The sequence below is a fragment of the Typopeltis vanoorti genome, chromosome 1 (genome assembly GCF_054136105.1).
Source record: "Typopeltis vanoorti isolate ZY-2024b chromosome 1, IOZ_Tvanoo_1.0, whole genome shotgun sequence".
NCBI lineage: Eukaryota > Metazoa > Arthropoda > Arachnida > Uropygi > Thelyphonidae > Typopeltis > Typopeltis vanoorti.
Window position 1 is genome coordinate 107039494 of NC_143549.1, and position 72089 is coordinate 107111582.

At 36.2% G+C, this 72089-nt stretch overlaps 2 protein-coding genes across 2 annotated transcripts in view; both read right to left on the reverse strand.

Annotated features, from left to right (window-relative positions):
- Window positions 1–562: 562 nt before the first annotated feature.
- On the reverse strand, window positions 563–31334 carry LOC150110294 (CKLF-like MARVEL transmembrane domain-containing protein 4). The gene is made up of 4 exons (XM_090392572.1): window positions 31131–31334; window positions 11063–11242; window positions 7427–7537; window positions 563–719 (listed from the first exon to the last, which is right to left on the reverse strand). Exons 1-4 carry the CDS (start codon window positions 31215–31217, stop codon window positions 606–608), a joined length of 492 nt encoding a protein of 163 aa, XP_090248698.1. The 5' UTR covers window positions 31218–31334; the 3' UTR covers window positions 563–605.
- A 25171-nt stretch (window positions 31335–56505) lies between these two features.
- The window catches only part of LOC150110295 (CKLF-like MARVEL transmembrane domain-containing protein 4), a 52570-nt gene continuing 36986 nt past the window's right edge, over window positions 56506–72089 (reverse strand). Inside the window, exon 5 of the mRNA XM_090392584.1 lies at window positions 56506–56768. Coding sequence (XP_090248710.1) covers window positions 56619–56768 — 150 coding nt within the window. The 3' untranslated portion in view covers window positions 56506–56618. The remainder of the gene's footprint in view (window positions 56769–72089) is intronic.

Here is a 72089-nt window from a genome sequence, read left to right on the forward strand (position 1 = left end):
GCTTGAAGTTTTTCTTTTTCTTTGTTTGCACAAATTAGAGGATCAAGAGTTGTCTATTTTTAATTATGGAAATCGAAACATATACATTTATTATAAAAAAAAAAAAAACTTATAGAACAATAAATTCTAAATAAAAGTGCTACATATTATTCTGGTCTTCATTTCTCTGTCAAATTTTCAAGAGGTTATAAAAATAAAACTAAGTATTTTATTTATTTATTTATTTTTATTTATTTTTTTACCGAAAGCAAATTATCAATAAAGCATAGCAATCTTCAGTTTTCAGGGAATATTAACATCAAATAAGAATACAAATAAATTTCCAATATAAAATATAATACAAGATGTGTATTTAAAAAAAAAACAATAGATAATTTATTTCAGTTGGCATTTAACTCACGAACATTAAATAGCACGAAATATATATACAACAAACGTGCTGAAACTTCCAACAGCCGCGTGATAACATATTTCATGCAGTACTCTTCGTATACAACCATTGAAAAAAAAAAAAAAAAAAAAAAGCGATCATAACAATCATGTGAGTAAAATATTGGCAGTGTAGTGAAAGTGCATTTGTTTATTATTTTCATTTTATTTATTTTTCAAGCTGGTTCTGCTTTGTTGACTGGAATAGGACCTGCATACAAACCTCGGAACCAGCGATAGTCTAGGTAGGCTGATGCCCCAAGCAGCAGGAATCCCAAAACGCCGAAAACCTAAAATATAAATGAGGAAGTTGTAAATAGAACAGTAACACAGTTAACTTTTTATGAAAGATAGCACTGACGTAATACTAAAGTATGCAGTTACTCTGAACTCAAGGGTGGTCATATATCATTAGGCACAGAGCCACTTAGATACAAATTTGGGCGTAACTATTTAGTATCAGGAAGTTAACACGAAGCAACAGAGAGCAACAGCAACGAAAGAAGAACATAATATTAGATTTCTAATAAAAAGTGTGACAACGAGAAAAAAAAAACTATAATTAATAACGCATGTTAACTTAGTTGCAAATTTGCATACTAGAGGGCTCCGATTGGAATGTCACTTGAACTATTAAATGAAAACTAAAGATTTTTAATTAATGGAATGTAAAATGACGTAATATGCATAGTATAAAATGCATATGCTGATATATAAGAAAATGGTCACATACAGTTTAACAAATCGAGTAAAACATCTTAAATGTTTATGTACCGTAAAAAAAAAAAAGGCAAAATATTTCCAGAACAGCTTAAGAAAAATAATGCATTTTCAGAATGGCTCTTATTATTATTGGATATTGTGTTGCGTTAAAAAGTATTAGCGCCAAATTTTCCTAGTGGAGAAGATTAATTCCACTCATTTTTATGACGCAATTATTCATTCATAAATGCATACTTAAAACCATTAGTTTACTGAATACAGTGAACTAATGTTTGAATACAAATTAATCCGAATAAGCTAAATTTATCAAGTTTTTGGTTTTAGTTCACAATTTTGGTTTACTATTCTCTACAATGTTTGTGCGCCTTTAATAGTGTAAACAAGTTGATATTCGTAGTGTTTTATTAATATTGTGCAGCTCTAAAATAGATACATCTCCAAGAAAGCGTTCAAAAATATGTACTCTTTCTCAGCACACATCCATGATTCAAAGACAATTTGCCAATGATTGTGGTGTTGGTTTAAGTACTATTAATGCGATTTTAAAGAGGTTTAGGGAGACCGATACCTTTTTTCCCTGACAGAAAAGAAAAACTATACTTACTCAAATCATTGGCTAGTTATGGAAAGGAAGATTGTCTGCTGTAGACTTAAGTAGAGACTTGGAAGCTAGTGGGATTAATGTTTCTAACATGAGTCCGTTATAGATTGTTGGAAGCAGGGAGGACTGACCAAAAAAAAGAAACAACTGTTGACGAAGGCTATGCAGATAAAGCGGCTGCAGTGGGCAAAAGTGTACAAAGATTGGACTGTTGAGAAGTGGAAGAAGGTCATATTCTCAGATGAGAGCCATTTCTTTATCCGAGGAGAGTGAGTACCCTATGTACTCACATTAGCGGCTGAGAAGACTTCTCATATCCATCTTCAACAAGCTCCTAACCACCTAGCTAAAAAAGATGTTACTATACTCAACTGTCCATGATCACTTTTGCCTGTTGACGGTATGATGAAAGTGACCAATGCATAAAAATATTGGAGAAAAGCGCAGATCCAGAAAGACAAAGAACTCATCTTTTGAAAGATGAGTTCTTCCAAACAGGATCTCGCTGCATGCCACACTTCAAAAAAAGTGTAAAAGTTCCTCAAAAATTACAACATCCAAATTCTTCAGTGGCCAGGTAACTCACCTGACATTAACTCAATAGAACATTTGTGGGCCATAGTGAAAAAGAGACTTGGAAGATTAAATTATGATAATACAAAGGATAACTTAATACAATCCATTATAAAAGTATGGTTTCGAGATGCAGAAATAAGAAAAATATGTTCTACATTGGTAGAATCCATGCCTAAGCGAATTAATGAACATATTAGGAACAGAGGTGCACATATAAATTATTAGATAAATTTGGAGTTTAATTATTGTACTTATTTTAATGGGAAATTAAAATTTTTCTTTTAAATGCGAGTGTTCGGATTAATTTGCTCACTACTGCATTTATTCATTTATTGAACTATTAACTGAAATTAGAGAGATTATATGTTAACACCACGCTGTTATATTTCTTATTTAAATAAATATAAATGAAATGTATAAGGTTTTAACACTTATTATTCTAAAAATTTTAAATCGCTTCTAAACTTGATTTTTTAGCATTTTTATTTATCATTTTTACCTAGTCCGAAACCTTGCTCTAGAGACCAAACATGGAACCTTTTTAAGCCACTTCAGACCTCCAATAAGAGGGGAGGTGGTCTTACACAGACCGATGAAACTCATTTCCCACCTAAAATCAGGATCCTCAAATGTACGTAGAAGGTATTTATTTTCTTTCATATAGGAAAAGAATGATGGAACTCCCAAATTATATCTAGGTATACATTTTCCGTTTTTGAGACATTTTTGTTCAAAAAAAGTTTTTGAACAAGTTGTTAGAAGTGGATATAGATATAAAACATAAAACTAGCCCTGACTTTTATGAGAGACAGTTATGTAATGTGGTTAACACCGAATTACTTTAAGGCTATTCAGTTTCAAAGTATTCATTGTTAATTCACTACGGATACAGATCTACAAAAATACAGATCGTTGAAAATGATTTATATTATCATGGATAACGAACTTACACCTAAAAAAAAAAAATCAGCTAACGCCTTTTTATTCCCCGTATACGGGGAGTAGGCGAGGCCATTTAGCCCTATCTAACTTTTGGAGACTGAGTGGGCAGTTCAATCTCCACTGGTACCAATCAGAGATAGATGGCCCAAGGCTATCACTAATTAAGCGGCACTCAGTGAAGAGAGACGGCTCAAATGTGCCGCCATCTCGTGGTCCCTAACCCTAACACAATATATTTAATGTCTGAAATAATATGGGTTCTACGGTCGATTTTCTTGAGTTTACAGGACGAAAAACCCGAGTTTCCTGGAGGAAAAACCTGCTTGCCCGTGCCAGAGATCGACTAACTCGGGAACCGGTCGAAAAAAGGCTTAGAAAAATTTCCTCTAGTCGCCGACTAGACTCGAAACCAAGTCTTCCTTCGTGCGGCCAAGCGCGGTGGTTGGCAAACGCCACATCCACTGAGCTACACAGGCTCGTTACACCTAAATTAAGAAAATAATATACAGATTCTAATTTTATTGGTATTCCGAGTTTATTATTATACAGGCACTTTATTGGAGTCAGTGGATCCTGGGAGATCAACTTAAAAAATATTAATCAACAATTATCAATACTTGTACAATTCTGTCATATTTTGCTTTGAAATTATTCACCGACAAAGCACATTCAACTGACCCTGGCAATCTATTTCACTCAGTCACCACTCTCCAAGAAACAAATCTAGTCCACACTCCCTTACCAACCCACACTCTTACTCAATTTCTATGAATGACCTCTAGTTTTCTTCACATTATTCATGTACTGAAAGCTGGAGTGACGATTTTGAAACAGAGCTGACTGGTTTCTCAAAAGGCGAGATATCTCGGATGTTAAATCGGTGGGGGAAATAACCCACATTGTCTAAAAGGAGTAACTGGGATATAAGACAGTTTCTCGACAGACAGTAGCATTCTTGGCGATCTTGTTTCTGACAGAAACAAGATCGCCGTTGTCTGAGAAGGCTTTTACGGACAAACAGAATTTCTTTTGTGCAGCAGTTAACCGAAGTAAGTAATGATGTTCTAGACCCATATCTCAACTGAAGAGGATCGGTATTGGCAGTCGCATGCCTCTAAGAAAACCAATGATGTCTACAAAGAACTGGAAAGTTCGTCTACAGTGGTGTCAAGAACACCGCGACTGGACGCTGGAAGACTGAAAAAAAAAAAGCCATGTGGATCCGACGAGTCATGCTATGTCTTGTAAAAACACAACAAAGCTCTGCTGGAGGTGGTTTCATGGTGTGGGGAATGTTTTTTTTTTTTTTATTGGTACAGAACGGGTCCCCTGATGTTGCTGGAAGGTGAGGTGTCCTCCAAGGAATATCTTAACATTGTTGCTGATTAAGTCCATCCTGCAATGTTTACTTTTTATCCAGCAGATGCAGATTGTTTCATGGGCAACAATGCTACTGTCTGTCGAGCAAGACTTGTTCAGCAGTGGTTCACCAAGCATGACAGCGACTTCCACCATTTTCCCTGGCCACCACAAAGCCGGCATATCTGTACCCCAGTGAGAACGTGTAGGACAGTGCTTCCCAAACTTCTGGATGACAGGGCTGGCAAAAATTAAAATATTTCACGGGCCCCCCCCCTCGAAAAAAAATTGTAATAGAGTGATATATTATTATAATATTTATTGTATTTATATTCAATACAAAACATACACGGCGAATATTGCAAAAATCAAATGCATATATTACATTTTTTGCCTCTTACCGTTTTACTGTCTTTTTTTTTTTTTTTTTTTTTTAGTCTGTTTCTGCTTCTTCTGATTGTTCGCGGGAATTTTTTTTAATTTTTTTTTTTTATCAGCCACTTATCCATCTCAGGGTTAAATTTTTTAACCCTGAGATGGATAAGTGAATAGATCCATCTCAGGGTTAGAGATGATATCAAGGTGATATTATTTGATCTGGAATAGATCAAATAATATCACCACTTACCGATACTGGCACACCACAGACTGATAACATGAAATTAGTGAATATCATCTGAATAAGGGAATCCCCGAACTAGGAACATTTTTCTTTGTGAACGTGCATATGATTGGTGCGGTATTAACAAAAGATAAAAACATAGCTGACAATTGAGTTGAAATGCTAACTCTCTTCAACCGAATTCCATATGTGAAACTGCCATAACATTCATTATATATATATATATTACTTAGTTTTAAAACTTTTACGAATTTTAATACGTTCGGTTGAATTTTATTGCTGCCTTGGGAAATCGAACTCGCACACATCTAATTAATAACAATAGTTTTTAGTTAGATACTGTGTTTGCCCATGCATCATATGGTTTTGTTTCAGTCTACACAGTATAGTTTCTGTATGAGGGGACATGTGATTCATTAATTAGTGTGTTTTTATCCCAGTTGTCTCTAATTGCACTATTTGTTGAGAAATATATTACGCAGACTCCTCATGCCTTATTCACTGGCATAATAAAATTACTTGTTTTTATTGCCTCTGCAGTATAGTGGCTGTTAGGGAGGGCGTGTTATTTGCCACTGCAAGCGAGTTACTATCTCCCCACATGAACTTGTTTAAGCTTTTTTTCATATGTGAAGTATATGCGAAACTTTTATTGGTAACAGAAAACTAGCTCGGATGACAGTGATAATATAAAACGAGTTTTGATATGTATATAAAGTCAATATCGACAGTCCCTGATTACGAACGCGTGATGAAAGGAACAGGAAGATTTGGAGCTTCCCTGGAAAGCATTCGAAGTAAATACAATTAACCACTGCTTTGAAATGAAACATATGAATAAGCAATATTTACTAATATTCATTAAGCGCCGAAATACGCCAACACCAATGTGTGAATATTTCCATTAAAATATAAAAAATAACAAAAGAGAAATAATAAAAGTTAAATACGTTTCTTTTAAAATAAAAATCTACTTAGTCTTAAAACATTTTAAATTTGTTTTCATTATTTCACGGCCCCCCTCAAACCTACGGCCCCCAGTTTGGGAAGCGCTGGTGTAGGACATCGATCTGGGGAAAAAAGTCCTCTTCCGTCAAATCTAAGCCAGTTAAAGGACTGTCTTGTGAACGCCGGGTATGTTGTAGATGCAATCCATCACTTTGTGGAATTTATGCCAAACTGCATATGTGCTGTAATTCTGGATAAAGCAGGTCCAACAGGGTATTATGTAAACGTTTCTAATTCAGTGGTCGTTATGGGTATTTTATATGTAAATCCGGTCTTACCTAATATTACAATAAGCAAATTTGCTAATTCCATTTTTTTTTCTGATGTATAACTTTGGTATTTAAATAACTTATGTGTAAAAGTTTAATCTATATTGAGAACGGAATTTATTTATATTCCCATCGGTTTCCAATTGAAGGCCAAAGGAATTCCCTCTACTCCTTAGGAAATAAAAGACAAGAGGCGATTTATTTTTAAATGTCAGCACAATATTGTCTGCTGTTTTATTCTGCTAGAGGTTTTTGGACACAAACTCAAGAATAGACAGGAAATAAAACAATGGTAGTTATTTAGGGAAATAGTTTCTGCCCCCCTTTTTTTTTTTTTTTTTGTAACGAGATACACTGGAGGTATGCAAAGTTAAGTTGGTTAAATTTAAGTAATCTGGGGGCTCTTTTTAATAGCTTTGTTAAAAATAAAAAAAAAAGTACAATTAGAGGGTGGAAGCAAGTTAGGAAGGCTATTGTGAGTTTTGAAAGCGAGTGTAAAATTTCTTTCTGGGAGGTATCCGAGTGGAGTGAAATCTTCGTTGCTTATAGTACTGAAGATGAGCTAAAAAATCGCAACAATAACCCCTTCCTCTCCAAATTCCTCGAGGTCTTTGCATTTTTCTGTAGACCCACAAAAGAACACACTGAAATTCTGATTACTAAAAGAAGTATGCTTAACCGTCCTCCATTCTTCTTTCTGTTTCTTTAATAGTTTAAATATGCTTAATTACCTAAAGGTGTATTCACCCCCCCCCCTCTGTTACCGGAAGCTCCGAGTTATTGAAAATCAAACTGTCCTAAGAAGAAAAAAAAAAAAAATACACACACACAGCCAATGATTCAAAGTATTTGCGTAAAACAGCACAAAAGAAATAATCAATAAAAAAGAATACTTACTCCTGCGGCTACTCGAGCTCCCACTCGGATGCTACACGAACCAATTGAAATGAATATTAAGATAGTTGCGATGAAGTACATTACGGTATATATGATGTCGTTAATGAGTAGCTGCAAAAAAGGGGAAAAAATCCAATCAGTGGACAAAATCAAAGAAACGTACAGTGATGGGATTAACATATACTACAAGCTATAAGTCTTAATGTATACTTATATTATGTGGTCATATTTTGTAATTCCTGAACAAACATGGCAAAAGAAATTACAAAATTAAGAAAAATCCAAATTAATCAGTTTTTATTTTATTTTATTTTTACTTGAGCTCGTTTCGCAAACAGCTGAAGAGTCTTCATGTTGATCATAACGTCTACGAAGAAAAGCAAGAAAATTTAATGCTGTTAATGTGGATATATCGCTGTTATTTATTTAACCTGAGTTCGAATCGGAGGTGAGTTTTTCATCCTGTAAATAAACCCTCTGAACCCATGTTTACAGACAAACACTCTTGGAGATGCAACAGAAGACTATCAAGCCGGCTGCATTAAAATTAAAACGGCTGCATTAAACATCCCTGATTAGGGTCTTCACAGGGCGAGAATAGATGGATGGCTGGGTTTATTTGCCATTCATTTTTGATTCAATGTATTTCGTTAGTCTTTTACACTTTGAACTGCGACCTCTCCTGGGTTATTAATACACTTCAAAGGGGTCGACTTCAGAGATCGCAAGCATCTTTAAACGACCTCTCTTATCGTAGTTCATGGTTGTTTCTTCTTAATGATATATAAAATAGCAGAAAGTGAGGTTAGGTTAGGTTAGGTTAATGAGATTTTAAGGTGGTCATTTATTTCTATCTATAATTTTGACAATATCTTGTTAGAGATGATTATTTCAAGATCACACAGACTTTTCGAAATATCACATTCATCTTCAAGCTGGGTGATGACGCAATCATTTAATTTAAATTAATTTAATTATATTTATCCAATTTTTACAATGAATTAAAAAAAAAAAGAAATCAAAAAATGTTCTTTTGCATTACTTGCACATACTATCATAGGCAAAACAATGGTTATATTTACGAGAAGCGATTAAAAGTCGCCTGTGACCAATAGTAATTGTACTACTGTACTGCACACGTTACTCGTGCATAAAAGATGCTGATATCAATGTCGTATTATAAATGCATTTTGTTCTTCATATGAAAGTGACAGTTATTAGTGTTCGACTTTGACAAAAATCAAAATTGCTTCACGATTTTTTCTTCAAATTCTGAAATACCGAGTTTCACCAAAATAATCAATTATACGATCTCGAATCGTTATATACGCATGGACGGACAGAAAAATATACACGACCAAGCCGTTAGATCGAGAAATATAGATACCCGTTGATATGACTCGACTGCACTGATAATGTAATGTAGCAGTTTGCAAACTTGTTATATGCAGACGGTATAGGAATATTTCGCATGTTCGAAACATATGAACAACCAGAGAACATACGAAATTTAAAATACTGTAGAATTTGTGTGTACTTTTGTGTGGAGTGGAGTACCCGTCTATGGCGGGTACGTTGACTCCTTGAAGTTGTCACATAATAATAATAATACGAACTTACTACTTTTCACCTGCCCCAATTGCTAACTCTGTGTAGTCCTCAATCAACCCAACCTGGAAAAGTAGTTCTCGTTTCGGATGATGCATTAATTCCCCTAAAATTCTTTATGCTGTTCAGAAGTCAGAAGAGGATAATGCAAGTTATCTTCTCTCTCACACGCTGCTATTTCCCAGATTTCTGTTTCGTGTATTTCACAGGATTTTTAAGGGTGTTATTCCACTGGAGTAGCATCCATGATTTTTCTACGTTCAGCTAAGCATATAAATTTATGCACGCAGCAGTAGCTTGACATCCATTCGTAGCCCAGCTATAAACCCACTGAACCTGCTTCTCTCCTTTCATTCACACCATTTTTTTCCTCTGGAAAAGTCTTTTTTTTTTTTTTAATTCTCTCTCTTTTTTTTTTAAGTTCTCCAAATGACTACGACATCCAGTTATTAAAAACATAATAATAAAATAAATAAAAATTGCAGATTTCTCATGTGGGATTAATGTATGAAATGCATATAAAATATGCCACTGATGAAGGCAACGTAATGTTTCCATGACAACCATGTGTTTGAAGTAACTGTTGCCAAGACGCTGACACTTCAGAAACGGTCTTTAAGTTTTAACTTAAGCCAAAAAAGATTTTTTTTTTTTTTTTTTTTATGAATTTTGAATTTCTTTCCTAATTATTTTAGCTTGGTGCACTCCAACGAAGTGTATTATTGGTTGATGATATGAGAGGATTCTAATTTTTGTAGAAATTTTAGCTCACTATCTAAAAAGATTTGCCATAACTGTTCTAGCCTCGTACGTTTTTAGTTACAGAACATACTACTACAAGTGGATCTAGATTTCTTATCTTATGTTCAGCTAGGGTTGTGTAACACGCGCACACACACAGGAACGCACATTTTGCTGGACTCATTAAACTACCGTATATACACTTCCTTAATATACTGCAATTAGATAAACGAAAAGGTTTAATAGTTGAACTGTATTGTTCACCGTATCAACCCTAATCAACATAAAAGGTCAGTTAGTGATTGTGGTAATTGATAAGAAACCTTTGTAGTTCATTATTTTCTGTATTATTTTTACTTTCTTTACACGTTTTTATAATTTTTTTTTTTTTATGTGACTCCCACCCATTAAAGAGGATTCTACGAATCTATGGTACATTCGTACCGTGGGTAGGTTAAGGATTTCTCCCATTTTTTTTTTTATTGATTGATTTTACATATTTTTATTATTAGGTCCTGAAATCCTACTCTAGGGACTACACGTATTTTTTTTTAAAAAAAAAAAAACAATTCAGGCCTCCAATAAGCGGGATGGTGGTACCCACACTGGACGACGAAATCCATCCCCTGCCCAAAGACATTCACAAACATCTATGCCGACGGCAGGATTCCACATGAATTACTGATAATAATGCGGAAAATAATTTACACAAAAACATGAAAATGTTTTTGTGTAAATATAATACAAAAAAAAAAAAAAAAAAAACTGTATTTATACATAAAGTCAGAGGCATTAATAACGATGTGTGCTGACCGCTTCTAGAAACTCGTCATCAGATTATAGGACTATACTTTCATTCTCTTCTTAGGTCATACTAAATCTCTTTTTCCTTCAAGAGTATAGTTCGTTAGATGTGGAAACATCCACAGAACTATACTCGAAAGATTATAGAAGGCTGTTAAACTATAAAAAGGGATTAAGCGGAAGTTTTTACTAGTTTGAGAGCAGGGAGAGTAATTAATCTTATTTAATTGCCATGTGGACGAAATGTGTGTATATAGACACTCATGACTTGGCATTTTGTTTATTTTGAAATCAAGAACGGTAACCTTCTGTTAAATTTTGTTATGTAGAAAGATGATATTTGTACCTCATCCTTCCTACTAGAAATATTAATATGATCTCATGAGTTTCCTTTTCCTGGTTATACAAAAAATCTTTTAGCAATTAGATATACAATAGATTAACTCATAAAGTTCATTTAAATATATATATATTTTTACTTACTGTGAGTGGCATATTCACACGAAGACAAAACTGATACAGTTGTAGGAGAAATATAAAGATGTATATGATTACTATGATTAAAGTGGTGATGACCACGAAGTTGTAGAAGCTATACTTGCCGTAATCATAAGCACAGTAGGCTCCTTGCTGTATGGAAATGATACCAGCTATGGCCACAATCTGCAAAGAAAAAAAAAATACAAATGAATACTTTATTATTTTTGGTAATTACAAAAATTCAAAATAGTAGTTTCGTGCCTGTTTATTTAAAAATAATGTTTGGAATTCATTTTAAAAATTAAAGCAAACAATGTTTGGCTGTAGTATTAATGAAACACTCGGTGTCTGGAGAGGGGGGGGGGGGTTGCAGTACTGCTCGCTACAAATTCAATAAAACAGTCTTCCTCGACAGTTTAAATTATTCAGCTAAGTTACCCAGTAATTCTTAAATGACGTCGTTTTGGATACGCAGTCGTGCATGATAGAGCAAATTACGGGATACTTCTTGCGATGTGATGATGTCATGTAGTTGATTATCATTGTCCTTCATATATCCTCATGGAAGGACGTTTCTAGAAAGATGTAATCGAGATTAATTGTTCTAATTCCTTCGGAATAATACAGCTCTCCAAACAAGAAAGAAATCTTGACCACACTCCATCTTTCTCTCCTGCAGTGTATTAAGTTGAGTCATTTCATCTTCAATATGCTTTAGCAAATTTCTCTTCACTAATATCATCAAGCTATTGGTGGACTATTCCCACCCCGATTCTGGGATCAAGATACTTGTAAAATCACAACGATCCTGACTGTGGGAGCATTAATTTTCTGGAAAATAAATGACTTGGCAATCGTTTTATTCGTGCCTGGTCATTTTGAAAGCATCTTGACAGAATTTAAAGGAAAAAAACAACAACATAAGAAATGGGAATTTTAGCTAGTATGCTAAGAGTTTACGTATTCGGTGTACTCTTGAATTATATTGCATTCGAGAAGGTAAAGTTCGATATTTCAGGGCTTGTTATTATCATTCTACCCGTCTTTGTTCTAACAACTGTCGGACAATACTTAAATATGAGAACCGTATTCAATGGTCGAACAGATCTCTGATTTGTATGGAGTTAGTAGCTTTTTTTTTTTTTTTTTTTTTTTTTTTTACATTCGATGTCCGTAGACGCGGTATGGTCACTCTCGTACCTCAGCGAGTTTTGAGAGTGAAGTCTTCTGCTAGAAGAAGTGGTGTAGGGTCGCAGATTAGCTTTCCACACAGAGTTAGTAGGACCATCACAAACATCCGTGCCCATAGCGGGATTCGAACCCGCGCTCTCTTGGCTGGAGAGAGCGAACAAGCTAACCACTCGGCCAACCAGACCGGCTAGCTGTTCATAAGTAACGTAATGCCTCAATGAATGCCGAGGAGGCGATATAGTAATAGTATTACTTCCAAACCTCCATGGAGTTCAAAGACTCAGGAGGTTGAATACTCACAGACCACAATAAGTATAATACCTTGCAGCTTTGTTTTGAATACATTCAGTGCTGGAGCCCTCACCAGCCACTCCGGCAAATGCTTTCCACTCATTCTCCACCCATCAAGCAAAAGACTTCCTTACTCACATGACGACCTTTGCTCAATTTTCATGGATGACTTATCGTTCTCGCTTCACCCATTATCCTATGCAATAATTCCCCTGGATCTATATGATCGGCTCCTCTCCCCAACTTATAAAACATGTGATATGACTAAGACGTGTATTAATCATATATTTGCAGTGGGTTTAAGCCAAGATGGGTTATTGCCTCAGCCTGAGAAAACGCTCAGATATTTAAGAAAATCTAAAGCATTTGAGATTTTTTTTATTTTTATGACCGTCTCTATATTTCAGCTATTGCATCTCTCCTTGTGTCCATGCATACCATAGCAGCTTAGAAATTTTTCGCTTGGAAAAGATCGCTAGTTGTCTAGCATGTTTCCCGTTTTGGATAAACGGATTTTCTCGATATTTTACGACATTAAATCGACAGTGGTCATTTGACATAGTTTTGAAACGACTCCATACTTGGCACTATACACTGCGGTGTTCTCAGTTGCTATTGACAGGTGGCGACATCTTGTAGATAACAATGTTGTGTTTTCAAAGATCCTCATTTCAGTGATCACTTGTATCTTGTCACTTAACTTACTGTATAAATCAGTATGGTTTGGAATAGTGATAAATGCTCGCAAGCATGCGATGCAGTTTAGTCTGTGGTGAGCATATGACATCTCTTTCTAATCACTTATTTTCGAAGTAGATCTAAAAGAGCTGAATTCTTTACGGACAGCATGTGAAAAGTCTTACAAAATTGAATTGTGGTCCGCAATGAATTTCGAATGTCCACACCTCAAGGCACCAAAGATTGATTTATTTTGTCAACGTGTTAAGTTATTTTTAGCTGTTACTGGATAATATATCAGGGGTAAACGGAGAAGTCTTAAATTCAAATGATTATGAGAGCTTTTATATTGGTAACTCCTTAACGTACATGGAAGATGAGCGACCAAGGCAGGTTTTTTCGAAAAAATAAAAAAAATAAGCATTAAGGTTGCATGCGAGTGTGTATTATTGTTCCATATGAATACTGTGTAACAGATTATTCTCTTTTCCTTTTAGGAAGTATATATTAACGCATAATTCTATCGTATATGTACATTAACGCTATTTAGATAAATGCGAGCATATTAGAGATTAAAATCTTGATACAAGCTAGCATTCAGCTCATTCGTATTGATGTAGATATGAGGGAATTCCACTTGAATTATGTGGAAGTATTTCTCCTTATTCATAATGATTCTTTCCCCATCTTGTCAAATAACTAAATATGCGCAATTTATATACGTTGTATTCCAGTTTGGTTAGTGATAATTAGCATAAAAATCACTATATTTATGATAGGCAACTCTATAATTGTACGAAATGAAAATCAGGGGGAGGGTTATTTTCATCAATTTCAAGTCATTGATAAGTTGAACTCTTCACTTACCAAAATTGTTGTCGTGTCTAATGTAGAATTTCTAGCTTATCATGCAGATGGATCACAGGTAAGGGATTTTTATGCAGTAAGATCTTTGTCATCCTTAGTTTAGGTCCATAGAACTGCAGTTTAGCAGCAGAGAATTAATACGATGCAAATTAGGACATTGACATCTGAATACGGATTGCTAATGACTCTCGTTTCAATTTGAAGTCAGAACTTCATTACTTGGTAGATAATATTGGTGTTAACAGTAGAGAATGTTCCAAACATAACCCTCAGATTTGATTATTTTTCGCGACGTTTCTCCACAGCATCTTCTTTCATCGTCCCACAGTTCGAATGGATGTACGATAACAGTGAAAGTATATCATACTACATTCAGGATTTTATGCTACCTTTCAGCAGTGAAAACTTATGCTGTGTAGTCATTCAAGACCTCTCAACGTTCTTCAGGTCATCCATCATTTATAACTTCCTTCTAGAAATTTGGGTTTTTAATCTCAAAAAAGTACGTAAACTGGACAGAAGCAATACATGCAGTTTACAGACAACATACACTTAGCTGCTTGGGCCGTAAATTCAAACACAAATCAAATCCATTTATAACAGTGAAACTCAAAGGACTCGGTCGATTTTATTCTTTTTCCCAAGCATAGATTATTTATTATTTTATACATTATTTCTTCTACGGTATTTTATTGAGTGGTTCTTTCGTCTTTGCTAAAACACAGCCAACCGAAGTTAAATTATTATTACTATTATTACTTGACACCTCCAGGGAGTCTAAGGACTTATCGTGGGAGGCCACACTACTCTGCTTTGTGAAATACATCTCATCCTCTCCCCTACTACTCAATTCTACAACTACGATACTACCATCAACGCCATCTATCGCCCATCAACACCACCAACAGTATTTTTTGTCTGTAAAATTGCTTGTGTTCTGAAGGCCGATTTGTCTGTACGCGGGGTGAAAAACCCGAGTTTCCGGGAGATAATAACCCTGCTATCACCGTATGAGATCAGCTAACTCACCTTCAACTGAAAAAGTCCATATAAGGATTCCCCTCGTCACGACGAGAATCGAACTCAGATCTTTTTCAAATTGAAGAGCGCAATGTTCTGCTCTTCTTCCAATTGCGCACAGCGGCTACTAAATTATCGATGAGATATACCACAGAAACTACAGATCATAAGTATTTATCTTTATAAAATTGGCCACAACGTGTTATTAATTTGTGTGTGTGTGTGTGTGTGTGTGTGTGTGTGTGTGTGTGTGTGTGTGTGTGTGTGTGTGTGTGTGTGTGCGTGCGTGCGTGCGTGCGTGCGTGCGCGCAAAGGCGCGCCGACCATATGTGCAATGTGTGCGAAGCACACAGGCGCCAGGATAGTAAAGGCGCCAAAGAGGAGGAAATACTTTAAAGAAAAAAAAAAAAAAACGTTTTTTAAAGTGATTTTTTATTGGAGAGGGGCGGATAGGGACACCAACTAAAGTTTTGCACACAGGCGCCGGACACTACTGGCGCACACCCCTGTGTGTGTATGTGTGTGTGTGTATATTCACGAAGCACTATGCGTGTACCTGAAACATTTCATGTCATGATGGGTGGTTCACAAGGTTCAAATATTTACTATGTAGTTTGTCTAAAAGTGAATTCCCATTAGCAGGCGGGTATTTTGTCTCGTGCAATAGCAGAATAAAGATTTTATATTAGAACTGCTTATAGATGGCACTATTAATGAACAACAACAGTCTGCTCATTAATAGTACTGTTCATTAATTAATAGATTCAAATTTTTTATGGAGTTCAGAAATGATTGCATTTTTGACATTTAGAGAAGAGCGTTAGCTTGGCATAGTGAAAAGATATAAATACGAAAAGTGGATGGATAGGAGAAAAAGGTTCAAAACTAGGATGAAACACCATTTCCGAAACTCAAAAATTCAGCAGGAAGTCTTTTTTTTTCTACGAAATTAACTACAGTTGAAATACCAACTAGTGTGTGCAATTTATTTTTTCTTATTTTTTTTAACATGATTATCTGCTCAGTGTCTGCTTCTTTGTAAATAGTTGTATATATATTTATTTTGATTGTACATAGATGCTTTAGTGTGAATAAAATACCAACTAGTCTGTACCAACAGTGTAACATATTGAGCCATGTTTAACAGAGCTGAAACCCGCTATTCACAATAAACTCATAGGACTAGTGTTAAAAGACGTTTTTTTTTTTCACATCGGCACTCAGTTGCTTTTAACAACGCAAACTGTTACAATTTAAGAATTTACTATTTGAAAATCCCCCCCCCCCTTATCTATCCTTGCATCCAGATCGTGCCTCCGTTTTTTTTTTTTTTTTTTTTGTATAATAAAGGGGGGGGGGATGGAAAATCACAACTTTTCCTTACCTACTACTTGTATCCAGATCTTTACTGAAATGTTTTTTTTTTGTTTTTTTTTAAACACACACACACACACACACACACACACACACACACACACACACACACACACAAAAGGGAAAAAAATCACACGATAACAAAGTTTAACTTAGCGAAAAAATCGAGAATCCTCATCCCTCTCTACAGGTAATATTTTGGAATCTCTTCATGGTCGAGGAAGATAATATAAAAAAAAAATTCTTTAACCAATTCAAAGGAGATATTCGAAAAATATTGGTACGTAATGTATCACTTTATGTAGAAATAATATTTATTTTAACAGTCCAACTGGTAAGAAAATAATTAGGCAATGACAAATCCTTAATCCTACACCATTTGTTAACTAATACTCTTAATTTTAAGTCGGTAAAGGAATAGTAACATGAATATTTTAACGTTTGACAAATTTAAAATCAAACAAACATTAAAAAAAAAAAAAAAACTTAATAGCTCTCTGATGCACAGTTACAAGGAAGTCTATACACTTCCTGTTATTCCTAGATTTCGGATTTGTTTTCGTTCGTAGAATGCGAAGCATGCGATTCTAGTAATGAAAACAAATTAAATTTTTTCTATATATAATAAAGTAATAAACTGGCTTTATCTTTGCAATTTACCTTCATAATACATACATACAGAGAGAAAATCCCACACCTTTAGGGAAACGATTATGAAAACTTGGTTGAGAAATTAACAAATACCTGCTGGAATTTAATATTTGTTTCGCTAATATGTATAATTAACTTCGAATTTACAATTTAAAAAATCTATTCTATTTTTTGTTGTTATTTAACACTGAAAATTCATAAGCGATCTAAGCAATCTGTCTCTGTCATCACCTTTCTGGATCCATGACCGATATAAATTTATTACATAATGCACATTATCTAATAAATTTATATTGGTGTCCGATCCTTCTTGAATCGGACAGGTATTTCTAATTGCAATAATTGGCTTTGTGGTTTTTATTTCATCATATCCACAAACAGTTCAATGAGTAAGCCAATATTGTCTATATCTGCAGAATATCGCGATTTATTAAATTTTTTGCTGCTTATTTAAAACACTTCCAATCACAAACTAAATTTTTTTTAATTTTTTTTTTTTTTAAAGGCTTCTTTCATAAGAAAGAATCCAGTGAGAAATTTCTTCATCCCTTTTGTATGTAACACAAGCCATCCCACACTAACAACCACCGTTCACCTATAAATACACACAAGTTCGCGGACCATGCCGTTGTTGTACATCCGGGAAATGAACGCCTAGTTTATTTAACACAAAGATGCCGGAAGTCTGAAGATAAAAACAGTTCCGGCGTGTTTTGCCTAATGACAGTGAAAAACAAAATGATCCACTTTCGTTTAAAAAAAAAGTGTTTTACTAGAAAAAGGTTTATCGTTTACAAAGTAAAAAGACATTAGACTAGGAAAAGAAACACACTTAAATTGTTTGGGCGTAATCTAAAACAATCAACCAGTGTCTAGCGAGGATACGGGGACACTGTGACCTTAAGAGGCAACAGTATCCCGTAGTTCTGTAATAAACAAACAATCGGATTGCTATCAAATTGGGATTAGTACTTGAAAAATACAAAATTCTTATAATCTTGCTCTGTAAAGGATTTTTTTTTTTTTTTAAGTGAGTGCCTATTTTTTCGCCTTATTTTCTAGTTGATTCTTGCTTATAAATGCCGCATACGTCACCGTGCTCAGGATATCCTAACAGTTATTCTACTGATGCACAAAGTTTTAGGCAAGCAAGATCTAATACTTCGTTTGCAAAAAAAAAAAAAAAGCTGCTACACTCTAATTAGCATCAAGCATTCTTTGTATGGTTTCTGGTACACCATATCAAATGTGCAAACAATATTCTAAGATTTGGCGGATTTGACATTTTTGAAGTGTTGAGCGTTATGCAGGCGAGGAGTAGTATCTGGAAAGAAAGAAGTATATAAGGTGTTCAAGAAATGTAAATTAAGCATGGAATAATGGCACATGTTGCCAGAGAAGATGATGTCGAAACTTCTTGTTGGGTAGCAATGCTCAGATACAACATTTTCGATGAAACTCTTATTCTGAGCAATGCACCTGAAAAATGGTACATTTTTGGATTTTGGACAAACTGAGTTTGTAGTCAAGAATCTTGAAAAATGGCGTGTAGAAATAACAAAGTTACTTTTGCATCAAAAACTGGCAATATATAACGAAAGAACTGGAAATATCAGGCCTGGGTGAGGCCCTTGTGCAAAAGCAACAAGAAATCTTAAAAATATAAACTACAGTAACTAAAAATAATCACTTAAAAAGATAAAGAAAGAAACAAATAAAAAAAACTAGGAACCAAGAGGAAGGACGTTCATTTTATAAGAAGCTGATGTGGTATGGAGAAAAAAAACTGGACGAGATAAAAGAAAGCAAAGTAAACTAATACGAAAACACCGAAAATGAGGATGATGGAAAAGGTAATAAAGAGGTTATTGTGTCAAAGAAAGTATACCAGGTCAAAGAGGGATAGTGATCGGATTTCAGTATGCTTGAACACCTGAAGCATATTATATATACATTACGTTACAGTTCAACTGTAACATAATACAGCGAGCTGAATAGCCAACCATAATACAAGTTCTTAACTTGATATTTTGTATTTCGCAAGTATCAAAAAGAAAGTGATGATTCTTTGTCATAATAAAAATGTACTTGTTCTTAACTTGGTAGACTCATTGCTATAAACCTTACTGTGATAAGACTATAGATGGGATCAATTGCCCCATGCCTGTCATTGCGTCTATTTTCTGCCTGACTTGTCTGTTGTGTAGGATGAACCCCCCCCCCCCCCACTTCCGAATGAGGCTGGCTAACTAACCTTCAGTTGAAAAAAAACCCTTATCAAGGTTCTTCGCTCTGGACGAGATTCGAACTCAGGTCATTCTAGTTTCTCCTGGAAACTTGGGTTTTTCATCCCACAAAAACAGACAAACCGACCATAAGAACACACGCCATTAACAGACATAATACGCATGGCCTCATAGCCTGAGTTACCTCGATCGTAAATCTAAAACAACAAACCTACCACTAACTAATCTTTACAGCTAAAGGTCATTGCTTTTAATAGAAAATGGTTCCCCAAGTTAAGCAGATGTTACAACCACTGCAGACTCAGCTGGTGATATCTCCTCAACTCTGAGAGGATCGTGGTTCTCTTATCCAAGCAGATATGTACACAACTCCCTTGCCCTTAATATAAAAACGTATCAAACTTCCTTTTCATCCTTACAAAATAGAAATTAAGAATTCTTCTTAACCACTTGCAAATTAGAACCTTTGAATTTGGATTCTGACGTAATAATTATACGTATGTGCTTGTAGACATGTGTCCTTTTATCAGTCCAATACATATCGTATAGTCAGGATATTTAACATTAACAAAAGAATTTTTTTATAAACGTTAGCATCAATAGAAGTAAAATGATAGGCCGAATATACTATGTGATAACAAGTTATGAAGCTGAAAATGAAAGGAAGAACGAGGAAAATATTCCAGGCACGATCACTCCCCGATCTATCTGTCATAAAGTCAGGTGGTGATTCGACGGAAGTTAAGTGCAGGAGACAATGGTGGTGATTGAGTTGGAGTTCGACTCCCGGGGCGGAATGCTTTAATTTAAAAAAAAAAAAAAAAAAAAAAAGTTAAAAAACAGTTTATACATTTTCATATGTAGCCATAGGCGCGCGCGCACACTTTTTTTTTTTTTGTTATCTTTAAACAGTTACTGCTCGAAAGGTATTGCGAGACATATGACCGCACTGTTAAAAAGGGATCTGAAACAATAGTTTCCCCTCAGTATGATCTTGAAGAAAGCTAAGACCCTGATTTTGTCATAAATTAAAACGCGAATAATGATGCTCTTCCTGGAAAGATAAATTGTTGATTCTTGGAAACTGTTGGCAGGTTTCCTGTAAACTTTAACCTCCGATCATAGTTTCACCTTTAGAAGTTCTATTTTTGGATTTTTCTCTTAATACTCGAACAATGCTTCAACCAGGAAATTTCCACACATCACTCTGCGGGGGAAAAAAAAAAAAAATTATAGTTAAACAATACCCACACTGATAGCTGAAATCATTTGGCAGTCACTTAGCCTGGAAGCCGACGTTTGACGTCATACAAAAAAAAAAGGCAAGGAAGAAAGATAACAGGGTACAGACAAAAATAGGTTAAAGAACCATTTTATGGTTATCAATATGATTAAAATAAGATAAGAAGTTCAAGTGAAACAATTCGTTTGTGACGTATTCTTTCCCTTTTTGTTATTTTTTTATTTGATATTCATACATATTTTCCCCCTTATTTTAGAGTTATTTCCTGAATATCGTCTATGTACTGTACTATATATAAACACAGACTTGGAAATCTCAAACCGCAGTACATGCGTTGATGTGTTTTCTAACCACAACTGGATTTAAATTAATTTTAATATTACGAAACCATGATTAATTCTAAACCATGTGTTTATTCTTTCATTCAAATTCATCCGCGGTTTTGTATATGATATTATTATCATCCATATGAAAGAAACAGAAAATCGATATATTTTTCTCTCTCTCCCTCCCCGAGAAATCCACAAGTTATGCTTCCAAGAAATCTACAAAAACTAAGGCACCTGTGAAGTAATATCAGTCGCCATGGCAACAGCAAATTCTGTTTACGTGACAAATTGGTCATTGTATGTTCCATGAATATACGCCAGGTGTCGTGGTATAGCCGTTGGAATAAAGATATGTTAATCTACGTATAAAAGGTTGCAAACGCATATTTTAGTGCCTTGAGTAGACAAAGGGATAATTAGGAAATCCTCTTCTAGAGACCAAACATGAACCTTCATGTCTCCAATAAGCAGGTGGCCTCACACCAAATGATGAAAATGATCGCTAAAGACATATTCACAAACATCCCTGACACTACATGAGAATCTACATCTTGTTACTTGGAAAACAGACATTATTACTCAAATAACTGCGCTATTCTCTAGCAGTCTGCTGTTTAGTGGAATGAAATCCCTCATTTCTTGAGGGGGGGGGAGGAACCTTCCGGCCACCATATGAGACTAACTCACTTTCCGTTGAAAAGCTAGTACTACAGTAAGAGTGCCAATAGGCACTCCTACCGTCCAATACTTACCAAGTAAGAATCCCAATTCTTACCAATTTGAGAGTATTTGGCATTCCATGCCAAAAAAAAAAAAAATAAATAAGCCAAGTTTTGCGCCCTAAACGGTTTGTTGTATTTCAAAATATCAAATTTACAAAGATTTAGCACAAGTGATAAGTTAGAAAAACACGAAATCTTCAATTTAATAAAATAGGCAGGGACGGCTCGTGCATAGGCACTGCGGAACTGCAGCAGCCCGAATTTTTTTCGATATATGAATATATTTATTAATGTTTGCTTGTAATGTTTAATTTTATCATTAACAATCCTATACAATTCTCTTCTTTTGTATAAAAAATAATAAAAAAAATCCATCTTGTAGCACTTAGGAGGGCGAAGGAGACTCTAGCAGCACTGTGTTTACCACAGTGTCATATTGCTACGCGCTCAAGCATATGCACGTCATAGTGAGATGCGAGCTATTAGCGTAATGCGGCACTGTCCGTTGCGCAGTTCCACTGTTGTTTATATGCAGTTTGCGCCAGTAGTAGTGTTCATCGTGTTTACTCCGTCTCTTTAAATATTTGGACATTACAATTAAAGGATTTAATTGTAATGTCCAAAAACTGTAAATCCATTCCTTTAATTACAATTAAAAGGAATTTTGAATCATACCAAACTGTATCATTTTATCGATAATAAACAATATTTTTTCATGTTAAATTTTTTTTTTAATTTTTACTATAATTTTGATATTTTATCCAAACACGTATACACTGTACTTACAGTGTGCATGTATATTTCGAAAGTTGCAGCACCCCCACGATTTCAAGCCACGAGCCGCCACTGAGAATAGGGGCATTTAGCAATGTGCTACTGTCCTATAAAAAGCTTCGGTAATCAGCTATGGATAGAATAGTGATTTAAAGGATACAGTGCTGGTCAATTATTACGTTATTGAGACCTGCTCATACTAGTTTCGATTATGAATATTAATGATCAGTTGCAGGGAATCAAGAAGACCATATTTGGATTTACTTCAAATGACAGTAGTTTGATTAATAGTGAAAAAGAAGACCTCTTCGCTGATGAAACATGAGCAGAACAAGATTCGTGTGGGTGGAACTTGAGGTCAGTTTCCATTTCACACTACTTGTACTGGAGGAGGGTAGTCAGCTGTCACGAAAACAAATGGGGCATGTTGCTAATATTCTAAATACCTACAATATCAGTTTGTCGATTAATATTGTCATTTATTCCACGTTTCAAGGTACAGGAATCTCTAATCCGCATTTGGCATTAAAAAAAAAAAGATTATAACGACAGCAGAAGTCCATAATTACAGCAAAACATTTTTATTTCTTTAAACTAGAAACCGTCATGACTGCAATACGAATAAGTATTAAAAATCATCATAATTAATAATCTTTGGTACAAATCAGCCAGAGAACACACGCAATTTACAAGTAATATACTATTGTAGGCAGTAGATGGCGCTATGTGTAGATGGAAGGTTAATTAATTGACAGACACGAGTCATGTGGAGTGTCCTCTCGCAATGAATCCTTGGAGATGTCGTTAATGACAATAACACTAGGTCTCGATAGCCACCTGTGACAATAGAAAATGTTTTCACTATCTTATTTGTAAAACTGTGCTTTTGTTCAGACTTTCCAGGATATGTGAAAAATGCGTTTTCAAATTTATAAATTTTTCCGTACTCGATAACCAGAGCATTATACAAACAGAGTTGAAAAATGACTTATGGGTCTTTATGTTCAGTATAGAAAAAATAAAATAATAATAAATTGTCATTGAAATCAATGTTAAACTTCGACTCGAAATATCTTCTTGAAGCGCTGTTTCCATCGCTGTGACTTATGCACTTTTATTGGTTGTTACGATTCTGATTATTGCTGCTCTCCAATCATTACAGTGCGAAATAACTGAGATTGTGGCCAATGCGAGGCCAGAGTATTATATGGTTAATTTCACGGTTGTTTTATTTTGCTTGACGAAAAAAATCTGACTTTTCGGAAGGAAAAATTGTGCTTCTCCTTATAAGATTCGCTATCTCACTTTCAATTGATAAGTCCATATGAAAGGTTATTCGCGTCCTAGACTGGATTCCAACTCGGATTTTTTTAACCAAAAGGACAAGTAAACTGAGCTACGGAGATTTGCCCATCATTAGAGGGTGTGTTAATAATTAAAAAATAAAATACTACAATGTCTTAATGCACAAATATTACAGTGCCGATAGTGAATTTTATCTTGAAAACAAATCAGTTTCCTATCAAGTCCATGGAGTATTCCATTTTACTTAACGTACATTATCTTTGGACTCATTAGAGGTGTCACGTAATAATACTTTACTTGTCTCATTGATTTTTTATTGATAGCTGGGAAAAACAGATTCAAGTATAAATAAAAATACAAAAAAAGAAATACTTAAAATCAAATCGATTTTACGCCTTGCTACAAATAGCAGTTAAGAATGACGAATGCTCTTATGCTACATCCGAGGTTCCTAAATTTTTATACTTTGTGTCCTCCTCTAAAATAGTTTTTAAATTTTACTTCCTCTTCAAAAAGAAGCCCAAATAAGTAGATTTGACGTATAAATTAGTTGTATATATATCTACCCTATATGTATAAAATTATAAGCCTTTTTATGTCACGTTTTTTGAAACTCAGGTGCTACCCTGAGTGTTGAGTCTTCAAAATTCGAGTAATCAGAATTCCAGGAGAACCAGCCTACCAGTCTGGAACTCGGTGGGGGGGGGGCGCCGTAGCCTCCCTAGTATATATATATATATATATATATATATATATATATATATATATAGCCGTAGCCTCCCTAGTGTATATAAGTTCTGCATCACTTCAGCTTTGGCATTTATAGGTCTTGCTCCCACTGACGAGACCTCAACAAAGGTCGAAGCCGGTCTGGGTAGTGGTCCTTGCCTCTAATGCATAACATCATACATCTCCGCAAGGAGATGTGCTTTGCATTAGGGGGAAATACTAAGGAAAGTGATCGGATCTTGCTCCACCTTTAGCACGAGTTGCCTCAGACTTGAACTACGTTCAGGCGGAAACTTTACTTATTTGTCTGTTTGCTTCACTTGGGAAAAAGGATTAAAACCTAGCTTATAAAATTGCAGTATACCCAAGTTAAAAAATTTCCACACACACACACACACACACACACACATATATATAATGCAAAGCAAAATTACAAAGTTTTTAAATGTAAAGTATTGCTGCAAAGATGGCTTCTTGTGTTATATTGTATGTCGGAAAATTTAAATTTTAAAATTGTTTGTTTTGTGAAAGAACACCATGTTATTGTCGTTTACTTTCTGAAACTTTGGAAACCATGAGTTTGAATTCTACAGTTCTATGATGACAACTACCAAGCAAAGAATTTTAAAAATTTCTACTATGCCGTTAAAAGTTTCATATCAATACCATTCCCACCTCAGAAACCACTCGCACCCCTAGGGGAGAACTTTCTAACTTTGAGAAGCGTTGTTCTACCTGACTTGAATAATAAGTACCCTCCGATTTCTTCAGTTTCTTAATTTTGGGTGGCAGTTTATAACATGCCTCGCAATACTCTAAATGCCATCCACATATTCAGGTTAAAATTTCTTAATCTGGAATTATCGACCTGTCACTTCTTTTAAAGGAATTTGTTTTGTGAAAGAACGCCATATTATTTATAGGGAAACTCTGACCAAATAGCCTGTGAAAGTATTCGTCATTCAAATGTAATCACCGTCAAGTCACGAAGCGACCCACTGTTCCTAATTGCAAGAGGAATTCACAGCTACAGAAACAGACAGAAAGATAATGGTTGATATTCTAAACTTCCTTCTTTCACATCTGTTAGCAGATCTGCTTAGTAGAGTACAACGAGCTGCTCAATTTTCTTTTAATATTGTCATGAATCTTACTGTAAGGAAATTTTAAATTTTATTTGCTTCTCAGTTTTATCTCAATATGTTTCAGATTTAACTTTTGTTGACTGTTCTAATGAAGTTCACATTGTAAAGTGTTCCTACTTATTACTGCATCTCAAAAATACATTACATTCGTTCCATTATTATCAGTTATAAACCTATTCATTTATATTCACCTACAAACGTCCAATCGCCAGAGGTGAGTGACAAACATTCTAGCAGCTTTATGGAATGCCTCTATGAGGATGGATTGAAGGTCTGTAGTCCCAATAGACTATAAAATAGAAATAAAAACATAACAGAATTAAACCGGGAGTAATAGCAGTTTCACACTGCGTGCTGCAACGAATGCGATGAAATGGAATGTTCGATATATATATATATATATATATATATATATATATATATATTTTTTTTTTTTCCCCCTCTGCAAGGAGGTCGATATAACGGACGGAGTGACAGATGATCTCATGGCCAGCGATTGGGTTGATGTTTACAAATAACATTTTCTGAAGACAAAAAGTAAAGACAGCAAAAGAAAAAAATAAATGTAACATTTGTGCAAGATTTAAAACGTACTTTAAAGCTAACATATGCAATTAACAAAAAAAACTGTTAGTGGGGGGGGGGGGGGTAAATGGCGGATAGTGACTTGAATGTACGAGGATTAAGTGGTGTAGAGGGTTTATGTGATATAGAATATCTTCTAGCGATGAGTCCTTGGACTTCTTGGAGGTGTCACCTAATTTAATAATAATGGTGTAAGTATTACTCTTGCATCATATAACTTACAGGAGGATCATTGCCTTTCTTTGTTTCAGATGAACTTTCATATTGGAGTTCTGGGCTAAGGAGAATGGATGTCAATTTAATGTGACAAAATGTAAGGTTATGCATTTCGGAGTGAAAAGATTAGCAGCAGTATACCACATTGGTGGAACTGTACTCCAGGAGATTGATGAGGCCAGGGACTTGGGAGTGTTGGTGGATAGGGAGTTGAAGTTTAGGGGACACATTGCAAAAGTGGCTAAATCAGCTCATCAACTCACTTGGTTGTTGAAAAATAATTTGACGAGCAGAGACAAGCAAGTTATTGTACCTCTGTACCGAGCCTTGATAAGACCTCATCTCGACAGTAGTCGAGATGAAGTCTTATCAAGGCTCAACAACAGCATGAATTCTATTAATTACCGAAATCCATATTTTTATGCCACGCGTAACTTAGACCAAATAACTGAATGTTGCTTAAAAAAAAAAAAAGGTAAATCATATATTGATTAGTCCGTATAGGAGTAAGATGCCTTTTGATCTAAAAACAGAATCTTATTTTTAGTTTCATCACTTTGTACAAAAGCTAAAGAAAGTTTGTATGTCCGTATAATCCCCGTTCAGATCACATTTTAACTGCCAAGCCCAATCGTTTTATCCTTATAAAATCCCAAATGCCTAATTTTCAACTTCTTTAGCAGGAGCTAAAAATCAAGGAAAATGTGTGAAGAACTAACAAGCCCTAGTAGGTGTACGCCTCTGCATTACAAGCAGAGCTCGTGGCTTCGAATCCCATGTGGATCAGGAATGTTTGTGAATGTCTTTAGGTGGATTTTTTTTCATTTGATTTTTCTCATCCTGTATGAGACCATCTTCTTTAGCGGAGGCCTGAAGTGGCTTGGAAAAGTTCTATGTGGTCACTAGAATACTGTTTCCGGGTTATCTAACTCAGTCCTTTATGGTACTGAAGGTGTTATAGGATTCCAACAGCCTGTTGAGATTGATATAAAAGAAGTAAAACTAATATAATTTTTAAAATAATCTGACCTATATTCAAAAAGTATTAAAATACTACTACATCAGGTATTTAAAAAACTGGCATAAATACACACACGCACACTCTCTCTCGATATATCGTACCTGTTTTTTTTTTTTTTTTGTTTTGTTTTGTTTTCAAATTCTGAACATTTTAGGTTCTGGAGATAAAGATTTAAAGGTTCCATTCAAAATCTTATAAATTTCGCGTGAAAATAGAGAAAGATGCTTATATTTCGAGTAGAAGTATCTTGTCCCTTATCATATCGAAAAATGTATGTGGAATAGAACCCAAGATGCAACTTAGCTACAGAGCTCCGAGATGAACTGGTGTGTGTGCGTAGCACTCTTTGTCCTTTTGTATTTGCATACTAACGTGGCGGCCGGTGAAAATTTTAAGTGGAGGTGCTGCATATACAAAATAAGAAAAATAATTCATTTTTCCCTAATCAGTAACCAATTTATTAATAAGTAAATTTACATATTCGAGAATATTTAGACTCGCCGATATTCGCTTGCACTTGTTACGTGCAGTGACAAGTGAAAGCGAATATCGGCGAGTCTAGCCGCAACTGACCGAACGCATAATTCCGACACTGCGTTACATCGCAGTGCATTTGTTTCGTAATCTAAAGCGTTAATCGAACAATTCCAATTATTAACTATTCAATCAATGTCGAAACATAAGCTTTCGAAACATAACCTTTAACATGTTGTATTGCATTTATATAATGTTGTAAGCATTGCTATTATTTATAAACAAAAACAAAATTTAATTTTTTCGTTTTTTTTCCTTGGGGTGCTGCAGTGTCGCAGTGCTTATGTACAAACAAGCCGCCACTGATACTAACTGACTTAAATATGGACTTTCAGGAAGTGTCAGCGATATATTGTCTTGAAAAGTTAAGTACGTATAAAATGATCACGAGCATCATTAAGAACGTGCGTTTAGGTACTAACTCGGCTCCTGTTTTTTCTCTCTCTCTCTCTCTCTCTCCCCCCCCCCCCCCTCCTACCGTACTGTCAAGGCTTTTTTTTGCGGAAGCCATGGCCTTGACAGGCAACACACACAGCTTACATATATGACAGAAGCTCCATGGCCTGCTAATGCAACCAGGCACAACGCGCTTATTTTTACCCACTGATTGTTAGGAAACTTCGGATTAACTCGTTCTTCAATGGACAACGCTATAAGAGATTCTTGCATAATGACGTCACCATCATAACAGTTGTGCGCGCTGTCATTCAACAAACTGAGTATCATGGAATGTGAATACAATACTGCCAGATGATATTTACTTATTATTTTTTGTACATTATAGGCACTAAAATTTCACAAAGTTAAAAAGCAGAATTGGAAGGATTCGAAAAATTTAATAACGATCTTCCCAGTTTATCAAACATCGAAGTGTTGCTGTTGTGCATAGGGACAGACGGATGGATCAAAGCTCTCAACAGCCGATAAGAAACCAAACTATCTTAGACCTTCCTTCATATCAATTCTAACGGAATTTTTAACTATGATTAAGCCAATAAATGATTGAACTACCGTCTGAAGATAGGTGGTTGATCTTTATTGTTGGCATTAAACTAGAACAAATCCGTTAGCATTCCTTATTTTTATTTAAAAAATAAAAATAAAAACAGTTCTAAGTTTGTAATACATGCCAACGTTTTTATTTCATTACTTTATATTTTCTTGGTTTCACTAATGTTTATATTTATTGTAAATGTCCAAAAGATGAATTTTGGGGTAAACAAAATTTATTAACTGTCGTCATTAGCAAATACTATTTTCATTTCCCAAAATCGTCATGTTTATGCATATCTACCGTACTAAAATACAAAAAAAATAAAATAAAAATTCCATTGCCATCAAATACTATGATGGCGAGAACCATGTTTTGGAAGCTTGAAAAAAGAATGTTGGAAAGATGTCGAAATTTGGCCTGCGACATCACATGATGTAAGGGCACGATGTGAGACTTTTCTGTGTTTTCTTTTTTGCTTCCTTTTAATCCTATCCCTTTGCTTGCTTTAGCACTCAGCGTAGTGCAAAGTTCTCTTCTTTTTTTTTTTTTTTCCCGCAAATTACCACGCCTAAAAATATAAATAAAATGTGTTATATTACTGCTTTAATGGGAAAGAAAAACTAATTCTTTTCGGCGTTTTAAGGACAGAGGAAAACTGAAAACTCAAGCATTCAACGATATTCACATGGACTACCAATCCAGAACCATTTCCTCGAATGGCCGTGGGAGAGGTATTGATTTTGCTGCCTACGCTAAATTCATTTGTCTATAAAATATTATTTTAAGAGCTAACGCCTAAACTTAGGTGAGAAGAATAACCGGCAGAAATTGGTCGATCACACTTGGAGACTAACTCAATATTGAGGTCAACTGAGATCTTGTACTGTAACGAATATCCATGTAAGGCTTCCTTACATGGATATTCGTTAACTCAGTGATAATCTGTTATTAGAATGAGTTTGCTAATACATTAGGACAGCTCTCAATTAACTGATGAAGAGGAGAAAAAAGCATGTTTATTCCAAAAACCAAATTAAGAATATACTCAAACGTCGAAACGAAAGAGCGTTTACTAACTAAACTAGTTTTCCAGTCTTTCTTCTCGTTAGAAGCTTTACCATGTGGAAGTGTTCATTTCAATTGGTTCTTAATGGTCATGTGACAATGGAGCTTATTACATAACTGAACTGGGCACAGAGTTCCACTTGTGGCAAACGTGCCACACCCAATCTGAGAGATTGAGTTTTTAAGAGATACAGCAATTAATATTTTCTAAAATTAGAATGTAAACAAACAAACTTCCTCTAATATCTTACAAGTTATAAAAAATACTTAAGACTCGTATGGGATACAAAGATGTAACAATTGATAATAATATATGCATAGAACATTTAACCCTAATGAAACTTAATTACAGAATATGAAGAGAGAACTCGGGGAAAAAAAAGTGGGCGACTAATAAGCCGAAGAGTGGGGGGGGGGGGTATATTTCTTTACTTGTATGCGAACTTCCTTATGTCCAAAAGACCTTGAATTATGATGTACTGAAAGATAGGTAAATAATCCGGAAGTGTTTTAAAGGCTGGAGTTTCTGTAATGCTTTAACAGTGTTGTTGAAATGCCAAAATTAGCAGCCCAAGAGTATTTCGAATAAATATCTAACGTTACACCTTAAAATAGAACTTGAAAAACTCAACTGCGCAGCATCTCACTAGAAGAGGAAGGTCGGGGTTTTACTTGCAGCACCACAAAACGGCTTCACACTTAATAGCGTACATTAGCGGCTCGAATTAGTGTTTTCCCTTTCGAAAGAAAAATTTCCGTACACCCTACTTGTCAAACCTGTTAAACACTTGATACTTTCTCATATTGTACAAACTGGGTTAGGCAGTGACACTTACTGACCCGAAATACAAGCGAGGGAGAAAAAAAAAAAAAAAACGAATAGCATTTGTCATATGATAAGATGTCAAGAATTTCTGCAGATGAAGAAAGTTATGCCAATTTTATCACTTTATATACAGAAGGAAAACGGTAAAATACCTTGATTGAAACCTAGTTTTATTGTCAAACCTTTCAAGTTCATTTTCAAACATGGGGCGAAAGTTTTATTTCTTAAGAGGGGGGATACGCTTAAGAATGCGATAACTACTTACCAGCTGGCCAATACGTAATAATCCAAAAGGAGTGGTAATGAAACTACCATCGACATGAATGCGTACACTAGAATCCGAAGATGACATTCTTAACACCGAATTACAAGGGATGCTTATCAGTAGTCACTGGTGTGTATTCCGATAACGACAAGCAACAGGCGAGGTTCCTGTTTACTTGTGGCCCAGATAGCCACGTGTTATAGCGGGCGTCAGTGTGTTTTAAAAGTTTTACGTTCGATGCAGGCAGAAACGACTTGAACGCCCACAGCGACCGGTCTTGTGGTGACGTAGGCGTGTGTCAACCTACAGCCGCCCTCCCTCGCAGATTTTGCCTCCCGAGTGGTTTCAGGAAGTTAATCGGCGAAGAGAAGTTTGTTATTGAAATAAGACGTGAAAAGGAGGAATGTTGAAAACGATGAGATTGTTAGGAAAGGAAAGGTGTGGGTTTTTTTTTTTTTTTTGGAAGTGAATAGCTTCTCTGAGGAATTATAATATCATTGAGTGGCGTTTTGAGTTGATCGCATTATACTTTAATTACATAAGTTATCATTCTCATAAATAGCAGGAAAATCTTTAACTTGTATCTTAAATGCTATACTATTACCGTCTGAAAATGGGATGCCAACTCTAACTATGGAAAGAGCTTACAAAATGAAAATGGAAGTGGACTATTATTTGCCTCATCCATTAGCTTCACTGTGTGTGTGTGTGTGCGCGGTTAAAAGGAAGGAAACCGGAACTACGCTTCAGTTTTACTTTCCATATGTTACGCTTCCGTCCTATTGACCACAATGAACTTTTCGTTGGTAAATCATTCAGTTGCCTGGTGTTGAGGAAGGAAGGAAAAGGGAAGTTTGTGCAGTCAATTCTAAGTGGAGAGTCACTTGTGTGGGGGAGGGAGGGGGGGATAATGAAATGTTTAGTAAACGCTTTGCACTCAACTCTTTGATTGGGCGTGAATACTTATAATCCGTTTACAACCGGTATAGAATACTAATTTTTTTTTGTTTTTTGTGTTGTTTTTCAAACAGTATTCCAATAAGTTAGCTTCTCTTAAAAGAGCTGCGTTTTTGAAGTTTCTCAAACCACGTGTTTCAAGTTTTTTTTTTTTTTTTGCGTCAAAATGTTTCAAATATTATTTAAAAGTCAGTGATATCTACGTATCACTTAGATTTTCTTTTTTTACTATTGCTCCCACCCACTGAATTTAGGTTATTGCAATATATTCGTACCGGGGGTGGGGGAGATTAAAGATTTTTTTTTCTCCAATTTTTATTAATTTTATATTTTTATTCATTTTTTTACCGTGTCCGGAAACCCAGCTCTAGAGACAAACATAGAACTTTTTCAAGCCACTTCAGGTCTCCAACAAGAGTAGAGATGCTCTCACATCGGTTAGATGTGAGAGCATCACACCGATGCTCTCAGGGTTAGGATAGTGAGTTGCGATTTTAATCGACTATTCTTTTAATACTTTGGGGAACTTAGAACATAACATTATTAGAAATTTAATCGCAGTACAGGAAAAACTTGAAAGTATTTAATATAAACGATAAATGGCACTGAATGTTCACGAATATTTTGACGTTTACATCACGACCCCCATGGTATTCTCTCTCTCTCTCTCTCTCTCTCCCCCTTTACATTCAGAACTAGAATCCAGTGGCCAATGATAATCAAAATTTGAAAACCAGATTCGTAATTAAAGCTAAAGATGGGTTTCATTAATGGCAATTTTTTTTTTTCAATAGATAACATCAATTAATTTCGCTAAGAATACAACAGGGGAAAAAAAAGCATTAATTCTGTAATATTTTTCGTGTTTGCATTTTGCTAATACAGTGGTATCTCGCTAAGCCGAACTAATAAAAACCTTGCTCGTTCGGATTAGCGAATTTCTCCGCAAGAGACAACAATAACTGGCGTTTAAGACAAAAATAATCAAATTCTAATGGTACATCAATTTAATTCTGTAAATAAATGAAGTAACTGATAGAAAAAAGCTACTATACTGCAGTATAAAACTAAAAAAATAATACAGTACACAAGTTTATTTTAGTAAAAAAATTTAGTTTTGTATGTACCTGTATTGTTGAAAATTCTGAATTAATAAAATTGCATAGTTCAGTGCATAACTTAATTTGCGTAAAAGAATATCACTGTCTTGTACACAACACAAAAAAGTTTCACAAAATAACACAATTTTTTTTTTCTTTGTAAAAAAAGTCACTGATTTTCTTTTGCTTCTTCGAATGCTTCTTCTCGGAGCTGTATTAGCAATAACATTTTGTGGAATGGCGTATCATTCTGCTTAGCCCATTCTATACGCATATTAAAACTGTCAACTGCCTCTTCATGTTTTACTTTTTTTTTTCTTCGAGTTCTTTATCGTCATCTTCTAATTCATTCTGTAGCTTCATATTTATAATTTCGGCATCTGGTTTGATTTCAAATTCGGTGATTCATGCCGACAATACAATACGCACTGTATAGTATAAAAAAAGCAAACGTGAACACACACAATAAATCAAAATAGGCCTACAATATAACTGCACAATCGACAGTATGAAAAAAATACTGTACTGTAATAATAATAAAATAAATAATAATAGTTAAAATAATAATAATTAAATAAAAATAATAGTGCACAAAATAATAATATGTAATAGATAAAACTTTTTTTTTTCTTTCAAACCGCAGTTCGGATTACTGGAGGATTCGGACTAAAGAGGTTCGGATTAGCGAGATATCACTGTACTGTATTTTTGCATTTGAGTGATCATAGCAGAAACGAATAAAAAAAATACTAAAACTGCTCAATAAAAGAAACTCGTAAAACAATCAAAAAGACTAAAGTCACAACACCCCCCCCCCCATCCAATTGTTTAAAATGGAGAACTCTCCTCTGTTACAGTATTTCGCATTTTGGCCTATGGAGCAGGAATTTGAAGTAGTTCTCTTCAAGGTCACACCTCACACTTATTTTAAGTCGATGGGTAAAGAGCTGGCGAATGATTCCAAAGACTTAGAGTAGATAAGCGTGTGTATGTGCGCGTGCGTGTCTGTGTTTTGGGGAATTACCGTAGATCCCAGGAGCAAAGTACTGCGGCCAATCTATGTTATTTATATTATACATACGGGACTTATAAAATACATATTAGGTGCATTTTTCGTTGAAACACGAAAAAGGATTGCTGACGACTATGATGCTTTGTGTGTTGCCTCCCCCTCCCCATTAAACATTTTAAGGAACTCAACCCTGGGGGAAGAGACTTTTTTGTCACATATTAAATTACCGGTATTATTATTATTATTATTAAGAGAGACTTCCAGGGAACCAGAGATTCATCGAGAGAGGCCAAATATCAACCGCACCCACTAGCTGGCATACCTTTTTGAATTCATTCACGCTACTTACACTCACCACATCTAAAGGCAATTCATTCCAATCTCCTTTTTGACTTTGAGGAGGATGTCCTCTAATCCTCCTCCTCCCCACCCTCCATAAAATGAAAAATTTCATCTCAGTCGTAGTCACCATCCTATCACCTCTCTTTCTCTTGTCTGCAGTCCGCATATTCTCAATCTGACCTCATGATCTACATTCCACAATTCTGATATCATCTTGAATACTATCCTTTTCACTCTCTCCGCTATCAACAGCACCGCGAAAATCAGGAGACCAAATAATCGCACACTAGCCCAAATGAAGTCATATCAAGGCCTTGTAAACAGGCAAAATGACTTCCTTATTTTTACATGTGACTATTCGTTTTATCATTGCCAATATTTTCTGAATTGTGTTTGAAATCTTTGCTATATGTCCCTTGAACTTCAATTTTCTATCTTCTAAAATTCCGAGCTCCTTAGTCTGGCTAGTTTCTTCTAGCGTAATCCCACCAATACAATATACCATTGGATTGTGATGATATTCAGCGGTTTTCTACCCATTACAGCAGGAGTATCAAACTTAATTGGTCTGCGGGCCATTTCTGCTATAAAAGTGTATCTGAAGTGGGCCGCAAAAAAAAATTCGACTAAAAAAACCTTCACTAATTAGAATCGAAGGGAAGTGAAGGAATGAGTATAAATAAATTGGAAAATTAATAACAAAAATTTTATTTATTCTAAGTTATTACAAGACATAAAAAAATAATATAATCAGAGTGACAACAAAAAAATAAAGAATATTTTTATTATATTTCTATTATGGGTATAAAAGGCGTTAGCTGAATTTTTTTTTATTAATATTTACAATAGATGGCATTTAAACCAAATTAAACCGAAATTAATTTTATTGTTGCTTTGCTTTGAGTTAGTGGGTGCACTCACACACATCTAAATAAAACAATAGATTTTAGTTAGATACTGTGTTTGCCGGTGCAACATATGGTTTTGCTTGAGTCTAAACAGCATGGTTAATGTGGAGGAGACATGTGATACATTAGTTAGTACCGTGTTTATCCCAGTTGTCTTTAATTGCACTAAAGAAATATATTACACAGATAGCAAATGTTTCAGTACTTTATTCAGTGGTACAATAAAACTACTTCTTTTCCTTGCATCTGCAATATAGTGGCGGTTGGGGAGAGCATATTGTTTACGTGGGGAGCGAGTTATCGCCCCAACTTGAAAGTGGTTAAACTTTATTTTCGTGTGCGATGTATATGCAAAACTTAAAAAAATCTTTTTTTTTTTTTTTTTTTTGTAAAGTAAAATTAGGGGTGCGAGTGATACGTGAGGGCGAGTTATATTCGAGTAAATACGCTATTTCTGTTTTATTATAAAAAGTAACTATCTTTTTTTTTTCATCTTTCCTTGAGGCGTCGTGGGCCGCAAGAAATTGTTTTGGGGGCCGCATGCGGCCCGCCGGCCGCCAGTTTGGCACCCCTGCACTACACAGTGAAGACCTTTCCCATTGCGGGAGGATTGGGTCTACTACCCTCATAGTGATCCAGTCCAGCTTGGGGGAGTGTTTATTCACTTGTGTGAATGAATGTATGAAGGTAAAAGACAATCACAAACATCATGTCTAGCCGGGATTCGATTTGCATTTTGTTAATACCCGCAGTCTCTTGGATGGAGAGCGGATATGCTAACCACTCGGCTAACCAGGCCGGCATACCATTGGATATTGCAACCAAATTGTATACCTTTACATTTATTACCATTGAACGTATAGCCATTTTCACATGGCCAGAAAACGACACAGTGTTTTAAAGAAATTGGCCTGCTGATTTCAACAATATATTTCGTGCCTATAGAAAACAATTGCACAAATGTCAAAAGATATTCTTCTTCTTCTTCTTCTTCTTCTGCAGCTTCTCCCACTTAAGTGGGGTCACTGTTTGTTATGAGTCTCCTCCACACCTTCCTGTCTTGAGCTGTCACCACATCCAAGTTCTTCATCTTCAAGTCCTCTTCTACCAGCTCCCTCCATCTCTTCTTTGGCCGCCCACGCTTCCGCCTTCCTTACACATCCATCTGCATGACCCTTCGTCCCACATATTCGTCCTCCCTCCTCATCACATGACCAAACCATCTCAACCTTGCCTCCTGTATTTTCGCTCCTAAGTTCGTAACTTTCACTGTTCCCCTGACATAGTCATTTCTCAGATGATCCTTTCTGGTCACACCGCACATCCACCTAAGCATTCTCATCTCTGCTACTTCCATCCTGCTAATGTTATTTTTCCTCAGGGCCACAGTTTCTATAGCATATGTCATAGCTGGCCTCACTACTGTCCTATAAATTTTGCCTTTCAGATTGATCGGCACCCTCTTATCGCATAACACTCCAGCCATCTCCCTCCAGTTCCTCCAACCTGCTTGTATCCTGCATTCCACTTCCTTCTCACCTCCTCCATCTTCTTCCACTGTCGAACCTAAGTATCTAAAGTCTCTCACCTTCCTGATGACATTTCCTTCCAGCTCCAGGTCTGTCTCCTGGCCACCGCCCACTGTGCAACATATATACTCTGTCTTACTGCTCAGTCTCATACCTCTCTCTTCCAGTACTTTTCTCCATCTTTCCAGTTTAGTTTCCGCTTCTTCTCTTGAATCTACACACAGCAAGATGTCATCTGCATACAACATTGTCCAAGGTGCATCTTCTCTCACCTCCTCTGTTACCACCTCCATCACAATATTAAACAGAAACGGACTTAATGCTGACCCTTGATGCAAGCCAACTGTTACTTGAAAACTTTCTGTCTGTCCCAAACAGGTCCGAACACTTGTCTTCACATTTCTGTACATTTCCTGCACCAACCTGACATATTTCTCCGGTACCTTCTTCTCCCTCAGACACCTCCAGACTTCTTGCCTTGGCACTCTATCGTATGCTTTCTCCAGATCAATAAATACCAGATGCAGCTCCCTTTGTTTCTCTCGATATTTTTCCATCATCTGTCGTAACCCAAAGATAGCATCTGTTGTTGATCTACCAGGCATGAAGCCAAATTGTTCCTTTGCAATCTCCACCTCCTCCCTCAATCTACCATCAAGAACCCTTTCTAGGATCTTCATTGTGTGGGACATCAACTTTATTCCTCTGTAATTTTTACATTCTTGTGCATCCCCTTTACCCTTGTAGATGGGAACAAGAGTACTCTCCCTCCATTCCTCGGGTATATTTTCAAAATGTCAAAAGTCAAAAGATATAAAATGGTTAATAAAATAAAGTTTAAAACTATGCATATATGCTTTTCGGTCACCATCGAATGTAGAGATATTTATAAAATTAGCTTTTCAAAAGCTGTTCTAAGACCGTCGGCATGGCAGCGTTATACCATCTAAACAAATTCAAAACAAAGTCAAATTCATTACGGAAATAGGACCTAGCTGTCCTTTCTATACATGTTAATAAATAAAAAACAGGAGGTACGATACGAATTGATGTTTACGGAAGCCTCATGCAAGCCAATATCTTCATGCACTATTTTCTCCATCCTCGACCAAACCTCAGTATTATTATTATCGTACTAAAAAAATAGCCCATCGTATTTTAGGAGAAGATGAAGAGAACAAAACAAAGAAATAGATGAGATTTCAGAACACATTCCCTGTATACTAAAAGACGTGAGCGTCAGAGTCGCACATAAACCATTTCAGAAACTCCCAAACCTTTTGCATTCACGTGAAAATCTTTCCAGAAGTATATTGGTGTCTATAATATGACAAACGACTATTTATATTTCAAAAATATAAACAGTTTTGGAACATTCTGACTTTCTGACAATTTCTTTGCGATATCCAATGGTATGCCGGCCTGGTTAGCCGAGTGGTTAGCATATCCGCTATCCAGCCAAGTGACTACGGGTATTAACATTGAACCCTTCTGAACAGTTTGAATTATAATATAATAAGGACAGTCTACATGTACATATTTGACTACATTATATTTCTTTTATACATTTACGGTCTTTGTAGCAAGGCGTACATAGGTTAAACCAGAAGATACTATAAAATTTTGGGAAGCGAACACCGTAGCGATATCCCTCACTCACACCGCAAGTACCACTGCTCATGACTCCGTAGGCAATTGTGAATGAGATGGCGTTGGTTTCGAAGCCCTCTCTCATAAATAATCCCCTGTTTTGTCACTTCAAGGAATCTCGTGAAGTACTTCCAGCTCGGCATTCTGAACACGAACCAAAGTCTCTGCATGACGTTTGGAAATCATTTCCGGTCTTGCAGCATTATCGACTTGTACTACGTCAATAACCACCTACACATTCATAGATGTGTGGATACGTCACCCTTCTAAGCTGCTCTCAGCTCTGAATAACATTTGTTGATTGTTTCACAAAAACAAATGTTATTCTTTTCAATGAGTCATAGCGATAATGTTACATTTGCGCCTTCTGGTTGCTGTATATATATTCGGGTCAGGAAAAAAAATGTGGTCAAATATGTACGTGTAGACTGTCCTTATTATATTGTAATTCAAACCGTTCAGAATGTTTCAAACTGTTTATATTTCCTTTATATTTCATTCAGTTAGAAATTGAATAAAATATAAATAGTCGTTTGTCATATTATTTGTCATTAGCGATAGTGAACATTAAAATATATCCAATTCGAAACCCTAGTAATAACTAAGCTATTGTACATCGTTTACTACAACATGATGATCCATTTTACGTAAATAAAGAAATGCTAAATCCGTCAGCTATCATAATAAAGGATCCAAGCTATTCGTTAAAGCGAAAATAATGAATAAAATACATAAAAATGCATAAAATCCCTTAATTTTTTAGGATTTTAATTTCCATAAAGGAAAAGCTTGCGATATCATGAAATGCCTTCAGAATCTGAAAATGGCATCTAAGGGGATATAAGGGAACAATTGAGGTAAAAATGATCTAAAAATGTAATGAAAAAACCGGACGTTTCATTTTTAACATGCACGAGAAAATCCGCTCAAAACTTTTCTCATATAACAAACAAAGAGCAGGTGACTTATTAGTCATATTATTTACGTACTTGACTCAAGAGACCATCGAGAAAGTTAAATGAATAAGAAGCCATTGCTTGTTTCTTTGATCTCCATTCGTCAGTTGAAAGTAGCTCACTTAACTGATCACATGATCTTTAGTTCGATTAGCCTTGAGATATAACCACCCTTTCAAAAATCACTAGGGACGCCTAACATTTGCTTTTCTTAAGTCAACTAAACACAATGAGATTTTTAAAATAAATTAAAGTTGTAAACCTATAATTCTTCAGTACCGTGAGTTAACTAAGGATTTTCTTTCTATTTTTATTCATTTTATATATTTTTGTATTTTTTTTTTTATTTACATAGTCCGTAAAACCTGTTCCAGAGAATAAAGGTGAAACTTTTCCAAACCTCTTCGGACTTTTAATGAAAGAATTTGTAGTTTTAACCAGAAAATGAAATTCATTTTCCACTTAAAGTAGGCCTGTAAACATACGATGTTGTTTTAACAACGTACAGATGCGAAAAAATAAAACTATCTTGATATTTGCGTTTTTACAGATGATAGCCGATCATACCCCAGAATTTTTATCCGTAATAAAATTCACAATATTCATAACTACATCTTTGTAATGCAACAATACAGAGATTATTCGAATTTTTCTCTCCTTCCTGCATTGAGTACACAGTTTTGCTTTTATGTGGATATCCTGATGTTGGCAACAGTTGGAACTTGTAATTCGTCATGCCCTCCTTGTTTGTCATAAGTATTTCTGTTTTCCTGGCATTCCTTCCCTAAAAGATGGCGTTTTACCAGACTAATGGGATGACATCATGAGAACATTTGGTCTAACTTTTTTTTTACTTGGAGCAAATGTCCTTCTCGTCAAGCCAAACCTGAAAGGCAGCATGGTGACGTCATCTTTATAATTGTCCACCTAACTTAATGCAAGCTATATCACTGACTGGCGGCACTTGGAATGCGTAGGAGTCAGTCAGTCTCTGCGCTGCACCTCTTATGCTATAGCTCCAAATGCGGAAGTAGTGAATAAATTGCGAGGAGTTATAAATCGCTCAGTTATTTGAATCATTTAATATATTTTGTGTGCGTGTTCGTGTGTTAAAATTTGTTTATATAAATTTGATTTTGGATGACGAATGGATTTTTATTGTTTGTGCCTTTGCCAATTTTTCTTAGATGATTCGAATAAATAAACGCCAATGTAATAAACAAATATTCTTTTAGACAAAGGGTTTTTGATTCTTTTTTTTTATTATTTTGAAAATATCACTAATGCACTTGGGACAACCATTTGGATAATGATGTTCAAGTCATTCATGCTATGTTTAAATGAAAACTCGTTTCTAATGGTAGCTAGCGCAAGCTTTATGTAATGCGTATTTTATTACAGAGCATAAGAATGAGGTCATAATAATTGCTCAAAACTAATTAAAGTTACCGATACAGAATGGCCTACTGACTGTGCGACCCACTCAATATAAAGGAAATAGGCTTGTTGTACGGCAACATAGAGAATTTGTTCCCAAATGCATTGGCGCGCCATGTTAAATCATTTCGATAAAACAGTGTATAGATGAAGTGTCCAAGGTTGTTATAAGGGTATTTGTGTAAAGAGATATTAGTTCTTTATTCACTACAGTCTTTTAGAGCCATTTGTTATATGAAATTAGTGTAGCTAGTCTCCAATTAATTTAACGATAATATGCATTTATATTTTAAAAATAACCAGTACTTTAATTGATAAGCTAGAATGTCTAGATTATCAATGTCGCTAATGTATTCAACAAAATAGTTGAGCGTCTTAAAATTGGCATTTTATATAGTCAGGGATGGCATAAACATTGTATGCACTGTAAGCCTTATACCATGGGGCTTCGGCTCTCTAAAGCTAATCTAGCCGTGAAAGGTTAATAGTTTAAGATTACTTCAAGGTGTTAGATCTTGAATGATGGTTCTATCAAGAATAGAACTGTACCATTCAAGATTTCACAATAATAACAATATCAAGCAAAAGCACACTTGTACTCTTGGCAAAAACAGACATGATATGTGAAAATGCAGATGTTAACTTTGCTTAAGAAGGGAATTAAAATATAAAGGAAGAAATTGAATCCTAAATTAAAATGAAATCGATGAAGGAAATAACTATTAGATTGCACTATGTTTAAAGTATTGTCTAAAATAGATGGAAATCTTAAACTTTCAAAAACATCAATATTAAACTATGCCCTGTATAAAATCGCGTATTGTCGTGCAAACGAAAGTTCAAAGGTTGCAGTTTGATCGACGAAGATGACGTAACGAACGATGAGTAGGCAATCGTGGAAGACGCTCGAAATTCGCGTTCCCCGAAGAGAGCGATCCTCGTTCAGTGAGAGGTGACATCGTTCGGTGACAGCAAATAGGAAAGCGTCGTAGACAAGCTTGGAGTACGGAAGACGGCTCTATAGAAAGTTTAAAAACGAACTGACATGACTTGAGACGCTCTCTTTTGGCTCCTTTTACGTTTCTGGTTTTGGTTCCTGTGGTGTTCCCCGGTTGCGTGTGCACTCCACGTGGGTTTCTGGTGCGTAGTTCCGAAGCGGCTCAGCATGGCTGATATCCGATAAGACGGCATAGCGGCAACGTCTTTCCAGTTTGTGAGTGGCGCGAATCGAAGAAGTTTAGCACGAGATGACGGCAGCGTTTCGAGTTTTGGCCATCGGTCTGGTTCTAACCGATGAGAAAGCAGCAAAGGATTCCCTTTGAAGGTAAATTGTGTTAAAAGCAGCGACGCGAAAAGTTCGTAAGCCCAGAAGAAACAAGAGGCTAATTCGGGACGAGCATGTGACTGCAGATCACCGTACAGAGGGACAATCCATAACAAAGAACAGACGGAAGGATCGAGAAATCGTCTAACAAGGTTGTAACGTACAAATCTTCATTTTATGTATTATCTATTAGTGACGAATGTGTAAAATGGACAGAGATTAGAAAAGAAGATAGTGAAATTTTAGAGACAGTTTCCTATGTTATGTTGATTGAATTGGACTGGTAGTCTACGTTCATAAATTGTCTAAACCCAAGTCAATGTGTATGAGTCGCTAGTAGCAGTAATCTAATTTGATATCGAGTCCATGTTTGTGATTTAGATGAATATAAAATTCTTATGAGTGTGTATAAATAACCTACCTGTTTGATTACCATTGCCTTGCTTCACTTGTAATTTAGTATTGACCTTGATTAGTTTGAATATACGTGTCGTTTAATTTGTAAAGTTCTTAGATAATTAATAAATATACTTTCCCATGTATACCTGAGTTTGTCTGAGTAAGAGATTGAAATTTACCACTCACGAAAATATCGAACCTATGCTTAGAGGGGAAAAGGGGAAATTTAAGATTGTCAAGGCCATGACTGTATACTGAGAACTCTGAAATTTACTTACCTACTTAAATAAAATAAAGTATTTCTGGGAAGGTTTCTCTGGATAAGAATTTCTATCTTAGAGCTCTGACTAGAGCAGCATAAACAAATAAATTTTGTCAGAGCTCAAAACGGGAAACGGCCCCCAAAAGGTCAGTTTAGACGTTATATCTCAGTAGGCACAATGGAGAACAATAGAGGTGAATTATAGGCGAAAACGACGACGTAACAAAGGCGACTAAAGGTTATGGGACGCACTTCTTATGTTTGCCATTATGTGTGTTCTCAGGCCAGTTAATTAGTTTTCTGAGAACAACAACAAAAAAAGTGAATTTTTTGTTGTTGTTAGCAGTGAATGTCCCATGAATTCAGATACGTTCACCAGACAAACTCAATAGAGATTCCTCGAATCTTTGAACACGTGTTTCTTGGTACAGAGGCGATGCCTAACCAATTACATTAGTTGATAGGCAACAGCAGCTAACAATATTAGCCATTGTGCTAAAGTGGTAACTATTTTGCTTGTACAACAGTTGGCAAATTTTACGTATAAAACACGTGATTTTGCGTGTTTGTAACGAATTCGTACATTACCTTATTCCTTTCTTCCCTTTAACATGAATTGACTCTGCTTGGCACTGTGCCAGTCAAGGTTCACGCATGTGTGGTCCGACAATAGTTAAGATTGAATGCACTATTTGATCACCACGAATTAACATACCATAAAGGGTAACGTAATCTGACATTTATTGTTTTATAACAAGATTTCTTAAACGCAAAGTGCCGCCAGGGGCGGACCTCCCCATCCGCCCACCCTAGCTATGCCACTGTAAGTTAGTTAGTTAGTTAGTTATTCATGTGTTATATAGTTAGAGATGGTATACACTGGGTTTCGGCTCTCAAAAACTAATCCAGCCGTCAGCCGTAATCTTAAACTCCCGGTTTAAGATTACTTCAAGTAATCTTAAACCGGGAGTGACCATACGACGTCATCTTGACGACGTATGGTCATTCCGTACCTCATTGCGTTTTGGGAGTGAAGCCTTCTGCCAAAAGGAGTGGTATTAGAACAATCACAAACGTATATACCCATGGTGTAATTCGAATCCCCAGCCTTAGGTGTTATACCTGTTTGTGATGTGTACTCTTGTGGCGATTTTCCTTTTTCGTAGGATGAAAAATCGGAGCGTCCGAGAGCTGCCATGTCGGTATGAGAACTGTTAACTCAGCTTAAATTGAAAAGACCTTTCTCACATGAGAAATGGAATTCCATCTCATGTCATTTCAACTTTAGTTAGATCCTGAAGAATATTTAATTATACTCATATATGACTCGTTGCTACGCAAATTTTTCACATTTGATATCTCCTATTGGACTTCATAGTCTCTCTTCCATATTCCATAGGTTTGGGGAGTGAAGTTTCTGCTATAAGAAGAAGTGGCAGAATCTCAGCCGTCCTTTCCACACAGAATTAGACAATTTCAGACATCCCTGCCCGTGGTAAGATTCGAAACCACAGCCTGTTGGTTGGAGAACGGGTATGCTATCCACTCAGCCAACCAGGATGACACATGGCTGCTGAAACGAACACAATAAGATACAAATTACTATCGCAATTATGTGTTCAGTGACATAATAACTTTGCCTGCATAGTGCAAATACAAGAATGATGAGACAAGCAGGGCAATCATGATGATTTGAGTCATGAGTATCTATTCTGAACGAACACGTTATCATTGAACATCGATAAATTAATTTATCTTAATTATTATTTTATTATCATTCGTTTTGTATTATCTTGTAATACCTTGCAATCAAATGTTGCCTAACCTATGAACTTGCTTATCGTTCTTATTGTGTGCCCGGAAGATGCCCTTTTTTCTTGTAGCTTATCGAATGAGGATATTGCTTGTAGTTGACATTCAGAAGACTCCCATTTGACGTCGAAGTCTTCTGCAACACTTGGAAGATCAGTCTCGTTTTTCATGGTGGACGTTTTACTTGTGTTAACTAGTATCTTTTGACTTTTCCATGCCATTGCTGTTTTTTGTTTCTTTTTCTTTTCTTTTTTTTTTTTTTTTGGTATACCTAATTTATAGTAAGTCTGAGGAATTAGAAATTCCATTTTTGATTTATTTCAAGCTACCCCAATAAATACATAAACTGACGAAAAGGATTTTTGCAAGTTATTTCGAGAATAACTTCAGTGGATTTTAGATTCTGTTTTATTTTCTTCAGTGGCGTAGCTAGAGATTTTGTCGCCCGGGCCGGTTCCTGAGTTTGTCTCCCCACTAAATACACACCAAAATACTACAAAAACTCTAAACGACGCATAGGGAAAAATCACTATGTTTATGTTTATTTTAGTTGTAAGTATAGTCAGGCCCGGCTGGTGGCGTATGCGAAGTGTGCAATATACACAGGCGCCGTAGAAGAAAAGGCGCCTAAAAGATGTCAAAAAATAAAAATATGAGATAAGAAGTTTAAACGAAGAATGAGTGGTACAGAAAATGGTACATATAATTATGAATGTACGTCGCCTCCCGTTCGGGCCCCTTCAGATCTTCCCGGAAACGAACAAATAAATTCTGAAATTGTATCCTGGACCCGATTATATCACTGTAATTTTTTATTAAAATTTATACCTAAAATAGTTCTTCTTTATTTTTTGATGTATCATAAATCGACTTATGATTAATTGTTGAGTTCCGTGTAAGGGCCGTATCTTAATTTTAATCGGATCGGATGCATGTGGTCCGGCCCTAAAAGTCGGCTTACTACTGATAACTCGTTCTTCTCGACATTCGAGTCTGTTATATTAGCGGGCTGTAGGGGCGACGTCAGCGACACAAAATAATCGGCAATCTTGAAGAACTCTTTGCAAATTCACTGATTGCATTGAGAATACTATCGACTTTGCCCGTTTCAGTTGCTAAGGGAGAGAGAACATTTTCTAAATTACAATTAATAAAGAACTACCTGCGAAATCATCATCATCTACACCAATTCCATCTACTGGCCACCACCATATTAATAGAAAAAACAACAGATTTGTTAATGTTGAAAGTTTTAAGAATATGGGATTAGAATATAAAGTGCTCACTTGTATAAGCGGATGGCTGATAAATAGGTATCAGAAAGCAGTATATAGTGGGTGCGAATCTACCAGGTTTAATGTGACCAGTGGCGTACCCCAGGCAATGTTCACTCTTAGCTATGCACGCGACATCAGTCAGAAAAGGAATACGCATGCCTAGTAACAGCGCGCACAAAATTTTTCCCTTCACAGTTTTTAATTTGCAGTCAATTTTTGAACTTACCATATAAATGAATTATATGAAAAATCTTGTAACTTAGTAATTTCTCGAATGTTTCCATTCCAATATTACTGTAATCCATTCCAATTTAATATACTCTAATTGGTTACTTTTAGCCTATGCTGTGTGGGCGAATTTAGGCTGACATCGGCAACTTGCCAAAGGCATATTTGTTTAGAATGTCTCCTGTCCAGATAGTACAGTCAGTTGAACTCGTGCAAACGTTGATAGTGTTTTGTAGCTAAGCTGATTTAAGCAAATTCGTTTAATGCACGCAGTTTTACAGGTTATAGCTAGACGGAAAATAAAAGTGGGAGGCAAAATTAATATGAGAAATATTACATTGACACACACATTCTGAGTCGGAGAATTACGCACAAAATGTTTTCATGCACACATGGCCCGACAAAAATTAATGGAACATTGACCCCCAGAGATCAGTTCTTGGATCATTGATGTTTGATTCCTCTACATTAATGATAATGGAAAGGATTTGACAGGAGATGTTCAATTGTTTGGTGACGATGATGATGATGATGCAAAGGTAGGCTGAGCAATCAGCGTTGCTAACTGATATGCAGTGCTTACAGAATGAACTGAATAAGCTGGAACAGTGAGCAAATGAAAATGGCTATCAATTCAATGTTGATAACTGTAAATCATGCATTTCACGATGTGATTTCTGACAGTATATTATATTGGTAGAACTCTGTTACAAGAAAGTGAATTCAAAAGTCACATTGCAAAAACTGCCAATACAACTCAGTTGCAATGCAGAAACGAACATTGACATATAAGGATAAGGTAGTCATTTTGCCTCTTTACAAGGCCTTGATACGACCTCACCTGGACTGCTGTACGCGATTTGGTCTCCCGGGTTCAGAAGGAATAAAGAAGCTGTGGAAGGGATGCAAAGAATAGCTACAAAGATAATATCAAGATAATTGTATTAGATTACAAGGAGAGAGAGAGAGAGAGAGAGAGAGAGAGAGAGAGAGATTGAGAGTATGTGGACGACAAACACTTTTATAGAGAGGAGAAAAGGGGTGATACGATAGAAATCTATAAATTTCTGAAAGGGGTGTTATAGATTATCAAATGATGAATATTTTGTTATATGAAATAGTGAAGAGAGGACAAGAGGGCGTTAAGTTTGACGAATCACCTATATCCTATATCGAGTAAGTGGATGGGTGTGGCGGATATCTCTTACCAGCGTGCATAACCCCAACTATGAAATTCGGAGGTGGTGGTGGTATGATGGTATGGTCCTGTTTTTCTTGGTTTGGCCCCCTCTTTTTGTTGCACCACGAATATTGAACTTCGAGAGGAATGTGAACATTCTGGATAATGTAATGCTTCTTACATTGTGGTGTTTCTATGGAAATGACCATTGTCTCTTTCAGCAAGACAATGCACCATGTCATAAAGCTGATACTGTAACTGCATGGTTTGTGGACATGAACGTCACCACACTTGAAAGGCCTCCACAGAATCCTGATTTCAACTCTATTGAACATCTATGGAATGAATTCGAGCATCTGGTATGGTCAAGGGTCGTCCGTCCCACAAAACAGTCCAGGACCTCATTACGTATCTACAGAAAGAAGGTTCCAAAATTCTAATTGATCGCTATCGTACGCTTGTGGAAAATATGCGTGTAGGATTGCTGTACTCATTGCAGCGAATGAAGGTCCAACATCTTATGGTGGGTACCATGGCTGTTTGTTCCTCACACTATGTCTTCGTTGACTTATTTCCAAGCGGTGTACTCACAATCACCACTAATCCTGTCCACAGCTTTTGCAGACGATAGTACTCTCCATTCATCCCACTCATTTGACAAATCATTCAGTACTCTGATGTCCCAGCCTATAACAACATCATCTACAACCAGTAATTTAGACTTTGATCTATTCCCTCTGTCCAAAAAGAAACCGAACTTTTCGAAAAGAGAAGAAACTAGTGGCGCCACCTGTTGTATCTTTTCGTTGTCGAAAGCGGCAACCTTCATTAGTGTTGTGTCAACTGTTTATTTATGACATTTGTTTCATTAGAAGCCGAGTTATAGTGCCAAGAGTGACAGTGTGTTTTGACGAACGGTCGGTCGTCACGATATTCATGCCGTACGCGACGAATTCTCGCTATCAATCGCAACTTCGAGATAAAACTTACCATTGACCGTTTCTTTCGCCAGACGGAACGAATTCTTTGTGAATAATCCCCTTGGAATCGTAGAAACAAATTAGCATTGTCTTTACTTTTGACCTCTCCAAGCGACTTTGTTTGGGGGATTCCCCTCTTCTGGTGGTCTCCACTCAGCACTCTGGCGCTTTGTTTCGGGCTCATACTCAAAACACCACTTTTCGTCATCAGTAACGATCGTTTCAAGGAAGTCTGAGTCCTTACGAGCGGTTTTAATGAGGTCCTTGCAGTATTCAATTCGATACATTTTTTGGTCGTCGGTCAACTTGTGGGGAACAAATCGCGAATTCAATTTACGAAGGCTCAAACTCTCGGTCAAAATGTTGTGCACAGTTGATTTTGGAATCCCCCAATTCATCTTCAATCAATCTCACGGACGATTTCGGGTTTTCTTTGATGAAATCACGCACTTTTTGGATGCTAACTTCGCTCAGTCCGTCCAGTTTTGGACAGCCTGGCTTTTCGTCGTCCTCAAGCGTCTCACGACCACTTTGAAATCACTTAAACCACTAGTAAACTTAAGTACTGTATAAGCATTCACCACCATATGCATTTTGAAGCATTTGATAGGTTTCGGTAAAACTTTTACCAAGTTTAACACAAAAGTCAATCGCAGCTCTCTGTTTGAAACTCATTTTCCGACCGTTCGTCAAAACACAATGTCACTCTTAACGCTATAACTCGGCTTCTAATGAAACAAATGTCATAAACAGTTGATACATACTAATGAAGGTTGCCGCTTTCGACAACAAAAAGATACAACAGATGCCACTAGTTTCTTCTATTTTCGAAAAGTTCGGTTTCTTTTTGGACAGAGGATGTAATCCTATCCTTCAGTAAAGCGAGGACAACTTGGTCATGTTCAATGCCGCCAAAACACAGTCTCGCCTTTTCTATCGCAAAAGAGATTTCAGCTCATCTACCCTTACCCTCATTAATTCACAAATCACCACATCACATGGGCTAACGTTTATCTCCAGTCTCTTCTAGCATAAACACAATGGCCACATCAATAACCTCCTCAGCATCCAAAAAACTAGACAGTCGTTCAAGAGGCTATTTCACACTCAACCAACTCTTAACTATATTCAAATCCCAAATCTATCCATGCTTAGAATACTGCTCACAATTCCCTATCTCTATTTTCCTTGACACTATTCAGAGGCGAGCAATTAGGCTCACAGATGATCCCTCTTTTTCAGATTCACTTAATCCTCTCTCTCTCTCTCTCACGCACGCACACACACACACACACACACACACACACACACACACACACACACACACACACACACACACACACACACACACACACACACACACACACTCATTCCAATCACTCGCTCTTCACAGATATTCTTTTTTCTGCTTATAATAGGGATTTTCCTCTCATGGAATCCAATCCAGTACTTTCTTTGTCCATCGTTGATCTTGTCTTCGAGCAATATGCCCCGCCCATTGTCACTTCAGATGTTTCACTCTTCCTATGTTGTCAGAGATTTTGGTTTGGTTTCTTATCCATGTGATCCAGTTATCTTTTGTGATCCAGTCTTGTGACCAAGCACACTTCTTTTCACTCTAAATTGTGTTGTTCTTAATTTTTGAATTCCTTTGCATTCAGTGTCCATGTTTCACAGTCATATGTCAGTAGAGGAAGAATACATTTGTTTCAAACTTTTATTTTCAAGCATAATGATAGTTGGCTTTGGAATATTGAACTTAATTTTCCACCCAAGCATCGTGCGACTTTTAATTCCTTCCATGATATTTTGTTCCATTGATATCTGTTGTCCTAAGTATATGTAGGGATCTACTTGTTTAATTTCCTCATTCTTGATTTTTATTATTTGTGGTTGGACATAGCTATTGAACATAACTTGGGTCTGCTTTAGGCTTATCTTTAGGCCAGCAGTTTTGTTAACAATTTGGAGTTCATGGATACGAGTCTGTAATTCATGCGCAGTGGAAGTAAAGATAACTATGTCATCTGCAAAGCATAAATGGCTTAAACATCTTCCATTTATCTTCAGACGTTTCCCTTCCCAATCAAGAAGTTTGAATATTTTTTCTAGGCAAGCTGTAAATAATTTTGAAGATATTTCTCGCCCTGTCTTATACCTGTCTGTATTTCCACAGTAGAGATGTTTCCATTGAAATCAATTGCTGCTGTGGCATTGGTGTATGCTGATTTGATGGTCCTGATGTATGGCTCCTCCACTTGTTGGTTTCGTAATGCATTAAGTATTGCACACGTTTTTACTGAATCAAAGGCTTTTTCATAATCAATAAAACCAAGACATAATGGTAAACGATATTCATTACACCGTTCAATAATCCGCTGTACAACTTGAATATGATCCATTGTACTAAAGCCACTTCGAAAGCCGGCCTGTTCTTTTCGTTGTGCTAGGTCTAGAGTTGTACAAAGCTTATGAGCTAAGACTTTTCTAAAGACTTTGTAAACCACTGATAGTAGACCGATGGTTGTTAGTTCGTTAAGTCTTTTACCTCACCTTTTTTATGTATCAGAATTAGGGTAGCCTTCTTCCATTTTCTTGGTACATCATTTTTCTTCACGCATAAAGTAAATAGTTTTGCTAAGAGTTTGTTGATCATTTCTCCACCTGCTTTTAGAAGTTCAGCTATAACTCCATCCTCACCTGCAGCTTTTCCATTTTGCAAGCTTTGGATGCTCCATATAGCTTTTCTGGTAGAATCTGTAATACTTCAGCTCTTCATTTAGTTCACCACCTGATATAATACTTAGTAAAATTCTTCACTTCTTTTTTTGCTATAGCATATCCATCTCTGTTTATGATCCCATCTTGTAGTTTGACTGCAACCGTCTGTTATTGCTGTTCATCAATCGCTGTTTGGCTTTTTTGAGACTACAGTTGTTTTCCATTGTTTGTTGTATGCATTTACAATTAACTTTACTTATTTTTTCTGTGATACGTTTTCTGATCGTTTTGCACAATTCAGCGTATTCAATTTTATTCTGTGGGTTATTTGATTGTTTCATTTCTCTTCGTTTCTTCATAAGTTGTTTTGTTTCTTCAGAAATTTTGTCTTGTTTCTGTTTTCAGCTGAGAGCCTCTGTAGCTCAGTCAATATAGACGAGTCTCTCTGTCTTTCAGACAGAGAGACTCAGTCTGAAAGACCTGAGTTCGATTCCCATCACTTATGGGAAAAACCTTTATCTGGTCTCTTTCGAATAAATGTGAGTTAGCCGGTCTCATACGGAGCTAAGGTTTTTTTTTTCTTCCGAAACTCAGGTTTTTCGTCCCACAGAACAGGCAAACTACAGACATAGGATACCTCCAGGAATGAGGAGTAACCAACCTATTCCGTAGGATTTCGGTTCCGAATATAGTTCGCCCACCGATTAGAGGTCCCTCGACACTTCTGCGCATGTCAGAAAAAGGAGAATCCATTCCGATAATAGGGTAATCAGTCTGTCTTCTGGAATGTAATAATAAACAAACTCAGTTTGTTTATTATTACAGGTCGGAAAATTTAGCTTTTCTTTTACGAACATTGCTGCTTTTAAAGTGTAACTATTTTGCTTGTATAACAATTGGAAAAATGTACGTAGAGTGTTAATACGTGCAAATACTGCGTTCTACATAAAAAATGTCACTTTGCTCCATGAGTTTCCTTTTATTCTGGGACTTTTTAAAACAAAATCCGATTTCATGAAGTATTTTCCTTAAAGTTTCTCTTTTCCAAGGAAAATTAATTTTTTCTTTAAGCACAGGAATCAATTTCGGAACATTTGGCACTCTTTTCTCGACCACGTAAAATTCGTGAACAGCTCTTCTCATAGCGTCTACATCGAAATCATTCTACGGTTTCGATAGTTTTCTTTCTCTGACGCTTTTTTTAGGAGATTTAAATTTTGGCTTACCTTCACCTTTTAATTCCCTACGAATTCTTTTAACAGTCGATCCCGATACGCCCACAATTGCACTTGCACGTTTTATGACTTGAGAAAGGAGAACAAGAAGACGGCCTTCTGACGATTCTTTTTCGCAGAATGTCAGCACATTATTCAATATTCTTTTGCAAGAGCTACTGAAACGTGTAACAATAGAACTTGTTGACTGTACTGGATCCATCATACAAATTAATAATAAAAAAATAATGCAAAAAAGAGAACAACAAAAATCAAGCTAGTACTAGACAGCTACAGACAAGAAAGCACGTGATTTCGCATGTTGGCGACCAATTCGTACAACCTTCATTTCTTTCTCCCCTTCAGCATGAATCGACTATTCTTGGCACCAAGCCAAGAAGGGATCTAGAAATGATGGGCGAACTATACCTACACGGTAAAATGTGCAGATCTACGCGTGTGCGTAAATTAGGGTAGGATAGGTTCCAGCTATTTCAAGTGAGCATTGTAAAAGGTTTTGGGTAATGATGTCATTACTTTCTGATCGATCAGCATTGTCATCTATAATAAAATGTTTAAATCTATTGTTTACTCCATGTTGGAATATATCATTATGTTGAGTTTGTGTATATCCATGTTTTGTTTTGATCTTCGAAACATTTTGCTTCTTTCTGTTTGGCAGTTTATTTGGATTTTACTGTGCACCATACGATGGTCACTTCCAAAGTTGAAGGTGTTCATAACAGAGTAGTCTTGAAAGATGTTTTTTTTATTGCTGATGATAAAGTCAATTTCACTAGTTTTTCTATTTGAAATTTCCATGTCCACTTACTATGTGTTTTATTTATTTTTTCTTGAAAAAGGGATTCATGATATACAGGTTTCCTTTTTCTGCAAATTGTATTAGCCTTGCTCCTCTACCATCTCTCATGCCATATCCAAAATTTCCCCATTGAGATTTCACCTGATTGTTGTATATCAATTCTAGCATTAAAGTCTCCCATTACAATTCTGAAATGATGTTTTCCTTTATTGCAGAGTTGGGATACATCATCCATTTCTTCATCAGTATCATGAATCCAACTCCAATAATTCTTTCCTTATCTTAGCCTCTATAATACAGTATGTCTCCGTTTTTTAATTGAAGTATTTCTTCACCCTTGCGTCTAATCTCACAGTCCGAGGATGTCCCATTTTAGTCGCTTTAGCTCTTCCGTTAGTTCAGTTTACCGCACTTCACTGCTTAGCGTCCTACAGTTTAAAGTTTCACGGTCTAGTGTCCAATGGCAGCATGATCTGGTTACTCGGGGACAGTGGCGCACTCAGGATTTAATCTTGGGGGGGGGGGAGGCGAGAACTCAAGATTTAATCTTGAAGGGGTATGCCGAGTTAAGTAGACGATTGGAGAATGCACACTACACATTGCCTACGACTGAGCATCTGCAGTGATCGCCAATTCATGAAACCCGTGATCTCCTCTGGCCCGGCTCGGGCAAACGAAGTAGTCCTCGGTCCGCCCGAGCACTACTTTGTTCGCCTTACGTTCACAGAGGACGTGATTCCCGAGAGCTATGGGATATTCCCACCTTATGTGAGCGCTAATTCATAAGTAGTATAGAAATAGAAGACACGACACAACATAAATAAAAAAAAAATAATTTTAATTTGAAAAAGATTTTTGGGAGCCAGAGCCCCTTGGCCCCCAGAGGTGCGGCACTTCCCGGAGATTTTTAGCACCCTCTGCCTTCACGTTTAACTGCCTGCTGCCGTAGGTGGTAACAATTTGACCTCCGGGGAATGAGGGCCATTTTATTTCTGTTTGACTCATCTTGGATTCATCCCCATTTCTCTTCAACCCTATCTCTATTTCCCTCAACATGAAATGAAAAATTACATGACTTATTCAACATTTCTACTACATCTTCAGTTGATGTGACCCTTATGTGAGCTTCAACAACTAAAGTCAATATATTTACGCTTCCTTCCAATAACGACATAAGCTGTAGAATTGTGTTGCTATCTCAGTCAATTAGATTTCATAATTTATATTAATCTCTTTCTTTCACTACATTTGTCATCATCTTCTTGGTCTGTGCCTTATACTCTTCATGAGGCTGATAATAATTCCTTTCACCTGTACTCGATCCTTCTAATTTTTGGGACATAACTAAAATAACTAATTATTATTATTATTATTTAAGGAGGAGACCAGAACTCAGTTGGTAAGTGTAACCTCCATATTGATTTTACAAGTATATTTACAAAAGCGATTTCAAATATAATTGAAAAACATGATAATAAACTTGTAATAAAGCATTTTTTTTTCACAACTGTTTTAAACTTTCGGTTTAAGGAAAATCCTAACGAAATTCTTATGACAACAAAACGCTACATATGAATAAGAAACGATAGAAAGATTACACTATATCAGGAAAGCATTTAACTCTGAAAACCATTCATTTTTATACAAAATTACACGCAAGTGGTTTAAAAGTAACTTGTAATGAATAGTTCAACAGTTTCACAAGTTGAAAACAAGTAATAAAGACTATGCGAAATACTTCGAACTATTTAGCAGGGAAAAACGGAATTCGTCAGAATCAGTGCTAGGACTAGTCTTATTTTTGGTATTTTATAAACAGCTTTTTATAGTTGATGTTGCACGGTTTTCTCTGAATTGTTTTACAGATGGCGTAGCATCAGGATACAATGCTGATACAAAGGATCAGTTACATAATGTAACTGAAGACTTACTGATAATTAGGTCGCAGTTCGCGAGAAATAAATTATACTCTACTCAGGAAAAACAGAAATTATATATTCTGACATCTCCAAAACAGACAACTCTAATTGATATTAAATAATTAACTGAGAGAGAGAGAGAGAGAGGTAATTATATATATATATATATATATATTTTTTTTGGTCAGTAACAATATGTACTGGGTAGATATTTGACCATAAAATAACAACACAACCCAGTCGTTGTCCACAAGAAAAATCAAGAGTTAACATTCAATGCTGAAAACTCTTCGACACAGATTTATTTGCACAAAATACTGATGTTTCTTCATATGAATCAATACCGGATATCAAACAGAACATTAACATGTGATATGAGAAGAGGGAACAACTCTCTGTGTGCTGTTACTTACCTTGTATAAATAGATATATTTTGCATGACTAACTCCCAAAATGTATAACATTCTCGATTTTTAAATAGGGTTGAACATTCGCCTTTCATGATTTAAAGTTATGCTGAGGGAAACCTCAAAATAACCAATTTAACTTTTAAAATATTCCGCCCTATTATCTTATGCCACATAAGATGGCTTAATAGTTTAATCACTTCGAGATCGCAGCTTAAGAATATGAAGCACACGGTATGTTAATCCCAAAGAAAACTCATAAATCTAATTATAAATCGTATTAATAAAATAAAAAGGTGTGACAAAGAAACTTTTTACGTCTGTTATATTTTAAAAATTATTAAATTATTTTAATTGGACTTTATTTTATATAAAACTTTATTTTGTATTCTTTATGAAGTATATATTTTAATTTTTAAAATTACATGTTGATTTTCTTTTTGTGCAATATTTCCATAGCGATATCTTAATTCTGCTCTTGAAAACGAGCAACAACGATCATCATGTATTCCGACTTTCTGCTTTTGTATTTTTTATTTATTTTTCAGTGAACGCATCAGTAACCCTATCAGACTTCTCTGATAAATTCAGGTATTACACGATGATGTAATGATGAAGTCTGACATTAGGCTACCAAACTAATTGTTTGGTAGCCTAATGTCAGACTAGCCATCTATTATTTGACCCTTGACAACAAGTTACTCACCGAACAGATGATTTAATATATGTGCTGAGTTTGATCAACACTTACTTTCATAAATAAACTTTTTCAGTGGTGTTTTACTTTCTTTCAAAACATTTTATTGTAGCGCCTTAAATTCAAGCATGCGAAACTATATATGCTCTTATGATGTCCATCTGTTTGGACTATTTTTTTTTTTTTTTTGGCAAGCATGAGATCTTTGTGCGATGTAATTGAGCCTTCACTACAAATGTGGTTGACGCAAACGTTCCACAGACATTTATTTATTTTCTTTCTTAGATTTCTAGGAATGTTTTTTTATAGAACAAGGGACGCACAACGAATTTGTAAAAGATCGGTAAAAGAAATTCAGTTGCTGGCAGTGACGGTAACAGTTGTAGTCGTCTGTCCTCCTTCCACGGAAGTTGTAGTCACGGTGGTTATCCTGCTTTGCCTGAAGTCCAGGATATCCAGAATGACATGGATACCGAAACAAACCATGGCCAGAAGTCCAAACACCTAGGAGGGGAAAAAAAAAAAAAAAAAAAAAAAAAAAAAAAAAAAAAAAAAAACATCATTAGTGAGCATGCGTACATGACAGATATTTCATATTATTCATATATTTATTATATTTATATTATTTTATATTCTATAGTTCCACCATAGCAGAAGCAATTATTTTAACTAGTTAACAAAAAAAAAAAAAAAAAAAAGACAAAAGTGAAATAAAAGAAACCATAATAAACGTAGTTTATTAGGAAATGTTGCTGAAAATGAAAATGTAATGTTTTATGTTATTTCTTTTCCACTGTAAACTATCGCTTCTTTCTGTTTTATCTGATCTGTTTCCTATAAACAAAGTTATTTAAGTCTTTGGTTAGAATGCTAAAGGAATTTTGTTTACATTTGTATGAAGCAACTTTTAGTAAGCTGATACTTATAGATGTGGAACGTGTCATTTACAAATATGATATCATTAATAAAAAAAAAAAAAATAGAAAGTAAACTAACTACTGTTAGTTTACTTTCAGTAGTTAGTTTTTAACAGTAGTAAACTAACAAAAAGTTTACTTTTTATTAGTAAACTAATAAAAAGTAAACTAACAGTAGTTAGTAAACTAACTACTGTTAGTTTACTTTCACTGGTTTTTATGACTGGCACAACTACTGATGTTGTGCCAGTCATAAAAAGTTATTTGAAGGTTTTTACAAGTCTTTAAGGCCCACGACCTACTCAAATTGGCTTTCGTAACCATAAGTTTAGAATAATGTCTTACGCCTAAATATACATTTGTGTATGTGTAAATTTGTATCTGCTTATAATCTCCTGGCCTGTTTGCCTGCTTGTTGTGGACGAAAAAAAAAAAAAAACTGCCACTTGCGTGTAAGACTGACTAGCTCACCTTCAAATGTAAAATCCTGATAAAAGTTCACGTCCCAGATTCCTGACGGGATTCAAACCAAGGTTTTTCAACCCAAAGGGGTTTCATCGAAACGGACTGAGCCACGAAGGCTTTCATTAAAATTAATGATTCAAATAATTTTAATATAATGATTACTAATTCCTTTATTTTCCTCAAGGGAGTATCGCACAGAATGGAAGATTTATTAATGAGGTTTCCTCGATTCTTGTACCCATCTGTTCCTTTACACCGTAAAATATAGCCTGTGTCATATTTTCAGAAAATACTCCTGTTTTTTAATATTGCTTAAGGTTTTCCATAATTTATTATTATTTCAAATGGAAGTATTTATTGAATGCAATTAAGACGCAGAAAAAATGGAACGTAAACATTATTATTATTTTCATTATTATTATTTTAGAAGAATAACTGCAATATCAGCTTCATGTGAAATGAGGTCGATCGGGAATCCGCTCTATGTAATGAAGCAAGAATGATATATATATATATATATATATATATATATATATATATATATATCAGTGGCGGCCGGTGAAAATTTTAAGTGGGAATGCTGCATATACAAAAAAAAAAAAAAAAAAAAAAAAAAAACCTTTTTTTTCCCTAATCAGTAGCGAATTTATTAATAAATAAATTTACATATTAAAAATTGCTTTATTAAAAATATTTCATCCTCACCACGAACAAACACCAAAAATAAAAGTTTCGTATCAATAGCAATGACAAGCGCAAACGAATATCGGCGTTAGATCGCAGTGCATTTGTTTCGTGTAACGATAATTGAAGAAATATTATTCTTTTTATATTTTCAACAGCGACACTCGTCATAATTCAGCCTTGTATCTATAATAAATAGATAATTATATGTTATTTTAACAAAATAAAATAAGATTTACAAAAAGTAGTTCACCAGGCACACGCACCAATAATAAACGTTTCATATCTCACAGAAATAAGGCGCGTAAGCTTTCGTAATCTAAAGCGTTAATCGAACAATTCCAATTATTAACTATTCAGCCACTGTCAAAACATAAGCTGTAACCTTTAACATGTTGTACTGCATTTATATAATGTTGTAAGCATTGTTATTATTTATAAACACAAACAAAATTTAATTTTTTCCTTGGGGTGCTGCAGTGTCGCAGTGCTTATGTACGGGCAGCCACTGATGTTTGTGTGTGTGTGTGTGTGTGTGGGTGGGTGGGTGGGTGTGGGTGGGTGTGGGTGTGTGTTGAGGAACATTGACTTGGTTGTTTTGATACATTTGTATAAAGAGAATTTAATGACTGAAACCGAGAATAATTGTAAGGTTTTAATGGTATAACACACAACTAGTTTCGGCTTTTGACAGCCTTCTTCAGGTGTCTTTTAAAAATAGGAAACAGCAATAAAAACACTGAAGTTTAAAAAAACTGAGAAACACAGGAAAATATTGCAGTACATAATTAACATGAAAAAACGTTGTAGTTACATTTAAGTTTGATAGTTGTGTGTTATACCATTAAAACCTTACAATTATTCTCGCTTTCAGTCATTAAATTCTCTTTATATATATATATATACATACATACACTAGGGGGGGGGATCTTCCCTCTTGGCACCCAACCCCCCCCGAGTTCCGGGCTGGTAAGCAGGTTCTCCATTGTTTTGAAACGTCTAACAAATTGTTGTCTCATGAAGGCAAACACACTGTGGACGTTTCAAAACAATGAAGAAACAAAAAACGTATCAAAATTTCGGCTTATCTATTTATATATAGAGAGTAGACACACACACACACACACACACACACACACACACACACACACACACACACACACACACACACACACACACACACACACACACACACACACACACACACACACACACACACAGGGTGGTTCAAAATTCCACGTACACACTTTGAGGGGAGGTAGACAACATCAAAATCAAAATCAACCATATTCACATAGGAAAGCATGACCGGAAACGCCATCCGAAAGTGATAGGTGACGCTGTTCGCCAGCGCTCCAGGTGAGCAATTGGGGGGGGGGGGGATTCCTCATTCAAGCTTTCGACGTCGTACGAAGAACATGCGTCGTTTTACGAACGCTGAGATGGCAGACATGTACCTCGTTTACTATATTATGTATCCAACTACTATTGAACTGTTCAGTTACGCCTAATAAAGTTTTTTGCACTACTTACTGCCATGTGTTATTTCTGTATCTTTTGTGTCCCTGTTAGTACTTTCCGGTAGCGTTTCCGGTCATGCTTTCCTATGTGAATATGGTTGATTTTGATGTTCTCTAACTCCCCTCAAAGTTTGTACGTGGAATTTTAAACCTCTGTGTATATATATTTCTAATCAGTATGTTATTTCTAATAATGTTTAATAGCATAATATTCTCCCAATACCTAATTATCTGCATTTAAGAAATCCACCAAAGTGATCCTAACTGGACCCTGCATTTGCTACAACTGACACTGCTGGACATACATCACCAACCCATAATTTGGCTATTGCCATATGACGACATTTTCTGTGTAACTGAGCATGTCTAATTTTATCCTTTAACTCTTGAAGTATTAATTTTGAATAATATAGCATCGGAACCAGCACATAGCCAGGAAACGAGCTAGCTCCTTTGTGTTCAATCATCCATTCGGAAAATGGCAGCCAAACTTATTACGAAATATTTCCAAAGTGAAGGGAGTGTTCCATTCCAGCTGTGATATGATGTTGAGAAACTTTCTCATTTGTGAAAGTCCAGGCCTAGCACATTATGATGTCGGTGAGGTAAGCGCCGAAATTTCTTCAGGATCTAGATTCAGTGGTAAACTCTTGAATTGATAATCGTGTCTGTCTGTGAGTTAATTTCCTGAAATGCGGAAGGTTGCTTTCTCTAAAAGTACTTTTCTATCGAGGAAAAACTCAGCATTCAGAGTTTTTTCTTTAATTAATTATATCACCGCATGATACGCTCACCATCACTTGGAACAGTCTGCCAAACTCTCCTAAATTGCCGTTGTAAATTACTAACTTAAATTTTAAGTACTATGAACGAACAATGGACGACTTTTGAAAATATCGCCATCTTGACACATATTAATAATAATGACACATGATAATAACAGCAGGGAAGAATAAGTGCTTTGATTAGGCGAACAACTATTTTAGTTTAGGAACTATGAACTGTTTGATGTACAAATTATTTGCATTTAAAATCCCATTCTTTAGTGAATAAGGATCTGAACAACTTAAGTTTTTGTAGCTCTGGTAAACGCATATGATAAGGTGCCAAGACAAAAGCTGTTCAAAACGCTACAATTATATAGTATAAGAGTAGTGGGCATTAAAATGAAAAATATATAGTCTATATTTGAGTTATAAGTCAGCAGTTAGAATTTAAGGAAATGCAAGAAGATGGTTTGATGGAAAATCAGGTGTAAGAAAAAGGTGTTCACAATCTCCGCGGTTATTCATCATTTATATGGATCACATTATGAAAGAAAGTGGCATTAAGCCTGATATTAAAATATAAAATATTTATCTCAGCACTTTATTTTATGCAGTTATGTTATATGCGTAAACAGATCCAGTGCAGGATTCACTAAATTTGAATAATGCTGCAATAAATTGGTATGAAAATCAGCAATAAAAAGACAAAAATTGTGAAAACAGGCAGAAGCATTGAAAATGTCAACTGTATCCTGAATAGGGAACCTATTGAACAAGTAAAAAATTTATTTAGACATACTTTTTAGTAAAGATGGAAAATTAAATATGGAAATAGACAACCGAATCAACAAAAGGAAGTCAACCGAATAAATTTATATGGAAAAAGAGGAAAATTAGTCAAAACACTAAATTAGCTGTATACAAGACAGTGTTCAAACTAAATTTAACTTATGGTCGGAGAGCTGGGTTTGCCTCCAAATTTTTGATCTGGCAATATTGGAGTCCTGAGAGATGGCACATTAATTTGGAGGACAATTGTCGATATGGAGTAAATTTTATTGTAAAGCTAATCATGTAGTACTATATTTACACAGTTCCTGATGATAAAACTTTCAATAATTTGATTATGAGGATGAGGATTCTTTAATAGGAATTCGGTGCAAGCATCCGAGGACAAAGGTTATGGTGCGTTTGTTACATCTGTCAATTGTGTACACTGTAATAAAAAATGACTTGTCTACCTTGTAAAATTAAAAAAAAAAATAATAATAAAATGAATTTTCTTGTGGAGGCTCATCCTACTAAGAGGGATGAATCGCCCTTGAGACTAACTTACAACATGGAAAAAAAAAAAAAAACACGAAAAAATTATTTTTATTTTCTAGGTTGATTGGATCAGAAAGACAAAGCATTGTGGTAAATCTAAATCTAATATTTAATTAGATAATATTTTCTGGTAAAGTCAATTACTGCTCATCAGTCATCTGTAGAATGTCAATTACTGCTCATCAGTCATATATTCCAGTAGAATTTTCTCAATACGAAACATTGTTTGTAGGTTTTTTTTTTTTTTTTTGCTATATAAGCACCTATTAAATTATCTTTATGCTTTCTGGCTGTTTTGTCTGTCGGTATATTTGGTTAGATGGAGTTTACTGAAATTTTATTCCTGATATCTGAAATTTGTTGAGTCTCATCTTCATTTGACCCATACACGTTACTAATGTACTATAGGTTAATCAACCAACCTGTCGTGTATGGGCTCAACATAAAAAAAAAAAAAAAAAAATTGAATTGAATTGAATCTATTTTGTGGGGGGGGGGGGGAGAGTGATACCGATTCAAATCTTGATTAGATGTAGAAGCAGAATTATATGTTATAGATCAATAATTATACTACACACACAATGACTCGAGCTGTATTCAAGTCAATATAAACAACTGATCTCTAGTATCTATATCTGATATCTTTGTATTCAGTATCTGTTTTTAATCAAGTTTGGAATTGCTGTTATGTTCTGATAAACGTGACCTTTAAGCATATAATCAGCTTTCACATATCTGGGTTCACTTACATCAGCAATTAGAAAGGTTTTTTGCCACATCATTTCTGGTTGTCTTCCTTATGACACAACCTACTGGCCTGAATCCCAATTTCACTTCGGGAACTGAGGCGTAACGTAATTGAGACACGTCGTCATTTTTATTTTTATTTAGAGTCATTCATTCCTTTGCATTTTAAACTGGGAGATAGACAGACATTCCTTCCTCTCCCAACCTCCATTACATGTTGAATGACACGCACAAAACATGGAAATAATGTTAATTCATTCATTCAGTCTATTTATTTTTATTTTCTTGATTCGTCTGCTTTATTAACATGCAATAATTTAAACGAAAATATGTTTATTTTGAAACGAAAAGAGAGCTTGAAAACGAAATTATGCATTATATCACATGTCAAGCATTTCCGTTCTCTGTTTCGAGGTTTTTAATTTTCTATAAACAGAAAAACCAACAGCATTAGCTTCCAGGTAACTTATTCGTAAATGAATCACAGATGTTGTCTTTATGCTTATTTAAAATTAAATTCAACATATTCTGTTTAAAATAATTCAAGATCAGTCATCTCCTGATATGCAGCGAAAGTAAATTACAAGTAACATTTTATTCATAATTTTTTTCTGTTATTTTTAAGTTTTAATTTTACTGCTAATTTATTTCTTAATTTCATTTTATTTTATTCTTTTATTATCTATACGAAATAGCTAAAATTATCTCTTTGTTCCCGTTATGTTGATCCAATAATACTGAACAAGAACTGAAAGAAACACCGCGCGATAAGGCAAATTTGTAGTTATAATATCAAAAATATCACTGCTTATTTTGAAATATATGCATCAGTTATCCAACTTAGGTGTAAAAACGGGGATATATATTTTTGAGTGATAGAAAGGAGAAAAATTCCACCTTTTGATATTAATAATGCCCATAGCTTCAGAAGTGATCGTCAAGTGTGTTCTTCCCGTGTGTGTGTGTGTGTGTGTGAGAGAGAGAGAGAGAGAGGTAATGACTCACGTTAACTACAAACAGCAAAGGTTTGTAGAAGCCACATCAGCTCATCAAAATGTATCAGGAACAATTGCCATTCTAAGTAGACTACCACGTACAAGTGTCTCCGGTATACCAAAATCATCATCACAAACCATGGGCTCACTACCCGTTGGTGTCCGATGCCTCCTTCACTACCTTCTTCCACCTTTCTTTGTCCAGTGCAGTGTCGCAGTTTCTGTACACCCATTCCACTCCAGTTCTTTATATCGTCTATCCATTCTCTGTATGGTGTACCTCTTCTGTTTCTGATATGATCCTGTGGCTTCCTCTCTTTGAGAGGGTTGCAGCTGATTACTAGGGAGATAGATAGTGACGCAAGGTGGTTTCCCGTTGCCTTCCTTTGCCATATTTTTATGACTGTAGCCTGTGTGTTCACGGGTACGGTTTGTCTGCTTGCGGGATGAAAAACCTCAGATAAACTGGCGGAAAAAATCCTGCTGTCCACGCCCAAGACCGGCTAACTTGGCTATTGCTGAGGAAGATCCTTAAGCTCCTCACGTCGTCGACACGAATCAAACCCAGGATACTCCTTCCCCAGACATATGGTTGCGAAGCGCAAAGCCACTCGGCTAACCGCGCGGACATCTTCTGTTTACACCGTCCATAATACCAAACATGAATGTCTTTATCTTCTGGTCCCCCACTCATTCTGCAAATGTGTCCAAATAATTGCAGCTTCCGTTTTATAATCTTCTGCATTAGATTCTCCTTTGGTCGTATCTTCTAGTAGAGCTCTTCTTTTGTGACTTTCTGTACCCATTCTATTCTTAGAATCTTCCTGTAACAAATGCCAAAATTCTTTTTCTTGATTCCTTATTTATCACCCAAGTTTCAGATACATACAGTGCACCGCTGAAGATGCATGTTTCCAGTACTTTTAGTTTTGTTTGCAGGCTGATCATCTGAAGGCCATGGATAACATCCGGATGTTATCCATGGCCTTCAGATTTGTTCTTCCCTTTGCAATCCTGATCTTTATTTCTTTTTTACAGTCCAAATCATACGTCATTTTACCTCCTAAATATGTGAATTGTTCTAGATTTTCTATATCAGTTCCACCCACTTATATCTTTTGTTTCATGGTCTTCTCACCAAATACCATTGTCTTTGTTTTTTCCAAGTTCATAACAAGTCCAAATCTTTTCCCTTCCTCATTTAACAGTTTCAGTGTTTTTTGTAGTTCTCTTTCGCCTTCTTCAATAATAACAATGTCATCTGCAAATCTCAGATTGTTAATTCTCATCCCATGCACTGATATTCTATTTGCATCTTCCTTCATTTTATCCATTGCTTTTTCTAAATATACGATGAAAATGCTTGGTGATATTGGGTCCCCCCTCCCTGTCTAGTATCTCTGCTTGTTTTAAACCATTTCCTCCAAATTATCACCTATTCTAACTGCTGCAACTGCATTCTGATAAACATCTTTCAATATAGCTTAGTTTTCTGTCAATTCCATAGTATTCTAGCACTGCTAATGTTCCTTTCTGGTCGATACTGTCAAATGCCTTCTGAAAATCAACAAAGCAAGTATGTATGTTGTTGTTTTTTCTCCTAGCTTTCTCTGCTATTAAACACATTGTCAAAATCTGCTGAATTGTATTTCTATCTTTCCTAAATCCTGCTTACTCGTCTTCAAGGTATGCTTCCAATTGTGTCCTCAATCTTTCTGTCAATATCATCATCATCACTTGACCAAGATGACGTGTCAAGGCAATTGTTCTATAATTTTTACATTCTAGCTTATTTCCTTTCTTGTATAATGTCACTAATATCGATTTCACTCACTCCTCTAGCATTTTACCTTCTTTCAATACCATATTACATAGGTGGTGCATTTCTGTATACCAAAAACGATGTGATAAATCGAAACCAAAATTAACTTTGGGAATGTGGATGTAAATAGCTGATTGGTGGGATAAAAGTATAATAATCGTGCTCCAACAGGTTAAATAACTGCACCAAACTTTGCCTTCACCAATAATTCATTAGATGGGAGAGAGAGACTGTATGTACAAGCATACTTTTTGATTTGTTCAAGTTGTGTTATTCAATCAGTAACGCTGCGTTTTTCAGTCTCTGTACTCCACATCACTAGCAAAATTTCTTGATTCCCCCAACCCATTCAGCTGTTTGAGCCCTCCATAATGCAACACCCATCACCCTTTTCTTATCTTTCTTTCTTTCTTTTTTTTCCCCTTTTTTTTTTTGTTTGTTTCTTTTCTTTATGCCATCCAGTACTGATCTATTAACCACGTACTTAGCATAATAATTCTTCCGGATTTCATTAACTTGTCCAGCTTTAAGATATCCCCTATTTTGGAACAACATAATAGTAAAAAAAAAAAGTTTTTTATTATGATGAATTTCCTGATTAACTATTTCCCAATATGGTTTAAAAAATCGAGCATTCATAATCTAAATTAATGAAGGTCAATAGTTTTGTCCCTCTCTGCAAGAGGCTTTCCTGATGCAAATTTGTTAATATTCACAGAATATTTATTTCAGTCCCAGCTTCTATATATATATATATATATATATATATACATTTCAATACCATATTACATAGTTGGTGCATTTCTGTATACTATATCCGCTATTGCTGTTACCCTCCTGATCATGGCAGGAGGGTAACAGCAATAGCGGAGCTTCAGTTAGAACTTTGGATGACAATGGATGACAATGCTACAGCATTGTCATCCATTACCTTCTCTGGGTACCCATTTTAGTCGCATCGTACGACATGCATGGGCTGCAGTGGGGGCTGTATGTATGTAAGTAAAGCCCATTCTAAAAATGGGCTTTACTTACATATCACTCCCTACGAGTGGCCGAAAGATCGTCCAACTTAGCGTTGGTCCCACTCATTGACGCTCCCCCCCCCCATCACCACTGAGCAGAACTGCTCATATTCCAGTGAAAAGCATTCACCGACAAGGCCCCTTCAAGGGCGACGCCGGAAAACACCGTCCCCAGAGACTCAAAATGCTCTCTCAGGGTAAATCCCACGAAATCTAACCCTCCCCCTAAATCCCCCGAAATCTAAGCCCCTCATCAGGAGCAAAATCCAGGAAGAAACTTGAGAGCAAAACTCTCGAAACTCTACGTCTCATTTTAGTCGCCTCTTACGACATGCATGGCCTACAGTGGCAATATTCTTATCCCGGTCACCACGCAGGGAAATTCGAAAGGAAAAATTAACGATTAACATTTCTGACATAAAGGGTGAAGCAAAATGCTTTTCATACTCCCTGCTATTTGATAGGGAAACAGTGAGTAGAAAAATTTATGAGGCAATTGCTCGCCTTGAGCGGGCTTGAAGATTAAACATCAGAATTGGAGTTTAAGATGGCTTTTGGTTTTTATGTTTAAAGTAATTTACTGCTTCGTAATTTGCAGCTAGTTGAACCAATTTGTTGGGGTGTGCAGATGCTTTTGAAAAGAACTTTGTTGCTATAGTTTGCAGTAAGGTGTAAATATAGGGGACATCTGTATCCCGATGGAGTTGCACATTTCTTACGAAGCATGGAGCGTTTGGGATCATTCGTAGACATTTGTTTTGCACACGTTGTAACTTCAGAATATTAGTATCAGCTGCATGGCTCCAGACCGGAGAAGCGTAAGTGAGTATAAGACGAACCATCAGTTTGTAGATGAGTAGTTTGATTCTGGTGTTTAGTTTACTGTTCCTGTTGATTAGAGGATAGGTTGAGCAATGGCTTTTGATGTCTTTGCACAGAGAGCCTTGATATGGCAGCTAAAAGTTAGTCTTCTGTCCAGTAGTACACAAAGGTATTTGACTTCTGTTTGCCACGGGATTTTTGCGTTAAACAGGAAGATAAACCCTTTAGGAAGCATCAGTCTTCTGGTAAATAGCATGGCTAGGCTCTTCTGGGGATTCACTTGTAGTCTCATTTAGCGAACCATTTTTCAATCAGTAGTAGGTTTTCTTGCAGTTTTTATGGCAGGATGTGGCTCTAGAGATCTGACTAATATTGCTGTATCATCCGCTTAAATGGCCATGATAGATGACAATGGATTGTGCGGGATATCACACGTATATGGAAAATAGAATCGATGCTAGTAACGATCCTTGTGGGACTCCAGCCAAGATACGTTTCTGTGCTGATACCGCACTGTTGATCTTGACTTGCATATGCCTGTCAAAAAAGGTATGATTTAATTAGGTGAACCATTTCCAATGGTATTCCAGTTGATATCAGTTTATGCAGTTGTCCGAAATGCCAAAATTTATCAAATGCATTGGTTATGTCAAGGAAAACAGCCTCAGTGCATTGATGTCAATTGTATCCCACGGAGATGTATTCGACTAGTCTATGTATCTGTTGTGTCGTACTATGGAATTGACGGAACCCAAACTGCGAAATTTGGGTTCCGTCATCTCTTTACGAAGAATGTTTAACTTGTGTACGGAGGCTTGGAGTCTGGTAAGAATAACTTTCTCTGCAATTTTACCCAAATTTGAGATGAGGCTGATTGGCCTATAATTTTGAGGCAGGTGCGGGTCTTTTCCAGTTTTATGGATTGGAATTATATCCGCCACCTTCCAGCAGGAAGGGAAATGTTCGAAACGGAGGATGGAATTAATTATGCTGGTCATATGTACAATAGCTAGACGAGGCAGCAGCTTTATCACCTTGTTGGTGATGCCGTCAGGTCCAGGAGCCTTTTTGTTTTTTTATCTTCTTGATTATGTCATATATTTCTGCCGGCGATGTGGATACAATTTGATTGGAACAGGTTACAGAAGATTTTAATGAACATCTGACATGTCGACGGATCTTGTAGATGTGACTGAAGTCTAGATGTTCATATGAGGGTTTACATTGCTTGTCTAAGTTTTCTGCCATTGCTTCGGTTTTATCTGCATCAGTGTGGATGAAGCCTAGATCTGTTTGGAGAAGAGGACAGAGATTTGTTTTTGATCTTTCTGATTACATTCCAAATGGAGCAATTGTCAGGAGAGATAGAAGTCAGTCTTTCTTCCCAAAGTTGACTTCTATGTGCTTTAAGGGCATTTCTCACTGCAAAATATTCAGGATTCGTTTGTCTTATGGTGCGCGGGTATTGTGAAAGCTTTTTCTAGCCTTATTTTTCTCCTTGATCAGGTTCATGATATCTTCTGGCAAGTGGTTGGGCCTAAGGGGCAGTTGTGGAAGTAGTGATTGCTGTAAAGGCTGTATTAATTTGTCGGGTCAGGTCTTTAACAGCTGTTTCAATTTATTTTTTGGATTTTATAAGCGGAACATGACCAATATATTTCGGGAGTACTTTGTTCAATCTTTCCCATGATATGAATGAGTGTGTGTGTGTAGGGGAGAGAGAAGACAGTTCTTCTTGGTTTCCCAACTGTAGCAGTATTGAATTGTGATCAGATGAAAGATCATTTAGTGTCATTAAGCTGTACTGGAGTCTCACATTCTGCAGTATGACTATGTCCAAAACACCAGCCGTGTGCCATACGTATTATGATGGGTAGGTTCAGTCGGACCTGCCACAACCGTGTTGTTGGATCCTGTATAGTTAGCAAGTATGTGGCCGTTTTTATTGGTAGTGCGACTGTTCCAGGCGGGATGCTTGACGTTTAAATCACCGGCAATGATGACAGGCTCTCTGATGCCCAAGATAGCGTCCAAATCCGAGGATAGTAATGATTTTAATGGAGGATTGTATGCTGTATAGATTTTTGGTCTCCAGCCGAGCCCGTGAAAACCTCCACACCTGTAACCTCTAGATTAGTAGTAGTATGTGGGATATTTACAGAGTGATGACTAATGTAATTCTTGATTAAAATGGCAGTACCGCAGCCTCTGTGGGTCAGCCTGTCAGTTCTGTACAGATGATATCCTCTGATTTTGGGGTTGTCCGATGATCTCATATGCATTTCAAATATCAAACCTACATCCGGCTGCTGGGTGAACCCTTGGAGCTCCAAGATATTATTTCTGAGGCCGTTCGCCTTCCACGCGATAATCTGCAGTCTGGATTTAGTTTATTCCTGTTCATGAGTGAGCTCTGTGAGGATGGTTTTGTGTATCTTTTAGGAATATTTTTGTAGAGGATGGTGCAGGGTTGGATCTGTTGAAGTCTAGTAGCATATTTGCCAGAGAAGAGGTGATGATAGCTGTCAGGTTTGTGTGGTACTGGCTGATCCTGTTCGTGAGTTATCTGTTTAGAACGGACTACATCCGCATATGTCCTTGTCTGTCGTTGCTGAGTTGTTCTTTTAAAGGCGTGTGTGTATTGGGGGGGGGGGGAGAAGACAGTTTTTCTTGGTTTCCCAACTGTGGCAGATGGGCTTCCGACAATTTTTGCTGGTCTTTGAGAGGCTGTGAAGCTGAGGATTCTGACGTGGATCTGCTGGGTGTAGAAGGGTGTCTGTCTGTCTCTGATCTTCTGTTTTTTGGGTTTTGAATGCATCCCCTGTAGTTGGCTGTGTGTGGGGGCCACCGCAGTTGGAATATTTATCCAGGGTGATTTTCGGCTTTGTGCAGATATTGGTTGGGTGTCTGTCCCCACATTTTAGTCATTTAAGCTCAGCCTTACACATTTTCTTGGCGTGGCCAAATTTTTGACATCTGTGGCACTGACCTGTTGTAAGCCATTTTCCTTAAAGGTTCTGGGCTGATTTTCAGTTCACAGATGGACGTCAGGTCATATATATGTTTGTAAGCTTGACTGATCTCAATAATACTAGTGGTATCGGAGTCTTGTCTTTTTTGATTCATTCTGCTGACCTTGATGAGCGTTAGATCCTGATGGTGTGGATCTTCAGCCACTTCTTCTGTGGATACGTCTTCAGACGCTCCTCTGAGCACTACCTTCAGATTTTTCTCTGAACCAAGTGAGAAGGTGTGATACTGAATGCCTCTGGCATTCGTTTCTCCTGTGAGTTTTCGGTAGTCCATCACTGTGGTAGGCTGAATCTTGATGCCATCAGTGACATTTTTTTGCATAGTTATAAGAGATCTATAGATTGGACATGGTAGCCCTTAGAGACATCCATCTTTGTTTTTCGCGCAATATAATCGGAGGTATCGTTTCTCTAGTGGAGGCAGAGGAGTCCGAAACGGGACCGTATTCTTCCATTCCATCCTCTTTTGGTGGTTCAGAGGCCATGGTTTTGCGCTTCTTGTCCGCGCGGACCTCCGTGAGGTTCGAGAGGGCGGAGATCACCAAGTCCTGCCTCTCATCTGCTGGAGAATTGTCGTCGTCATCCCCTGACAGAGTATAAATTAAGTTCAAATTTTTTGGGAATCTTTTTCAGTATATTTATGGCTAGTCTTCTGTCCAGTGACTCTACCAGGGCGTCAGCGTCAACTCCACTCATACCGAGAAAACGAGGTGCAAAACCACTGTTCAAGATCGTGGGTCCTTGAGTCCGATGTCCCGTACACCCAATCAGTGGTCTACCCGCAGAGAGAATCATGCAGCCGCAAAAGACTGCCAGCAAAAACCAAGCGTTGGAAAAACGCGCGAAGTAACAGCAATTTTTAGTTTTATAGTACCCTAATAAAATGGGAAAAGGAATGTCAAGAACTCACTTGGACACAGAGTAAAAAACAACCTCCCTAAAACACCATATGTCCAAGCGGGTGGGGCCTACACGGCCATCTGACCTCGTGCATTTTTCATGCCGAGGGGGGGGGGAGACAGTAGGTTTCAAACTGTGTTAACTCCAGTGCAATGTGAGTTTTCCGAAACACCTTAAATAAATTTCAGTCAGGTACAGCCTAAAATAACACGTCCGATCACATCAGGAAAATCTCTTATCCTTCAGAATCAATTCATTCGAATTCTTCGAAAGGAAACTTCTAAAAAGAACTGGGCGATGGACTGAGTCCTTGACTCTTTATCCCGTCATCTGATCTGAATGAAGAAAATATATGTATGTATGTGTGGATGGGGCGTTATTGAGCTAAAAGCTTTAATCATGGCTGGGTAACGGCAATAGCCTAGCCTCAATTAAAACTTCATTGGCTACAGCATTGCCATTCGCTACCCTGGAAATCCTAAAAAGGACTGGGATGTTAGTGTACCTTACTTCTCAGTTGATTATTTCAATCGAAAGGAAATCCTTATAAGGACTGGCTTAAAGGGGCGAAGCAAGAATACTTTTCATCTTCCCCGTTATCTGTAGAGGACAGTGTAGGGATAAGGTGGTACTGCGCAATTAAAGCTCTGATCATGGCAGGAGGGTAACAGCAATAGCTGAGCCTCTATTAGAACTTCGCTGGCTATAGCATTACCATCCATTACTCTCCAAGGTTATTCAATCTCTTAAGTTCTTAAAAGAACTGGGCGATGGACTGAGTCCTTGACTCTTTATCCCGTCAT

Bases quoted from the DNA above. Each gene is read 5' to 3' on its own strand.
- LOC150110294 (XM_090392572.1), bottom strand. From the start codon at position 31,217: ATGTCATCTTCGGATTCTAGTGTACGCATTCATGTCGATGGTAGTTTC. The intron at 11,243-31,130 runs GTAAGTAGTTAT...TTTTCTTTGCAG, and splicing joins TATTACGTATTGGCCAGCTG to ATTGTGGCCATAGCTGGTAT. The intron at 7,538-11,062 runs GTAAGTAAAAAT...CCTTTTTTGCAG, and splicing joins GTGTGAATATGCCACTCACA to CTACTCATTAACGACATCAT.